General features: G+C 47.5%; 1 protein-coding gene across 2 annotated transcripts; it reads left to right on the forward strand.

The window, feature by feature from the left end:
- The first annotated feature begins 40,346 nt into the window (after positions 1-40,346).
- On the forward strand, positions 40,347-60,634 carry LOC129716082 (protein CutA homolog). 2 transcript variants are annotated; one of them, XM_055665960.1, is made up of 6 exons: positions 40,347-40,419; positions 44,262-44,410; positions 49,983-50,042; positions 51,030-51,075; positions 54,907-54,956; positions 60,176-60,634. In XM_055665960.1, exons 1-6 carry the CDS (start codon positions 40,399-40,401, stop codon positions 60,273-60,275), a joined length of 426 nt encoding a protein of 141 aa, XP_055521935.1. In that variant the 5' UTR covers positions 40,347-40,398; the 3' UTR covers positions 60,276-60,634. The 2 variants fall into 2 exon arrangements, with proteins under 2 accessions (XP_055521935.1, XP_055521936.1); XM_055665961.1 differs by having other exon boundaries at positions 40,364-40,427.
- The last annotated feature ends 4,438 nt before the right edge of the window (positions 60,635-65,072 follow it).

Below are 65,072 nucleotides of genomic sequence, written 5' to 3' on the forward strand. Positions count from 1 at the left end.
TCAACTACCCTCTGTGGCAGAGAGTTCCAGAGATTCACCACTCTCTGTGTGAAAAAAGTTCTTCTCATCTCGGTTTTTAAAGGATTTCCCCTTTATCCTTAAGCTGTGACCCCTTGTCCTGGACTTCCCTAACATCGGGAAACATCTTCCTGCATCTAGCCTGTCCAACCCCTTAAGAATTTTGTAAGTTTCTATAAGATCCCCTCTCAATCTTCTAAATTCTAGAGAGTATAAACCAAGTCTATCCAGTCTTTCTTCATAAGACAGTCCTGACATCCCAGGAATCAGTCTGGTGAACCGTCTCTGCACTCCCTCTATGGCAATAATGTCCTTCCTCAGATTTGGAGACCAAAACTGTACGCAATACTCCAGGTGTGGTCTCACCAAGACCCTGTACAACTGCAGTAGAACCTCTCTGCTCCTATACTCAAATCCTTTTGCAATGACAGCTAACATACCATTCGCTTTCTTTACTGCCTGCTGCACCTGCATGCCTACCTTCAATGACTGGTGTACCATGAGACCCAGGTCTCGCTGCATCTCCCCCTTCCAGGAACATAGAAAAACATTGAAAAATATTGTATTGTATTGTATTCAAATTTGTTGTCATTGTCTCAATTTGAGACAACGAAATGAATTTCCCTTACAGGCAGTGTCATAAAAAAAAATCACAAAAAATAAATAAATAATAATAAATAAATAATATTTATATATATATGGTAGGGAATTGAAGAATACAGTTGAACAGAGGGATCTGGGTATAACCGTGCATAGTTCCTTGAAGGTGGAATCTCATATAGATAGGGTGGTAAAGAAAGCTTTTGGTATGCTAGCCTTTATAAATCAGAGCATTGAGTATAGAAGCTGGGATGTAATGTTAAAATTGTACAAGGCATTGGTGAGACCAAATCTGGAGTATGGTGTACAATTTTGGTCGCCCAATTATAGGAAGGATGTCAACAAAATAGAGAGAGTACAGAGGAGATTTACTAGAATGTTGCCTGGGTTTCAACAACTAAGTTACAGAGATAGGTTGAATAAGTTAGGTCTTTATTCTCTGGAGCGCAGAAGGTTAAGGGGGGACCTGATAGAGGTCTTTAAAATGATGAGAGGGATAGACAGAGTTGATGTGGACAAGGTTTTCCCTTTGAGAATAGGGAAGATTCAAACAAGAGGACACGACTTCAGAATTAAGGGACAGAAGTTTAGGGGTAATATGAGGGGGAACTTCTTTACTCAGAGAGTGGTAGCGGTGTGGAATGAGCTTCCAGTAGAAGTGGTGGAGGCAGGTTCATTGGTATCATTTAAAAATAAATTGGATAGGCATATGGATGAGAAGGGAATGGAGGGTTATGGTATGAGTGCAGGCAGGTGGGACTAAGGGGAAAAAACATTTGTTCGGCACGGACTTGTAGGGCCGAGATGGCCTGTTTCCGTGCTGTAATTGTTATATGGTTATGTTAATAAAACATATTAAAAATAAAATTGAAATTGAATTAAAAAAAACCACAAACACAGAAAGTCCACGACACAACATAACATAAATGGCATCAAGGTGAGGTTGGCACCATAGTCCAGCCCAGCCTCCCCTCCGTGTTCATCCGTGGTCGGGGCCTTCCGAGCACCCGCAGTCGCCGCCCCGGGTGGCCCGATGTTCAGGCCCCCACGCCGGGCTGGTGGAACGCCGACGGTGAGCATCTTCCTCCTCAGCGGCCCGGACCTCCTGATCAGCCGCCTCCCGCAGCCGGAGTCTGCAGCTCCTGAGTCCGCAGGCCGAGCCGGGCAGAGTCGCGCGCGCTGTCCATCAGCGCCGCCCGCGTTGGGAGCTCCGCAAACCGCAGCTCCAGGATGTCGGTGCAGCAGGTCCAGCACTCCGGGCTCCAGACGGCGACCCCCGGTAAGGCATCGCCAGCCCCGCGATGTTCCAGCGCTGTCCCGCCCGCCCGCCGCTGCTGGAGCTCCGGTCGATCCCGGCAGGAAAGGCCGCGCTAAATGGAGGCACAAAATATGTGCAGGAGTCGGCCATTCAGCCAGCACCGCCCTTCAATGTGATCACGGCTGATCATCCTAAATCACGAGCCCGTTCCTGCTTCTTCCCCCATATCCCTTGATTCCGTTAGCCCTAAGAGCGAAATCTAGTTCTGGCTTGAAAACATCCAGTGAATTGGCCTCCACCGCCTTCTGTGGTAGAGAATTCCACAGTACAGGCCTCTCGTGAGACCACATCTGGAGTATTGCGTACAGTTTTGGTCTCCTAATTTGAGGAAGGACATCCTTGTGATTGAGGCAGTGCAGCGTAGGTTCACAAGATTGATCCCTGGGATGGCGGGACTGTCTTATGAGGAAAGATTGAAAAGACTAGGCCTTGTATTCACTAGAGTTTAGAAGGATGAGGGGGGCATCTTATAGAAACATGTCAAATTATAAAAGGACTGGGCAAGCTAGATGCAGGAAAAATGTTCCCAATGTTGGGCAAGTCCAGAACCAGGGGCCACACAGTCTTAGAATAAAGGGGAGGCCATTTAAGACTGAGGTGAGAAAAAACCTTCTCACCCGGAGAGTTGTGAATTTGTGGAATTCCCTGCCACAGAGGGCAGTGGAGGCCATATCACTGGATGGATTTAAGAGAGAGTTAGATAGAGCTCTGGGGGTTAGTGGAATCAAGGGATATGGAGAGAAGGCAGGCACGGGTTATTGATTGGGGACGATCAGCCATGATCACAATGAATGGCGGTGCTGGCTCGAAGGGCCGAATGGCCTCCTCCTGCACCTATTTTCTATGTTTCTATAATTCTCAACTCTCTGGGTGAAAAGGTTTTTCCTCATCTCAGTCCTAAATGGCCTACCTCTTATTCTTAAACTGTGTGACCCCTGGTTCTGGACTCCCCCAACATGGGGAACATGTTTCCTGCATCTAGCATGTGCAATCCTTGAAGAACTTTGTATGTTTCTATAAGATACCCTCTCATCCTTCTAAATTCCAGTGAATACAAGCCCAGTCGACCCATTTTGGCTCACTTTCTCTCTCTCTCTCTATTCATGAAGTTTAATCTGCTGGGTATGTCCCACAGTGACAGGCCTGCTATTAACATCACACCACATAGACAAAGAAACATAGTGCATTTCCAAAGGCCACATTAACCCATTAGCTCTCCCTCTATGAGATAGAAACATAGAAACATAGAAATTAGGTGCAGGAGTAGGCCATTCGGCCCTTCGAGCCTGCACCGCCATTCAATATGATCATGGCTGATCATCCAACTCAGTATCCCGTACCTGCCTTCTCTCCATACCCCCTGATCCCCTTAGCCACAAGGGCCACATCTAACTCCCTCTTAAATATAGCCAACGAACTGGCCTCAACTACCCTCTGTGGCAGAGAGTTCCAGAGATTCACCACTCTCTGTGTGAAAAAAGTTCTCCTCATCTCGGTTTTAAAGGATTTCCCCCTTATCCTTAAGCTGTGACCCCTTGTCCTGGACTTCCCCAACATCGGGAACAATCTTCCTGTATCTAGCCTGTCCAACCCCTTAAGAATTTTGTAAGTTTCTATAAGATCCCCTCTCAATCTTCTAAATTCTAGAGAGTACAAACCAAGTCTATCCAGTCTTTCTTCATAAGACAGTCCTGCCATCCCAGGAATCAGTCTGGTGAACCTTCTCTGCACTCCCTCTATAGCAATAATGTCCTTCCTCAGATTTGGATGTCCTTCCTCAGATTTCCTCAGATAGCGTTTGACAACACTGGGCCTGGTACTCGCTGGAGTTTAGAAGAATGAGGGGGTGACCTCATTGAAACTTACAGAATAGTGAAAGGCCTGGATAGAGTGGATGTGGAGAGGATGTTTCCACTAGTGGGAGAGTCTAGGGCCAGAGCTCACAGCCTCAGAATTAAAGGATGTTCCTTTAGGAAGGAGATGAGGAGGAATTTCTTTAGTCAGAGGGTGGTGAATCTGTGGAATTCTTCGCCACAGAAGACTGTGGAGGCCAAGTCAATTGATATTTCTAAGGCAGAGATATATAGATTCTTGTTTAAGAAGGAACTGCAGATGCTGGAAAATCGAAGGTACACAAAAATGCTGGAGAAACTCAGCGGGTGCAGCAGCATCTATGGAGCGAAAGAAATAGGCAAACCCTTCTTCAAACTGATGGGGGGGGTGGGGGCGGGGAGAAGAAAGGAAAAAGGAGGAGGAGGAGGATAGATTCTTGATTAATTTAATTGAATTTAATTCAATTTAATTGTCATTTGGACCCCTTGAGGTCCAAACGAAATGCCGTTTCTGCAGCCATACATTACAAACAAGTAGACCCCAGACACAACATAATTTACATAAACATCCATCACATCGCTGTGATGGAAGGCCAAATAAACTTATCTCTCCACTGCACTCCCCCCCTCCCCCCGATGTCAGAGTCAAAGTCAAAGCCCCCGGCTGGCGATGGCGATTGTCCCGCAGCCATTAAAGCCACGCCGGGTGGTGCGAGGTCGCACACCGGGTCTTGGTGTTAGAGCCCCCGGCGTGCGCTCGCAGAGTCCCGCGGCCATTCCAAGCCGCGCGGGGCGGTGATGTCAGGCCCCGCTCCAGGAGCTCTTCGACCCCGCAACTCGGGCGGGAGAAGTCGCCGTTGCAGGAGCCCTGAAAAGCGGTCTCCCTCCAGGGACCCGCGGGCTCCCGGTGCCGCCGTCCGCCAGACCCGCAGTTGCAGCCTCCGAATCTCCGGAGGTCGGGCCGCAGCAGCAGCAGCAGCAGCGCTCCACCACCGCTCCACCCGCTCCGGACTCGGCCAGCTCCGCGACGGTGAGGTGAGTCGTCGGCACCAGAGCCCCCGGTCTTCTCCTGTTGGAGGCCGCTCCTCATTGCAGCCCCAACGACAACGGAGACCCGACAAAGAAAAGGTCGGGTCTCCCGTGCAGGGAGAGATTTAAAAGTTACCCCCTCCTTCCCACCCCACCACCACCCCCCCACACACACACACACCCCAATAAAAAATAACAAAAACTACATAAAAACATAGACAAAAATAATAAAAACGCGGACGGGCTGCAGAGGCCGCTGCTGACGAGAGTCGCGCCGCCTACCGGATCTAGAGTCCTACCGGATCTAGATTAGTTGGGGTGTCAGAGGTTACGAGGAGAAGGCAGGAGAATGGGGTTTGGAGGAATAGCCATGATCAGCCATGATTGAATGGTGGAATAAAGCTAATGGGCCGAATGGCCTAATTCTACTCCTATTCCTTATGAATTTCTTTGGTAGACAAAAATGCTGGAGAATCTCAGCGGGTGAGGCAGCATCTATGGAGCGAAGGAAATAGGCAACGTTTCGGGTCGAGACCCTTCTTCAGACTGAATTTCTTTAGTCAGAGGGTGGTGAATCTGTGGAATTCGTTGCCACAGAAGGCAGTGGAGGCCACAAGTCATGTGGATATTTTAATGCAGAGATAGATTTTTAATTAGTACAGGTGTCAGGGGTTATGGGGAGAAGGCAGGAGAAGATAGGACACTATCCTACACACACCAGGGACAATTTACATTTACACCAAGCCAATTAACCTACAAACATGTACGTCTTTGGAGTGTGGGAGGGGAAGGGAGATCGCGGAGAAAACCCACGCAGGTCACGGGGAGAACGTACCAACTCCGTACAGACAGCACCCGTAGTCAGGATCAAACCCGGGTCTCTGGCGCTGTGAGGCAGCAACTCTACCGCTGTGCCCAGGTACTTAGGTACATGTGGCATTGAAGTATCTTTGAATCATTGAATGTAAAGGTGCATCAACAACTTGGAGTCATAGATACGTAGAGTCAATGAGTGTGGAAACAGGCCCTTCAGCCCAACATGCCCACACTGACCAAGATGCCCCATCTACATTAGTCCCACTTGCCTGTGTTTCGCCCATCTATCTATTATTATATAAAAGTCTGTGGCTGCCGCCTGCCATCCGTCCGCCTGGCTGCCTTTCTTCCTTTTGATTCGCTGCTCCTTCCTATCAGCTTCCAACACACTTCAAAACAAAGTTGCAAGACAGGAACACTCTGAACTTTTCACCTCAATGGGATATCACAGCAAGTGCTTCAACAGGAGGGGGAGGGCCAATTGGTATTGCAATTGGAACTGCTGCAGCAGGCAGGGCAGGTGAAATTGGAATTTTTCTTAAATCCACTGCTGAGGGAGGCAGGGGAGTGCTGGAATCTTATATTTTGGGAACGGGTTCAGTTCCGTTGGACGAGACGGGTGCATGGTGGAATATTGGGTTGGGGGAATCACACCATAGGGGGAGCAGACCCAACGGGTCTGCACTTGGTCTAGTATCCCTCTAAACCTGTCCTCATGTCTATTCAATAATGTTATGGTACCTGCCTCAATGACCTCCTCTGGCAGCTCGTTCCATACACCTACCACCTATGCAGCCCCGGAGACCCCGGTTCGATCCTGACACGGCGGGCGCTGTCTGTTTGGAGTTTGCACGTTCTCCCCTGCGTGAGCTGAGTGCGTTTTCTCCGAGATCTTCGAACTCCCCCCCCCCCACCCCCCCCCCCCCCCCCCCCCCCCCCGCACCATCAACAGCACCGCAGTCACATCTATGGAGTCTTTTAAGTTCCTGGGAACCATCATCTCCAAGGACCTTAAGTGGGGGGCTACCATCGACTCCACAGTCTAAGGAAGCACAATCTGCCACAGGCAATGATGGTCCAATTCTACACGCCCATCGTAGAGTCTGTCCTCACCTTCTCCATCATGGTCTGGTTTGGCTCGGCCGCCAAGCACGACACCCGGAGGCTGCAGCGAATCGTCCGATCAGCTGAGAGGGTTAGTGGCTGCAACCTTCCCTCCATTGATGAACTGTACACTGCAAGGGCCAGGAAGCGAGCGGGCAAGATCATCTCTGACCCCTCTCACCCTGGCCACAAACTCTTTGAATCACTTCCCTCTGGAAGGCGACTCCGGACTGTCAAAGCTGCCACAGCCCAGACATAAAAACTGTTTTTATCCACGAGTAGTTGCTCTACTCAACAGCCAAAAATCTGTTACCATCTTTTGCTCTGGTATTCTATTTCATTCACATGTTTAAACTATAATATTTTATGTGTTAAATGCCACTGTATGTCATGTTGTTACATGCGGGTGGAGCACCAAGGCAAATTCCTTGTATGGGAATACTTGGTCAATAAACACTCATTCATTCATTCAATCATCCATCCATTCATTCATACGTCCATTCATTCATTCAATCTTGCATTCATACGTTCATTCATACATCCATTCATTCATCCATCCATTCATTCATACGTCCATTCATTCATTCAAACATGCATTCATTCATTCATTCATACATCCATTCATTCATCCATTCATTCATTCAGTCATTCATTCATTCATTCATTCATTCATTCATGCATGCATTCATTCATTCCTTCATACATCCATTCATTCATTCAATCATTCATTCATTCAATCATTCATTCATTCATTCATCATCATCCATTCAATCATTCATTCATCATTCATTCATGCATCATTCATTCATTCATTCATTCATTCATTCATTCATTCATTCATTCATTCATCCATTCATTCATTCATTCATTCATTCATTCATTCATTCATTCATCCATTCATTCATCCATTCATTCATCCATTCATTCATTCATTCATTCATTCATCCATTCATTCATTCATTCATTCATTCATGCATTCATCCATTCATTCATTCATTCATTCATTCATCCATTCATTCATTCATTCATTCATTCATTCATTCATTCATTCATTCATTCATTCATCCATTCATTCATCCATTCATTCATTCATTCATTCATCATCATTCATTCATTCATTCATTCATTCATTCATTCATTCATTCATTCATTCATTCATTCATTCATTCATTCATTCATCCATTCATTCATTCATTCATCCATTCATTCATCCATTCATTCATCCATTCATTCATCCATTCATTCATTCATTCATTCATTCATTCATTCATACATCATTCATTCATTCATTCATCATTCATTCATGCATTCATCATTCATCCATTCATTCATCCATTCATTCATCCATTCATCACATTCATTCATCCATTCATTCATCCATTCATTCATCCATTCATTCATTCATTCATTCATCCATTCATCATCATTCATTCATTCATACATCCATTCATATCATACATTCATTCATTCATGCATTCAATCAATCATTCATTCATTCATTCATGCCTCCCACACTCCAAAGACCCACAGGTATGTAGGTTAATTGGCTTAGCAAATATAAAAATTGGCCATAATGGATGTAGGATAGTGTTAATATGCAGGGATCGCTGGTCGGCACGAACTTGGTGGGCCGAAGGGCCTGTTTCCACACTGTATCTCTAAACTAAACTAAACTAAACCTTCCATGTGAAACAGTTGCCCCTCAGGTTTGTATGATATCTTTCCCCCCTGACCTTAAACCTGCATTGGATCATTGGCCACTCACCTGAGCATTCTTATTACAGCTGTACCTTTATCTCACCTCCCCATTCCAACTGTTCTCCGAACGTTCCAAGAATTCACTGCAGTAGAGTTCCAGAAATCTGACACCCTTGGGATTGTAGTAGTGCTATTCCTGCATATTTTCCAGATTATATGGATCTATTAATACCTGAACATAGATTTAGTTCACGTTTCCGAATATTAAAGTAGATGTTCGGGAGTATGTTTTTTACGCAGAGGGCAGTGGGCGGCTGAAACCCATTGCTAGCAGTGGTGGTGGAACCATCTTTTTTTTACCACCTCAGGCAATTGAGGAAATTCAGAATGTCTCCGAGGATCCTCCAGTGCTTCTACGCAGCGGCGGTGGAAAGCATCTTGGCCGGGAACATTACCATCTGGTTTGGGAATTGCACTGCCCAGGACAAGAAGGCTCTGCAGAGAGTAGTGCGTTCGGGCCGAACGCACTATGGGAACTTCACTCGCCCCCCTGCAGGAACTATACAACAGGAGGTGCAACTCCAGAGCAAACAAAATCATGAGAGACCCCTTCCACCCCTGCAACGGACTGTTCCAGCTGCTACGGTCAGGCAAACGCCTCCGTTGCCATGCGGTGAGAACGGAGAGGTTGAGAAGGAGTTTCTTCCCAGAGGCAATTCGGACTGTAAACGCCTATCTCACCAGGGACTAACTCTACAGAACGTTTTTTCCTTCCATTATTTATTATGTAAAAGAATATGTGTGTTATGATTGTGTTTATAATTTGTTTGGTTGTTTTGTTGTTTGTCTTTTGCACAAAAGTCCGCGAGCATTGCCACTTTCATTTCACTGCACATCTCGTATGTGTATGTGACAAATAAACTTGACTTGACTTGACTTGACTTGACTTTTTGATAAGAATACATCGATTGATAAAAATACATCTCTTGATGCTCCTGAACACATCATCAGTGATGTAACCTGGAGCCCCATTGGGTGTTTCGGGTCTTTCAACATCAGACACCCCCACCCAGGCGACCCAGCCGTGGTTGATCAGACCACGACTTGTGCTCAAGTGGCAATGTTAGCATAGCATTCATAGCAAAAGGATTTGAGTATAGGAGCAGGGAGGTTCTACTGCAGTTGTACAGGGTCTTGGTGAGACCACACCTGGAGTATTGCGTACAGTTTTGGTCTCCAAATCTGAGGAAAGACATTCTTGCCATAGAGGGAGTACAGAGAAGGTTCACCAGACTGATTCCTGAGATGTCAGGACTTTCATATGAAGAAAGACTGGATAGACTCGGCTTGTACTCGCTAGAATTCAGAAGACTGAGGGGGGATCTTATAGAAACGTACAAAATTCTTAAGGGGTTGGACAGGCTAGATGCAGGAAGATTGTTCCCGATGTTGGGGAAGTCCAGGACAAGGGGTCACACAGTTTAAGGATAAGGGGGAAATCCTTTAAAACCGAGATGAGAAGAACTTTTTTCACACAGAGAGTGGTGAATCTGTGGAACTCTCTGCCACAGAGGGTAGTTGAGGCCAGTTCATTGGCTATATTTAAGAGGGAGTTAGATGTGGCCCTTGTGGCTAAAGGGATCAAGGGGTATGGAGAGAAGGCAGGTACAGGATACTGAGTTGGATGATCAGCCATGATCATATTGAATGGCGAATGGTGCAGGCTCGAAGGGCCGAATGGCCTACTCCTGCACCTAATTTCTATGTTTCTATGCTTCTATGTAAGACATAATAGTCGAGTTATGGGGCTGTCCCACTGTACGAGGTAATTCAAGAGTTCTCCTGAGTTTGCCCTGATTTGAACTCGGTGATTACGGTAATGGCCGCTCGTAGGTACTCGGGGCTCTCGTGGACATTTTTCAACATGTTGAAAAATCTTCACGAGTCCTCCCGAGCTTACCGCGTTTCCCGAGTACCTGCCGTTAGCGTTACGAGCCGCTAAGAGACGTCCCCGAGCTCCGACGTACCCGCTACGTTCATTCTCCGTGCTTACCACGAGTTTGATTTTTAAACTCGGGAGAGCTCTTGGAATGAACTCGTACAGTGGGACAGGCTCTTTAGGCAATGGCTGATCTATAAACCATATAACCATATAACAATTACAGCACGGAAACAGGCCATCTCGGCCCTACAAGTCCGTGCCGAACAACTTTTTTTCCCCCTTAGTCCCACCTGCCTGCACTCATACCATAACCCTCCATTCGCTTCTCATCCATACGCCTATCCAATTTATTTTTAAATGATACCAATGAACCTGCCTCCACCACTTCCACTGGAAGCTCATTCCACACCGCCACCACTCTCTGAGTAAAGAAGTTCCCCCTCATATTACCCCTAAACTTCTGTCTCTTAATTCTGAAGTCATGTCCTCTTGTTTGAATCCTCCCTATTCTCAAAGGGAAAAGCTTGTCCACATCAACTCTGTCTATCCCTCTCATCATTTTAAAGACCTCTATCAAGTCCCCCCTTAACCTTCTGCGCTCCAGAGAATAAAGCCCTAACTTATTCAACCTATCTCTGTAACTTAGTTGTTGAAACCCAGGCAACATTCTAGTAAAATCTCCTCTGTACTCTCTCTATTTTGTTGACATCCTTCCTATAATTGGGCGACCAAAATTGTACACCATACTCCAGATTTGGTCTCACCAATGCCTTGTACAATTTTAACATTACATCCCAGCTTCTATACTCAATGCTCTGATTTATAAAGGCTAGCATACCTAAAGCTTTCTTTACCACCCTATCTATATGAGATTCCACCTTCAAGGAACTATGCACGGTTATACCCAGATCTATCTTTCCCTTTCAAGCCCATTCTCCTGCCTTCTCCCCATAACCCCTGACACCCGCACTAATCAAGAATCTATCAATCCCCGCCTTCAAAATGCCCAAGGACTTGGCCTAAACTAATGACTAAGGTAACTTACAAGAATGATCCCAGGAATGAGTGGGTTAACCTATGATGAGCGTTTGTCGGCACTGGGCCTGTACTCGCCGGAGTTTAGAAGGATGAGGGGGGAACTCATTGAAATGTACAGAATAGTGAAAGGCCTGGATAGAGTGGATGTGGAGAGGATGTTTCCACTAGTGGGAGAGTCTAGGACCAGAGGTCACAGCCTCAGAATTAAAGGACGTTCTTTTAGGAAGGAGATGAGGAGGAATTTCTTTAGTCAGAGGGTGGTGAATCTGTGGAATTCATTGCCATAGACGGCTGTGGAGGCCACAAGTCAGTGCGTATTTTTAAGGCAGAGATAGATAGATTTATGGACAATAGACAATAGATAATAGGTGCAGGAGTAGGCCATTCGGCCCTTCGAGCCAGCACCGCCATTCAACGTGATCATGGCTCATCATCCCCAATCAGTACCCCGTTCCTGCCTTCTCCCCATATCCCCTGACTCGGCTATCTTTAAGAGCCCTATCTAGCTCTCTCTTGAAAGTATCCAAAGAACCTGCCTCCACCGCCCTCTGAGGCAGAGAATTCCACAGACTCACCACTCTCTGTGAGAAAAAGTGTTTCCTCGTCTCCATTCTAAATGGCTTACCCTTTATTCTTAAACTGTGGCCCCTGGTTCTGGACTCCCCCAACATCGGGAACATGTTTCCTGCCTCTAGCGTTTAACAATCTTATATGTTTCAACGAGATATCCGACTAAACTCCAGAGTGTACAAGCCCAGCTGCTCCAGTCTCTCAGCATATGACAGTCCCGCAATCTCGGGGATTAACCTTGTAAACCTACGCTGCACTCCCTCAATAGCAAGAATGTCCTTCCTCACATTCGGGGACCAAAACTGCACACAATACTCCAGGTGTGGTCTCACTAGAGACTCTGTACAACTGCAGAAGGACCTGTTTGCTCCTTTTGTGATTAGTACGGGTGTCAGAGGTTATGGGGAGAAGGCAGGAGAATGGGGTTAGCAGGGAGAGATAGATCAGCCATGAATGAATGGCGGAGTAGACTTGATGGGCCGAATGGCCTAATTCTACTCTTATCACATGACCTGATGCCGTTTTAACACCTAACCGAGTATCTGTCAATCCCTTCCTTCAAAATACCCAAGGACATCTCCTAAACTGATAATGGTGACCCAAGAAGATGATGTTTTGGCCATTGAATGGCAGAAGTGTTCTGCTCCTGATGTGAGGTTGTGGTGTGTAGCTGCCTGGATATCGTGGACAGGACTATAGAGTAATTGGCACTGCACTATACTTAGAGCTGAGCTAAGTACCTATAGGATGGTGTGTGCCTATATATAGACTGGCAGAGCTATTTCTGATCGGGCTGTATTCATTGATTCAGTGCATGTTGTACTGGAATGAGTACACAGCACTCAGCTGTGGGTTGGTAGCTTAACCCTCTCGGCACCAAATCAAGAAGGGGAAGGAAGGGGAGTCACTATTACAGTTGTGAGATACATAGAAACATAGACAATAGGTGCAGGAGTAGGCCATTCGGCCCTTCGAGCCTGCACCGCCATTCAATATGATCATGGCTGATCATCCAACTCAGTATCCCGTACCTGCCTTCTCTCCATACCCCCTGATCCCTTTAGCCCCATCTAACACCCTCTTAAATATAGCCAATGAACTGGCCTCCACTACCTTCTATGGCAGAGAATTCCACGGATTCAGATTCACCACAAATGTTTTTCTCATCTTGGTCCTAAAAGACTTCCCCCTTATCCTTAAACTATGACCCCTTGTTCTGGACTTCCCCAACATCTAGGACGTACATGGTAAATGGTAGGGAATTGAAGAATGCAGGTGAACAGAGGGATCTGGGAATAACTGTGCACAGTTCCCTGAAAGTGGAATCCCATGTAGATAGGGTGGTAAAGAAAGCTTTTGGTGTGCTGGCCTTTATAAATCAGAGCATTGAGTATAGAAGTTGGGATGTGATGTTAAAATTGTACAAGGCATTGGTGAGGCCAATTCTGGAGTATGGTGTACAATTTTGGTCGCCTAATTATAGGAAGGATGTCAACAAAATAGAGAGAGTACAGAGGAGATTTACTAGAATGTTGCCTGGGTTTCAGCAACTAAGTTACAGAGAAAGGTTGAACAAGTTAGGGCTTTATTCTTTGGAGCGCAGAAGGTTAAAGCGGGACTTGATAGAGGTTTTTAAAATGATGAGAGGGATAGACAGAGTTGACGTGGAAAAGCTTTTCCCACTGAGAGTAGGGAAGATTCAAACAAGGGGACATGACATGAGAATTAAGGGACTGAAGTTTAGGGGTAACATGAGGGGGAACTTCTTTACTCAGAGAGTGGTAGCTGTGTGGAATGAGCTTCCAGTGAAGGTGGTGGAGGCAGGTTCGTTTTTATCATTTAAAAATAAATTGGATAGTTATATGGACGGGAAGGGAATGGAGGGTTATGGTCTGAGCGCAGGTATGTGGGACTAGGGGAGATTATGTGTTCGGCACGGACTAGAAGGGTCGAGATGGCCTGTTTCCGTGCTGTAATTGTTATATGGTTATATGGTTACATGATCATATTGAATGGCTGTGCTGGCTCCAAGGGCCGAATGGCCTCCTCCTGCACCTATTGTCTATGTTTCTATGAACAGGCCCTTCTGCCCACCGAGACTGCACTGACCAATGATCATCCACACACTAGTTGGAGCCAGCAGACTTCTTCTTATCGAGTCCACACACAAGATTAGAAGTTTTTAAGAAGGAACTGCAGATGCTGGAAAAATCGAAGGTAGACAAAAATGCTGGATAAACTCAGAGGGTGAGGCAGCATCTACGGAGCGAAGGAAAATGTGACGTTTCGGGTCGAGACCCTTCTTCAGACTGAGTTGGAGTGGAGGTGGGGGGGGGGGGGGGAGGGGGCGGGAAGAAGAGAGAGTACAGAGGAGATTTACTAGAATGTTGCCTGGGTTTCAACAACCAAGTTACAGAGATAGGTTGAATAAGTTAGGGCTTTATTCTCTGGAGCGCAGAAGGTTAAGGGGGGACCTGATAGAGATCTTTAAAATGATGAGAGGGATAGACAGAGTTGATGTGGACAAGCTTTTCCCTTTGAGAATAGGGAAGATTCAAACAAGAGGACATGACTTCAGAATTAAGGGACAGAAGTTTAGGGGTAATATGAGGGGGAACTTCTTTACTCAGAGAGTGGTAGCGGTGTGGAATGAGCTTCCAGTTGGAAGTGGTGGAGGCAGGTTCATTGGTATCATTTAAAAATAAATTGGATAGGCATATGGATGAGAAGGGAATGGAGGGTTATGGTATGAGTGCAGGCAGGTGGGACTAAGGGGAAAAAAAAATTGTTCGGCACGGACTTGTAGGGCCGAGATGGCCTGTTTCCGTGCTGTAATTGTTATATTGTTGTAAGTGGGCTGTGGAAGAGCTGAAAACGGGAGGGTCAATGTTCATACCGCTGGGGTGTAAACTGCCCAAGTGAAATATGAGGTGCTGCTCCTCCAATTTGCGGCAGGACTCACACTTTGGAGTCCTTGGAGTACCCACAGGAAACCTACACTTTCACAGGGAGAACATGCAAACTCCGACCTTTGAGGGTGGCACTGTAGCATAGTGGTAGTGTTGCTGCCTTACGCCTGGTTTAAATAGGGAACCACTTATTTTTAGACTGGACTTCAGCTGGCGAATCTCAATAAGAGGGAACATCCTCTCTCGTGAGATACAACACTGCTGTTAGGGGAGGGTTTCGTTTCTTAGGCACAACTCGACAACTAGAGAGCAGTCCCAAACTAATAATAATAATAATAATAATAAGTTTATTTATATAGGACATTTATAGTCAATTTTCATTGACCCCAAAGTGCTTTACATAATTTAAAAATCAGTTTCATACAAAGCATAAAGATGGGTTAACAAAATAATAAAATGCATAAACAGGACACAACATGTAACATAAACATCCACCACAGCATTCATCACTGTGGTGGAAGGCACAAAACATTGTGGCCGTCCTCCTCCATTCCCCCCCCCAGTGGACCGGACCAGAGTCCAGAGTCCAGTCCAGGATCGGTCTTTCCTCACCGGAGACCGCGGCTTCAAGATTGTGTAGGCCGCAGGCCGGCGGTTGAGATTTAAAGTCCCCGCCGCAGCCAGAAGCACCGTAGACTGCAGGGCCGGCGGTCGAAGCTCCCCTCCAGGGGTGATGGTAAGTCCATGCCGGGCCCGCGGTAGAAGTTACCCGCGGGCCGGCAATGGCGGCTTCTTCTTCCCCCGGGTCCCCCACGAGGGATCCCGGGCTGTAGACGCCGCAGCAGCTGGAACTCTGCAGACCACGTGCGGCTTCAGGCTGCGACTTCAGGCTGCCGGCTGCCCCGGGCCAGTGAAACGGAGCGCTCCCCTCCGGCGAGCCCCAGCGAGGGCTCACCCGCTCCACGCCGAGTCCACGCTGCGCCTGCCGCTGAAGCCCCGGGGCACGACTCCGGGAAAGACCTCGCCGATCCTTGATGTTAGTACAGTACAGATAATCGCAAAATGCTGGAGTTATGCCCCTGCCCCACTTTGGAAACCTGAACGGAAACCCCTGGAGACTTTGCGCCCCACCCAAGGTTTCCGTGTGGTTCCCGGAGGTTTTTGTCAGTCTCCCTACCTGCTTCCACTACCTGCAACCTCCGGCAACCACCTGCAACCTCCGGGAAACCGCAAGCGATTGAGGGGGGGATCTTATAGAAACTTACAAAATTCTTAAGGGGTTGGACAGGCTAGATGCAGGAAGATTGTTCCCGATGTTGGGGGAAGTCCAGAACTAGGGGTCACAGTTTAAGGATAAGAGGGAAGTCTTTTAGGACCGAGATGAGGAGAACTTTTTTCACACAGAGAGTGGTGAATCTGTGGAATTCTCTGCCACAGAGGGTAGTCGAGGCCACAGTTCATTGGCTATATTTAAGAGGAAGTTAGATGTGGCCCTTGTGGCTAAGGGGACCAGGGGGTATGGAGAGAAGGCAGGTACGGGATACTGAGTTGGATGATCAGCCATGATCATATTGAATGGCGGTGCAGGCTCAAGGGGCCGAATGGCCTACTCCTGCACCTAATTTCTATGTTTCTATGTTTCTAGTTAGATGTGGCCCTTGTGGCTAAGGGGATCAGGGGGTATGGAGAGAAGGCAGGTACGGGATACTGAGTTGGATGATCAGCCATGATCATATTGAATGGCGAATGGTGCAGGCTCGAAGGGCCGAATGGCCTACTCCTGCACCTAATTTCTATGTTTCTATGTTTCTAGTTAGATGTGGCCCTTGTGGCTAAAGGGATCAGAGGGTATGGAGAGAAGGCAGGTACGGGATACTGAGTTGGATGATCAGCCATGATCATATTGAATGGCGGTGCAGGCTCAAAGGGCCGAATGGCCTACTCCTGCACCTAATTTCTATGTTTCTATGTTTCTAGTTAGATGTGGCCCTTGTGGCTAAAGGGATCAGAGTGTATGGAGAGAAGGCAGGTACGGGATACTGAGTTGGATGATCAGCCATGATCATATTGAATGGCGGATGGTGCAGGCCCGAAGGGCCGAATGGCCTACTCCTGCACCTATTTTCTATGTCTATGTCTATGTCTATCCTACACACACTGGGGACATTTGTTACACTATACACAGGCCAATTAACCTACAAACCTGTATGGCTCCAGCATTTTTGTCCACCTTTGAATTATCATTCTGTCTCTTCACCAAATGAGCAGCCCATGTTTGCCTATTGTTTACATCTGCCATGGCAACGACAGGAGGGGAGACAATGAGCCGGGAAATGGAACAAAAGGCGAGGAGGTTTAGCGGTGTGGCTGGCAAATTCACCAGCACCATCCTCCACAGTGTTGTGAAAACTGCTACATCCTGTATGCCTTTGCATATACACGACTTCAACTTCATTATAGAAACATAGAAACATAGAAATTAGGTGCAGGAGTAGGCCATTCGGCCCTTCAAGCCTGCACCGCCATTCAATATGATCATGGCTGATCATCCAACTCAGTATCCCGTACCTGCCTTCTCTCCATACCCCCTGATCCCCTTAGCCACAAGGGCCACATCTAACTCCCTCTTAAATATAGCCAATGAACTGGCCTCAACTACCCTCTGTGGCAGAGAGTTCCAGAGATTCACCACTCTCTGTGTGAAAAAAGTTCTTCTCATCTCGGTTTTAAAGGATTTCCCCCTTATCCTTAAGCTGTGACCCCTTGTCCCGGACTTCCCCAACATCGGGAACAATCTTCCTGCATCTAGCCTGTCCAACCCCTTAAGAATTTTGTAAGTTTCTATAAGATCCCCTCTCAATCTCCTAAATTCTAGAGAGTATAAACCAAGTCTATCCAGTCTTTCTTCATAAGACAGTCCTGACATCCCAGGAATCAGTCTGGTGAACCGTCTCTGCACTCCCTCTATGGCATTAATGTCCTTCCTCAGATTTGGAGACCAAAACTGTACGCAATATGTGTGTCATGCCAAGCTCCCGAGCAGCTTTCAACCTTGTCGACGGTCCTAGCCACCCTCATGTCCTCAACATGTCTCGAGGCAAGCAACACAGAAACAGGCCCTTCGGCCTGCCAGGTCCATGCTGACCACCAGGCATCTAAACCGATCTACCAGCACTTGTTCTGTGGCCTTATCCCATATGCTGACAATGCCAGCGTTTGTCCAAATACCTTCACCTGGTCATCATAAGGGATAGGAGCAGAATTAGGCCATTCTGCCCATCAAGTCTATTCCACCATTCAATCATAACCATATAACCATATAACAATTACAGCACGGAAACAGGCCATCCCGACCCTTCTAGTCCGTGCCGAACACATAATCTCCCCTAGTCCCATATACCTGCGCTCAGACCATAACCCTCCATTCCCTCCCCATCCATATAACTATCCAATTTATTTTTAAATGATAAAAACGAACCTGCCTCCACCACCTTCACTGGAAGCTCATTCCACACAGCTACCACTCTCTGAGTAAAGAAGTTCCCCCTCATGTTACACCTAAACTTCAGTCCCTTAATTCTCACGTCATGTCCCCTTGTTTGAATCTTCCCTACTCTCAGTGGGAAAAGCTTTTCCACGTCAACTCTGTCTATCCCTCTCATCATTTTAAAGACCTCTATCAAGTCCCCCCTTAACCTTCTGCGCTCCAAAGAATAAAGCCCTAACTTATTCAACCTATCTCTGTAACTTAGTTGTTGAAACCCAGGCAACATTCTAGTAAATCTCCTCTGTACTCTCTCTATTTTGTTGACATCCTTCCTATAATTAGGCGACCAAAATTGTACACCATACTCCAGAATTGGCCTCACCAATGCCTTGTACAAATTTAACATTACATCCCAACTTCTATACTCAAAAGAATGTGGTGATGTGGAGAGCTACAGAACAATGAATGAAAGATACGCAAAAAAAGTTACAATGAGAAAGGAAACTGGTCATTGTCGGCTGTTTGTTGGTTTGTTCGGACTGAAGAAGGGTCTCGACCCGAAACGTCACCCATTCCTTCTCTCCAGAGATGCTGCCTGTCCCGCTGAGTTACTCCAGCTATTTGTGTCTATTTTCAGTTTGAACCAGCATCTGCAGTTACATATAACCATATAACCATATAACAATTACAGCACGGAAACAGGCCATCTCGGCCCTACAAGTCCGTGCCGAACAAATGTTTTTTCCCCTTAGTCCCCACCTGCCTGCACTCATACCATAACCCTCCATTCCCTTCTCATCCATATGCCTATCCATTTATTTTTAAATGATACCAATGAACCTGCCTCCACCACTTCCACTGGAAGCTCATTCCACACCGCTACCACTCTCTGAGTAAAGAAGTTCCCCCTCATATTACCCCTAAACTTCTGTCCCTTAATTCTGAAGTCATGTCCTCTTGTTTGAATCTTCCCTATTCTCAAAAGGAAAAGCTTGTCCACATCAACTCTGTCTATCCCTCTCATCATTTAAAAAACCTCTATCAAGTCCCCCCTTAACCTTCTGCGCTCCAAAGAATAAAGCCCTAACTTGTTTCAACCTTTCTCTGTAACTTAGTTGCTGAAACCCAGGCAACATTCTAGTAAATCTCCTCTGTACTCTCTCTATTTTGTTGACATCCTTCCTATAATTGGGCGACCAAAATTGTACACCATACTCCAGATTTGGTCTCACCAATGCCTTGTACAATTTTAACATTACTCCACAGCTTCTATACTCCATGCTCTGATTTAGAAAGGCTAGCATACCAAAAGCTTTCTTTACCACCCTATCTATATGAGATTCCACCTTCAAGGAGCTATGCACGGTTATACCCAGATCCCTCTGTTCAACTGTATTCTTCAATTCCCTACCATTTACCATGTACGTCCTATTTTGATTTGTTCTGCCAAGTTGTAGCACCTCACATTTATTCCCTACACGTTGAATCATTAGGTTCGGAGCCCGTCAGCGCATGTTCGGGAGACTGGCGGGGAAGGGGGGGGTGGGGATGGGGAGGTGTTGTTGAGGGGAGGACGGGAGGGGGATAGTTCGGGGAGTCCGCATGGCAACAACTTACCACAAACTTGCTTCCAGCCCTGGTTCAGACAAGCAACGAGACACCCCGATGATGTGTCTGCCTCCCTCGCTCCCCTTTTCTCCATGGGCTCCGTGGCCAGAAGGACGGTCCACTGTATCCCAACTCCACGAACCCAGGGGACGGGAGTCCAAGAGGCAAGCGGTCCCCACCACCGTTTGCCCCCCACTAGAACTCTCCCACCACCTTAGCCCAACCCAGGGCAGTGGAAATGCCCCTGTTCTTCAAGGTCCCAGGGTCTTGTTCCAGGAGAGAGCTTGTGTGTTGTTTGTGTAAGCCGGGATGAACACACAGTGGAGGATGAGGCTTGCTTCTTACTTTAGCACAGTGATCTTGAGTACTGAGTGTTCCCTTCCACTGAAAGGGATCTAATTATATCTGTGCGTGAGCAAGGCTGCCTGCCTGTAGCTAGCGAGTGGCTGGGCTTGTCCTGGGATTCCGTGCAAGGTGGTGACCCCACATCTGGCCCCCCAGAGGCCGACAAAATGACGGGACGTTCCCGCTACCGGCTTCCTGTTCGGAGGGACCTTCATCTCCGACCCCACGCCCCGCAGGCCAGCTTTCACCTCGACAGACGAGTTAAAAATAAAACTCTCAATTGAAACTCATGACAAACGACTCATTCACTGCACGGCTCTTTCCCGTCACAGCCCAGTCTTCCCAGATCTTCCACTTCCCGTCCTTTAACAGAACAGCGTAGACATTTAGAACACAGGGGCAGGCCATTCAGCCCATATTTGAGTATAGAAGCTGGGATGTAATGTTAAAATTGTACAAGGCATTGGTGAGACCAAATCTGGAGTATGGTGTACAATTTTGGTGTACAATCTACGGAGAACTGTACACTGACAATGACAATTAAAATTGAATCTGAATCTGAATTTTGGTCGCCCAATTATAGGAAGGATGTCAACAAAATAGAGAGAGTACAGAGGAGATTTACTAGAATGTTGCCTGGGTTTCAGCAACTAAGTTACAGAGATAGGTTGAATAAGTTAGGTCTTTATTCTCTGGAGCGCAGAAGGTTAAGGGGGGACCTGATAGAGGTTTTTAAAATGACGAGAGGGATAGACAGAGTTGATGTGGACAAGCTTTTCCCACTGAGAGTAGGGAAGATTCAAACTTGAGTTCCAGAGAGTGGTGAATCTCTGGAACTCTCTGCCACAGAGGGTAGTTGAGGCCACAGTTCATTGGCTATATTTAAGAGGGAGTTAGATGTGGCCCTTGGGGCTAAGGGGATCAGGGGGTATGGAGAGAAGGCAGGTACGGGATACTGAGTTGGATGATCAGCCATGATCATATTGAATGGCGGTGCAGGCTCGAAGGGCCGAATGGCCTACTCCTGCACCTAATTTCTATGTTTCTATGTTTCTAAACAAGGGGACATGACTTCAGAATTAAGGGACAGAAGTTTAGGGGTAATATGAGGGGGAACTTCTTTACTCAGAGAGTGGTAGCGGTGTGGAATGAGCTTCCAGTGGAAGTGGTGGAGGCAGGTTCATTGGTATCATTTAAAAATAAATTGGATAGGCATATGGATGAGAAGGGAATGGAGGGTTATGGTATGAGTGCAGGCAGGTGGGACTAAGGGAAAAACGTTGTTCGGCACGGACTTGTAGGGCCGAGATGGCCTGTTTCCGTGCTGTAATTGTTATATGGTTATATGGTTAGAGGGTAGTTGAGGCCACAGTTCATTGGCTATATTTAAGAGGGAGTTAGATGTGGCCCTTGTGGCTAAGGGGATCAGGGGGTATGGAGAGAAGGCAGGTACGGGATACTGAGTTGTTATATGGTTATATGGTTATATTTGCGGGAAGCTGAACACTGCTGGAAACGACTTTTGACTTGGGAGGTACAAGGGAAGAAACAGGCCCTTCGGCCCACCGAGTCCGTGCCGACCAGCGATCACCCCCCCCCCCCCCCCCCCCCCCCCCCCCGCACTAGCACGCCCCTACACACACTGTTGAGAATTTACAATTTGTCCGAAGCTAATTAGCTGACAATCCTGCACGTCTGTGGAGTGTGGGAGGAAACCGGAGCACCCGGAGAAAAAGGTACAAACTGTGTGCGGAGAGGACCCGTGGTCAGGATCGAACAGGTCTCTGGCGCTGTGAGGCAGCGACTTTACCGCCGAGGAGCCTCTGTGTTGCCCACTCTTCAACAGAGCATTTAAGAAAGAACTGCAGATGCTGCAAAATCAAAGGTACACAAAAATGCTGGAGAAACTCAGCGGGTGCAGCAGCACCTATGGAGCGAAGGAAATAGGCAACGTTTCGGGGCGAAGTCTGAAGAAGGACTAGAGAGAGTAGAGAGAGTACAGAGGAGATTTACTAGAATGTTGCCTGGGTTTCAGCAACTAAGTTACAGAGAAAGGTTGAACAAGTTAGGGCTTTATTCTTTGGAGCGCAGAAGGTTAAGGGGGGACTTGGTAGAGGTTTTTAAAATGATGAGAGGGGTAGACAGAGTTGACGTGGAAAAGCTTTTCCCACTGAGAGTAGGGAAGATTCAAACTTGAGAGGGGATCTTATAGAAACTTACAAAATTCTTAAGGGGTTGGACAGGCTAGATGCAGGAAGATTGTTCCCGATGTTGGGGAGTCCAGGACAAGGGGTCACAGCTTAAGGATGAGGGGGAAATCCTTTAAAACCGAGATGAGAAGAACTTTTTTCACACAGAGAGTGGTGAATCTCTGGAACTCTCTGCCACAGAGGGTAGTTGAGGCCAGTTCATTGGCTATATTTAAGAGGGAGTTAGATGTGGCCCTTGTGGCTAAGGGGATCAGGGGGTATGGAGAGAAGGCAGGTACGGGATACTGAGTTGGATGATCAGCCATGATCATATTGAATGGCGGTGCAGGCTCGAAGGGCCGAATGACCTACTCCTGCACCTAATTTCTATGTTTCTATGTTTCTAAACAAGGGGACATGACTTGAGAATTAAGGGACTGAAGTTTAGGGGTAACATGAGGGGAACTTCTTTACTCAGAGAGTGGTGGCTGTGTGGAATGAGCTTCCAGTGGAAGTGGTGGAGGCAGGTTCATTGGTATCATTTAAAAATAAATTGGATAGGCATATGGATGAGAAGGGAATGGAGGGTTATGGTATGAGTGCAGGCAGGTGGGACTAAGGGGAAAAAAATTTGTTCGGCACGGACTTGTAGGGCCGAGATGGCCTGTTTCCGTGCTGTAATTGTTATATGGTTATATGGTTATATGGATAGTTATATGGATGGGAAGGGAATGGAGGGTTATGGTCTGAGCGCAGGTATATGGGACTAGGGGAGATTATGTGTTCGGCACGGACTAGAAGGGTCGAGATGGCCTGTTTCCGTGCTGTAATTGTTATATGGTTAGATTATATTGTATGGGTTTCGGCCCGAAATGTTGCCTATTTCCATCGCTCCAGAAGCTGCTGCTCCCGCTGAGTTTCTCCAGCATTTTTGTCTACCTATAACAAAGCCTGTTATCTTCTACAGACACAAGGAACTGCAGATGCTAGGCAAAACACGACACAACAAAACACAATGTGCTGGAGGAACTCAGCAGATTGAGCAGCATCTGAGTGCGTCCTCACTTTTCCCATTGTGATCCAGGGCAATTGTCCTGAACCCTTGATATCAGTGGTATCTCCAGAGAAGTACTGAGTAACCTCAGAACTTCCCAGTTCTATCTCTTTTCATCAGAATTGTTCTTCCCCATTGAAATTAGTGCAGAGAAGATTTATGAGGATGTTGCTAGGACTTGGGCCTGAGCTACAAGGAGAGGTTGAGCAGCCTAGGGCCTACAGGGCCCTAGTGAGACCACACCTGGAGTATTGTGTGCAGTTTTGGCCTCCTAATTTGAGGAAGGACATTCTTGCTATTCAGGGAGTGCAGCGTAGGTTTACAAGGTTAATTCACGGGATGGCGGGGACTGTCATATGCTGAGAGAATGGACTGAAGCTGGGCTTGTACACTCTGGAGTTTAGAAGGATGAGAGGGCATCTCATTGAAACATATAAGATTGTTCAGGGCTTGGACACGCTAGAGGCAGGAAACATGTTCCCGATGTTGGGGGAGTCCAGGACAAGGGGTCACAGCTTAAGGATAAGGGGGAAATCCTTTAAAACCAAGATGAGAAGAACTTTTTTCACACAGAGAGTGGTGAATCTCTGGAACTCTCTGCCACAGAGGGTAGTTGAGGCCAGTTCATTGGCTATATTTAAGAGGAAGTTAGAGGAGATTTACTAGAATGTTGCCTGGGTTTCAGCAACTAAGTTACAGAGAAAGGTTGAACAAGTTAGGGCTTTATTCTCTGGAGTGCAGAAGGTTAAGGGGGGACTTGATAGAGGTTTTTTAAAATGATGAGAGGGATAGACAGAGTTGACGTGGAAAAGCTTTTCCCACTGAGAGTAGGGAAGATTCAAACAAGGGGACATGACATGAGAATTAAGGGACTGAAGTTTAGGGGTAACATGAGGGGGAACTTCTTTACTCAGAGAGTGGTAGCTGTGTGGAATGAGCTTCCAGTGAAGGTGGTGGAGGCAGGTTCGTTTTTATCATTTCAAAATAAATTGGATAGTTATATGGATGGGAAGGGAATGGAGGGTTATGGTCTGAGCGCAGGTATATGGGACTAGGGGAGATTATGTGTTCGGCACGGACTAGAAGGGTCGAGATGGCCTGTTTCCGTGCTGTAATTGTTATATGGTTATATGGTTTTTGTCGTATTCCCCTTCTCTGCCTCCGTCTGCGCTGAGGGCTAATGGAGCTGACGACCTCGAGGCTCCGGAGGCAGAGCACCGTCAGGACTCGCCAGGACTCGCTCCCGTGAGGGTGGTCCGGCTCAGGGCTGGAAGAGGCTGGGACGCTCCCGTGAGGACGGCCAGCCCGAGGGTGGAACGAGGCTCCCGTCGGAGCGGCCGAGCTCGGGGAGGTGCGGCGCTGGCAGCCCGAGGGAGGTTCGGCGCCCAAGTCGGGGCGGCCTGGTCCGGGGGGAGAAGCGACGCCCAAGTCGGGGCGGCCCGGTCCGGGGGAGGTTCCGCGCCCAAGTCGGGGCGGCCCGGTCCGGGGGAGAAGCGATGCCCATGTCGGGGCGGCCCAGCCCGAGGCTGAAGACGGCGCAGTACTCACGTGAGGGTGGCTGGGACGGTGTTCAGGCGGCGGTGGCCTGAGTCCGGGGTTCGGCCGCGGGCCAGCGGCTACGTCTGCAGGACTGGTGGGCGGCAGCTTCAACCACCCCGGGCCGCGGTGTTTGAGCCGCGGGACTGTTATAACATCGCCCGGTGGGGTATCGCCCCAGCGCAGAGGGAGAAGAGGAGGGAAGAGACTGCAGACCTAAGACTTTTGCCTCCATCACAGTGAGGAGATGCTGGGTGGACTCACTGTGGTGGATGTTAATATGTGTTTATTGTTGTTTTATTGTATGGTATTATATGTATGACTGCTGCAATTTCGTTCAGACTTCGGTCTGAATGACAATAAAAGGCTATCTATCTATCTATCTATCTATCTATCTATCTATCTATCTATCTATCTATCTATCTATCTATCTATCTATCTATCTATCTATCTATCTATCTATATCTATCTATCTATCTATCTATCTATCTATCTATCTATCTATCTATCTATCTATCTATCTATCTATCTATCTATCTATCTATCTATCTATCTATCTATCTATCTATCTATCTATCTATCTATCTATCTATCTATCTATCTATCTATCTATCTATCTATCTATCTATCTATCTATCTATCTATCTATCTATCTATCTATCTATCTATCTATCTATCTATCTATCTATCTATCTATCTATCTATCTATCTATCTATCTATCTATCTATCTATCTATCCATCTATCTATCTATCTATCTATCTATCTATCTATCTATCTATCTATCTATCTATCTATCTATCTATCTATCTATCTATCTATCTATCTATCTATCTATCCATCCATCTATCTATCTATCTATCTATCTATATTATTTTAATATTTGAATAAATAATTTTGATCATTTTCTTTTTTTAAACAGCCAGTAGCAATGTTACAAAATTTTGAGATTTTAAAAATCAAGTCTGCAATTTATCCCATCAGATAAAGCATAACAATAAGTTTAATTTGACACCAAATTCACTTTCATATCTCAAGTATTAAAAAAGTTATGGCCATTTTCATACTCGGAAATTAGCATCTTGTTCCCTATTGATTTTCAATGGACATTACAAAAAAGCTGTGATCTTGGATAATCAAAGGCTCATTTCTTAAGGAAAGATTAACATTTTTAAATAGCCTAAGTGTCCAAAGATTATTCACAAATAATTCACAATATAACATGATTTTTATATCTAATTTACATTAATTTATAGGCCAAATGGAAGGAATTTAGTGTTCAATTGCTGTAAATAAATGCCCATTTAAATCGGCTTTCTAGTGGGTTCATGTGAACGCGCTGGTTTAGAACGTTGACATCGCGCTGGATTAGTGCCCTCAAATGCCGAGAAAAATACTGTGGGATATAAAAAGCCCAAAAGGAACTACTCGCTATAGATAACTTGATATATAGGGTTATATATATGCCCCATTTAATGTAAAAATAAGGTACATACCTTTAATTGTTTGCTTTATAAAACCCTGGGGCTGCGAGATGTTGCGGAATCAGAGAGTAATTTTAAACTATTATAACTATATTATCGAGGCCTATAAAACTAATAATACCTTTTGCGACCGGGTCTTGCAGCGATTTTTCGTTAATGATTTACTAGGCTGAACATGTGCGATTAGTACAGCCTAGTAAAAATCGCGTTTTAAACCCGCCCCCTCCAAACAGCGCCAAAATCGCGGACCTGGCTGTGGGCAGATTCCCAATGGCGATTCAGGTAGGTTTTGTAACATACCTACAGCCAGTCTCATCTTTTTCTTCTTCTGCTGTTTTGGTCTGTGGCTACTTGTATGTTTTTAGTGCACGTTTAGCTTTTCTATTATGTGGGGGGAAAACTTTTTTTATCTCTTTCCTTGACGGAGATGCAAGTTTTACTGTATCGGATCTCCGTCCGCACTGTGGCTTTAACATCGTGGAGCTGGCGGTCCCTTAGTTAGGGATCGACTACGGGAGCTCCAATTACAGGAGCTTCGATCGCCCCGATCGCGGAGGTTTCGATCACCCCGACCACGGGAGAAAAGGGGGAAAGAAGAAACAAGTTAGATTCAAGATTCAAAAATTCAAGTGAGTTTATTGTCATGTGTCCCAGATAGGACAATGAAATTCTTGCTTTGCTTCAGCACAACAGAATATAGTAGGCATGAATACAGAACAGATCAGTGTGTCCATATACCATTATATAAATATATACACACATGAATAAATAAACTGATGAAGTGCAAATAACAGATAATGGGCTATAAATGTTCAGAGTTTTGTCCGAGCCAGGTTTAATAGCCTGATGGCTGTGGGGAAGTGGCTATTCCTGAACCTGGACGTTGCAGTCTTCAGGCTCCTGTACCTTCTACCTGAAGGTAGCAGGGAGATGAGTGTGTGGCCAGGATGGTGTAGGTCTTTGATGATACTGCCAGCCTTTTTGAGGCAGCGACTGCGATAAATCCCCTCGATGGTGGGAAGGTCAGAGCCGATGATGGACTGGGCAGTGTTTACTACTTTTTGTAGTCTTTTCCTCTCCAGGGCGCTCAAGTTGCCGAACCAAGCCACGATGCAACCGGTCAGCATGCTCTCTACTGTGCACCTGTAGAAGTTAGAGAGAGTCTTCCTTGACAAACCGACTCTCCGTAATCTTCTCAGGAAGTAGAGGCGCTGATGTGCTTTCTTTATAATTGCATCAGTGTGCTGGAACCAAGAAGGCAGGTACGGGATACTGAGTTGGATGATCAGCCATGATCATATTGAATGGCGGTGCAGGCTCGAAGGGCCGAATGGCCTACTCCTGCACCTAATGTCTATGTTTCTATGTTAAAGGAACATCCATTGAATTTGAGGCTGTGGCCTCTGGTCCTAGACTCTCCCACTAGTGGAAACATCCTCTCCACATCCACTCTATCCAGGGCAACAGTGTTGTCCGAATCAGATTGCCACCATCTCACTTCCACTTGAACAGGAAAGCCACAGTTTGGCTGAGACTGGCGCTGCCTCAGCCTGAACAAAGCCCTGGTCATTGACATGACTACAATCACATCTTGTCTCTCATGCAGTCAATTACTCTGTTATTTCCTGTTATCATTTTCCAGTCTCTCCACATTTTTTTCCCCTCTCCATCTGGTGTTGTTTAACTCCTGAACCTCATTGCCTTGGCAACCAACCTCTCAGTGAAATCTGCATCCCAACCTGTTAACCCTCCGCTGCCTCCTCGACTCGCACCCGGGAGTCGTAGAGTGATCTGGTGTGGAAACAGGCCCTTCGGCCCAACCTGCCCGCACCGGCCCAACGTGTCCATACAACCATATAAACCATATAACAATTACAGCACGGAAACAGGCCATCTCGACCCTTCTAGTCCATGCCGAACACATAATCTCCCCTAGTCCCATATACCTGCGCTCAGACCATAACCCTCCATTCCCTTCCCATCCATATAACTATCCAATTTATTTTTAAATGATAAAAACGAACCTGCCTCCACCACCTTCACTGGAAGCTCATTCCACACAGCCACCACTCTCTGAGTAAAGAAGTTCCCCCCTCATGTTACCCCTAAACTTCAGTCCCTTAATTCTCATGTCATGTCTCCTTGTTTGAATCTTCCCTACTCTCAGTGGGAAAAGCTTTTTCCCACGGGTTTGAATATAGGGAGGGACGTACGCTGATCAACTGAGAGAGGATGTTATAGGAAAGATGCTGTCAAGCTGGAAAGGATACAGAGATGATTTACGAGGATATTGCCAGGACTAGAGGGTGTGAGCTATCGGGAAAGGTTGAGCAGGCTGGGACTCTATTCCTTGGAGCGCAGGAGGATGAGGGGTGATCTTATAGAGGTGCACAAAATCATGAGAGGAATAGATCGGGTAGACGCACAGAGTCTCTTGCCCAGAGTTGGGGAATCGAGGACCAGAGGCCATAGGTTTAAGGTGAAGGGGGTTGGGGAGGCAGGGGAGAGAGGGGGAAGATTCAATAACTGAGGGGTAACTTTTTCACACAGAGGGTGGTGGGTGTATGGAACGAGCAGCCAGAGGAGTCATGACATTGAATTCACCCAATTTTGTTAGTCCTTGCTGTCTCCTCCCCTTCCTTAGCCCTTGGGCTGTCACCTCCCATCCCTCAGCCCTCGGGCCCCTCCTCCTTTGTCCTTTCTTCTCCCCCCCCCCCAACTCCCCCATCAGTCTGAAGAAGGGTTTCGGGCCGAAACGTCGCCTATTTCCTTCGCTCCATAGATGCTGCTGCACCCGCTGAGTTTCTCCAGCTTTTTTGTGTACCTTCCCGGATAACATATACATTCTTGATTAGTGCGGGTGTCAGGGGTTATGGGGAGAAGGCAGGAGAATGGGGTTGGGAGGGAGAGATAGATCAGCCATGATTGAATGGCAGAGTAGACTCGATGGGCCGAATGGCCTAATTCTGCTCCTGCCACATAAACTGTGCATTATGATCATGTGTTATCTTTCCGCTGACTGGTTAGCACACAACAAAAGCTTTTCACTGTACCTCGAAACCTACACTCAGATGTATTTCAAGGCCAATACTTCCGATGGTGTCGTACTGGCTGTCCGGAGGCCAGCTTGCCGTTCATCATCAGCAAATGTACTCAGCTAGTGTGTTGAAGGCTCAAGGTGGCTCCTCACCTTCTGCAAGGGCAGCTGGGTTGGGGATGTTACCTTAGGCAAGTGGCACAGGGAAATGTAGCCAAGGCTGCCACCTGCTGTTTGAGGTCGGGACTGCTGTGAGGTGTGGCATTTTAGGGAAGTCGAAAGCCCCCGTCCCACTTTCAAGTCAAGTCAAGTCAAGTTTATTTGTCACATACACATACCAGATGTGCAGTGAAATGAAAGTGGCAATGCTCGCGGACTTTTGTGCAAAAGACAAACAACAAAACAACCAAACAAATTATAAACACAATCATAACACACATATTCTTTTACATAATAAATAATAGAAGGAAAAACGTTCTGGAGAGTTAGTCCCTGGTGAGAAAGGCGTTTACAGTCCGAATTGCCTCTGGGAAGAAACTCCTTCTCAACCTCTCCGTTCTCACCGCATGGCAACGGAGGCGTTTGCCTGACCGTAGCGGCTGGAACAGTCCGTTGCAGGGGTGGAAGGGGTCTCTCATGATTTTGTTTGCTCTGGAGTTGCACCTCCTGTTGTATAGTTCCTGCAGGGGGGTGAGTGAAGTTCCCATAGTGCGTTCGGCCGAACGCACTACTCTCTGCAGAGCCTTCTTGTCCTTGGCAGAGCAATTCCCAAACCAGATGGTAATGTTCCCGGACAAGATGCTTTCCACCGCCGCTGCGTAGAAGCACTGGAGGATCCTCGGAGACACTCTGAATTTCCTCAATTGCCTGAGGTGGTAAAGGCGCTGCCTTGCCTTACTCACGAGTGCTGAGGCGTGTGATGAGGCGTTTCACCACCTAACTGGCGACCTCTGCCGAGTTTGCCCTTGACTCATACTCGCAGCAGGGTCGTAGGAGGTCTTCGTAACTCGTGCTCGTGAGTGGTCTCCGTGTACTCGTGGCCTCAAGTAGGTCGCGGCGTTTTATCCAGCCTGATTAAAAATGTCCACAAGTTTTAAAAAAGGGTCGGCATGGGTAAAATCGATATTTTTTACACGTAGGTAGGTCGTAGGTAGGTCGTAGTCGGCCGTGATGGTAGTCGTAGATAGTTGTAAGTCGGTAACTGGCCCGAGAAAAAAAAATGCAAACTTGACATCATTTTATCATGTGATCATTTTCCACTCGTAGCGAGTCAATAGTCAAGATTCAATTTAATTGTCATTTGGACCCCTTGGGGTCTTGGTGTTAGAGCCCCCGGCGTGCGCTCGCAGAGTCCCGCGGCCATTCCAAGCCGCGCGGGGCGGTGATGTCAGGCCCCGCTCCAGGAGCTCTTCGACCCCGCAACTCGGGCGGGAGAAGTCGCCGTTGCGGGAGCCCTGAAAAGCGGTCTCCCTCCAGGGACCCGCGGGCTACCGGTGCCGCCGTCCGCCAGACCCGCAGTTGCAGCCTCCGAATCTCCGGAGGTCGGGCCGCAGCAGCAGCAGCAGCGCTCCACCACCGCTCCACCCGCTCCAGACTCGGCCAGCTCCGCGACGGTGAGGTGAGTCGTCGGCACCAGAGCCCCCGGTCTTCTCCTGTTGGAGGCCGCTCCTTGTTGCAGCCCCAACGACAACGGAGACCCGACAAGAAAAGGTCGGGTCTCCCGTGCAGGGAGAGATTTAAAAGTTACCCCCCACCCCCCCACACCCCCACCCCCCCCCCCCCCCCACACAACACCCCAACAACAAATAACAAAAACTACATATAAACATAGACAAAAAATAATAAAAACGCGGACGGGCTGCAGAGGCCGCTGCTGACGAGAGTCGCGCCGCCTACCGAGTCGTAGTTGATCTTAGGCGTGGAAGACTGAGGTCGAGGGGGGTCGTAGGAGGTCGTAGACATGGTCGTAGGAGGTCGTGGAATCTGTGGGCAACACAGTGAATGGTCGGGGTCTGCAGAGTGTTGTGGAGCAGAGGGATCTCAGAGTGCAGGTGCATGGTTCCTTGATGGTGGAGTCGTGAATCCGTGGAATTCTCTGCCACAAAAGGCAGTGGAGGCCAATTCACTGGATGTATTCAAGGGAGAGTTAGATTTAGCTCTTGGGGCTAAATCTAACTCTTGATAACACTAACTCTTGGATTTAATGTTATCTAATGAACCAAATTTGATAAAGGACCTCGGGGTTAATGAGCCATTAGGAGGCAGTGACCATAACATATAACCATATAACCATATAACCATATAACAATTACAGCACGGAAACAGGCCATCTCGGCCCTACAAGTCCGTACCGAACAATTTTTTTTCCCTTTAGTCCCACCTGCCTGCACTCATACCATAACCCTCCATTCCCTTCTCATCCATATGCCTATCCAATTTATTTTTAAATGACACCAATGAACCTGCCTCCACCACTTCCACTGGAAGCTCATTCCACACCGCTACCACTCTCTGAGTAAAGAAGTTCCCCCTCATATTACCCCTAAACTTCTGTCCCTTAATTCTGAAGTCATGTCCTCTTGTTTGAATCTTCCCTATTCTCAAAGGGAAAAGCTTGTCCACATCAACTTCTGTCTATCCCTCTCATCATTTTAAAGACCTCTATCAGGTCCCCCCTTAACCTTCTGCGCTCCAGAGAATAAAGACCTAACTTATTCAACCTATTTCTGTAACATGGTCAGGTTTAATCTACAATTGGAGAGGGAGAAGAGTAGATCGGAGGTGTTAGTGTTACAGTTGAATAAAGGGGACTATGAGGCGGGAGAGAGAAAACAGGGAATTATAGACCAGCTAGCCTGACATTGGTGGTGGGGAAGATGCTGGAGTCAATTATAAAAGATGAAATACCGGCACATTTAGATAAGCAGTAACAGGATCAGTCCGAGTCAGCGTGGATTTACGAAGGGCTTGGCTAATCTTCTGGAACTTTTTGAAGATGTGACTAGGAAAATGGACAAGGGGGAGCCAGTGGATGTAGTGTACCAGGACTTTCAGAAAGCATTTGATAAGGTCCCACATAGTGGGCTAAATTAGGGCAAATGGTATTGGGGGTAGAGTGCTGACATGGATAGAGAAGTGGTTGACAGACAGGATACAAAGAGTAGGGATTAACGGGTCCCTTTCAGAATGGCAGGCAGTGACTAGTGGGGTACAGCAAGGCTCGGTGCTGGGACCACAGCTATTTACAATATGTATCAATGATTTAGATGAAGGGATTCAAAGTAACATTAGCAAATTTGCGGATGACACAAAGCTGGGTGGCAGTGTGAACTGTGAGGAGGATGCTATGAGAATGCAGGGTGACTTGGACAGGTTGGGGGAGTGGGCAGATGCATGGCAGTTGAAGTTTAATGCGGATAAATGCGAGGTTATCCACTTTGGTAGCAAAAACAGGAAGGCAGATTACTATCTAAATGGCGTCAAGTTGGGAAAAGGAGAAGTACAACGGGATCTGGGGGCCCTTGTACATCGGCTTATGAAAGTAAGCATGCAGGTACAGCAGGCAGTGAAGAAAGCAAATGGCATGTTGGCCTTTATAACAAGAGGAATCGAATATAGGAGCAAAGAGGTCCTTCTGCAGTTGTACAGAGTCCAAGTGAGACCACACCTGGAGTATTGTGTGCAGTTTTGGTCCCCTAATTAGAGGAAGGACATTCTTGCTATTGAGGGAGTGCAGCGTAGGTTTACAAGGTTAATTCCCGGGATGGCGGGACTGTCATATGCTGAGAGAATGGAGCGGCTGGGCTTGTACACTCTGGAGTTTAGAAGGATGAGAGGAGATCTCATTGAAACATATAAGATTGTTCAGGGCTTGGACACTCTAGAGGCAGGAAACATGTTCCCGATGTTGGGGGAGTCCAGAACCAGGGGCCACACAGTTTAAGAATAAGGGGTCAGCCATTTAGAATGGAGACGAGGAAACACTTTTTCTCACAGAGAGTGGTGAGTCTGTGGAATTCTCTGCTTCAGAGGGCGGTGGAGGCCGGTTCTCTGGATACTTTCAAGAGAGAGCTAGATAGGGCTCTTAAAGATAGCGGAGTCAGGGGATATGGGGAGAAGGCAGGAACGGGGTACTGATTGGGGATGATCAGCCATGATCACATTGAATGGCGGTGCTGGCTCGACGGGCCGAATGGCCTACTCCTGCACCTATTGTCTATTGTCTATTGAAAGTGGCAGAGTATATCAGGATATTCGGCTGGCACGGTGGCGCAGCGGTGGAGTTCCTGCCTTCCAGGGCTAACAGAGACCCAGGTTCGATCCCGACTACGGGCGCTGTCTGTACGGGGTTTGTACGTTCTCCCCGTGACCAGCGTGGGTTTTCTCCGGGTGCTCCGGTTTCCTTCCACACTCCAAAGACGCAGAGGTTTGAGGGCTAATTCGGTAAAATTGTAAATTGTCCCCTAGTGTGTGTGTGTGTGTGTGTGTGTAGGATAGTGCGGGGATCGCTGGTCGGCGCGGACTCGGTGGGCCGAAGGGCCTGTTAGCGCGCTGTGTCTCTAAAGTAATCTAAACGGGGAAGAGGAGAAGGTTTGCAGGATAGCAGGAACACCAGCGTGGAAACATAGAAACATAGAAATTAGGTGCAGGAGTAGGCCATTCGGCCCTTCGAGCCTGCACCCGCCATTCAATATGATCATGGCTGATCATCCAACTCAGTATCCCGTACCTGCCTTCTCTCCATACTCCCTGATCCCCTTAGCCACAAGGGCCACATCTAACTCCCTCTTAAATATAGCCAATGAACTGTGTGGCCTCAACTACCCTCTGTGGCAGAGAGTTCCAGAGATTCACCACTCTCTGTGTGAAAAAAGTTCTCCTCATCTCGGTTTTAAAGGATTTCCCCTTTATCCTTAAGCTGTGACCCCTAGTCCTGGACTTCCCTAACATCGGGAGCAATCTTCCTGCATCTAGCCTGTCCAACCCCTTAAGAATTTTGTAAGTTTCTATAAGATCCCCTCTCAATCTCCTAAATTCTAGAGAGCATAAACCAAGTCTATCCAGTCTTTCTTCATAAGACAGTCCTGACATCCCAGGAATCAGTCTGGTGAACCGTCTCTGCACTCCCTCTATGGCAATAATGTCCTTCCTCAGATTTGGAGACCAAAACTGTACGCAATACTCCAGGTGTGGTCTCACCAAGACCCTGTACAACTGCAGTAGAACCTCCATGCTCCTGTACTCTGACAGTATGGAGCACATTTCCAAGAATGAAAATGAAATATTTCCCCCTTATCCTTAAGCTGTGACTCCTTGTCCTGGACTTCCAAATGGTTTGTTCCTGTACTATAGATCCCACGCAACAGTGTCTGATGATGGAGCCCCGGGGAGCACAGGATAATCGAGTACAGGATGGGTAGTAACAGCAGACAACACAGCACGCTCACAGCTTATCTAAGCCATCTGTATTCTGACTCTTCCCTACGCTTGCATTCCCTTTCACTGGAATACTCAGGGCTCCACTTTGTACAGCAAATATTCCACGCCCGTTCTCACAGCTGCGGCTCAGCGTAACTTCACAAAACCGCCCGGATTCCTCTCACAATCCTGAATGCTCTCAATGCGACTACAGAAAGATACAACAAGGGGCCACATTTCTGCACATATTTGCAAATATTTGCATGCATTAGCATGGCTGTTCTTGTCACTTTGACCACAGAGCCAACAATGTTGGCAGTGTTTCGACAGAAACAGCCTCCAGGACATTAAATATTTAGCCTTTGAAAGATGCAGGGAGGTCAGAGAGCCCGAAAGGGTGGAAACAGGCCCTTCAGACCATCACGTCCATGCTAACCCATAGTTTAGTTTAGAGATACCGTGTGGAAACAGGCCCTTCAGCCCACCACGTCCATGCTAACCCATAGTTTAGTTTAGAGATACAGTGTGGAAACAGGCCCTTCAACCCACCACGTCCATGCTAACCCATAGTTTAGTTTAGAGATACCGTGTGGAACAAGCCCTTCAGCCCACCATGTCCATGCTAACCCATAGTTTAGTTTAGAGATACAGTGTGGAAACAGGCCCATTGGGCCTACTGAGTAAGGCTTAGATACTTTAGTTTAGTTTAGAGATACAGTGTGGAAACAGGCCCTTCGGGCCTACTGAGTAAGGCTTAGCTAACCCATAGTTTAGTTTAGAGATACAGTGTGGAAACAGGCCCTTCAGCCTACTGAGTCCATGCTAACCCATAGTTTAGTTTAGAGATACAGTGTGGAAACAGGCCCATTCAGCCTACTGAGTAAGGCTAACCCATAGTTTAGTTTAGAGATACAGTGTGGAAACAGGCCCTTCAGCCCACCACGACCATGCTGACCCAGTGTAGTGTAGTGATACAGTGTGGAACAGGCCCTTCAGCCCACCACGACCATGCCGACCCAGTGTAGTTTAGAGATAGGTTTTGGTCTCCCAATCTGAGGAAGGACATTCTTGCCATGGAGGGAGTACAGAGAAGGTTCACCAGACTGATTCCTGGGATGGCAAGACTTTCATATGAAGAAAGACTGGATAGACTCGGCTTGTACTCGCTAGAATCTAGAGGATTGAGGGGAAACTTATAGAAACTTACAAAATTCTTAAGGGTTTGGACAGGCTAGATGCATGAATATTGTTCCCGATGTTGGGGAAGTCCAGGAACAAGGGGTCACACAGTTTAAGGATAAGGGGGAAATCTTTTAAACCCAAGATGAGAAAAACATTTTTCAAACAGAGAGTGGTGAATCTGTGGAATTCTTTGCCACAGAGGGTAGTTGAGGCCACAGTTCATTGGCTATATTTAAGATGGAGTTAGATGTGACCCTTGTGGCTAAAGGGATCAGGGGGTATGGAGAGAAGGCAGGTACGGGATACTGAGTTGGATGATCAGCCATGATCATATTGAATGGCTGTGCAGGCTCGAAGGGCCGAATGGCCTACTCCTGCACCTAATTATGTTTCTATACAGTGTGGAAACAGGCCCTTCAGCCACACAACCATGCTGACCCAGTGTAGTGTAGTTTAGAGATACAGTGTGGAAACAGGCCCTTCAACCCACTAGGTCCATGCTGACCCAGTGTAGTTTAGTTTTGGAGATACAGTGTAGAAACAGGCCCTTCAGCCCACCACATCCATGTTTAGAATGCAGTGCAGTGAAGAATGGGTCGACTGGGCTTATATTCACTGGAAGGATGAGAGGATATCTCATAGAAACATATAAAATTCTTAAGGGATTGGACAGGCTAGATGCAAGGAAAATGTTCCCGGTGTTGGGGGAGTCCAGAACCAGGGGTCACACAGTTTAAGAATAAGGGGTCGGATTTTTTGGACTGAGATGAGGAAAAACCTTTCACCCTGAGAGTTGTGAATCTGTGGAATTTTCTGATACAGAAGGCAGTGGAGGCCAACTCACTGATGTAGTCAAAAAGAGGGAGTTAGATGTGGCCCTTGTGGCTAAAGGGATCAGGGGGTATGGAGAGAAGGCAGGTACGGGATACTGAGTTGGATGATCAGCCATGATCATGTTGAATGGCGATGCAGGCTCGAAGGGCCGAATGGCCTACTCCTGCACCTAATTTCTATGTTTCTATGTTTCTATTCATCACGGATTCTGCCCAATTATTCGTGCCGTTCCTGACCAATCTCTAGGAGCAAAATTAGGCCAAAGACACAAAAAGCTGTAATGATTCATAGTAACTCAGCGGCCAGGCATCATCTCTGCAGAGAAGGAATGGCCGATGTTTCAGATCAAGACCCTTCTTCCGACTGAGAGTTGGGGGAGAGGGAGTCTAGGGATATGAAAGAGTAAGGTGTCAAAATGATAGTGTCACAGCATTAGAGTTGCCGCGGGTCCCCGGAGGGAGACCGCTTTTCAGGGCTCCTGCAACGGCGACTTCTCCCGCCGAGTTGCGGGGTTGAAGAGCTCCTGGAGCGGGGCCTGACATCACCGCCCCCGCGCGGCTTGAATGGCCGCGGGACTCTGCGAGCGCACGCCGGGGGCTCTAACACCAAGACCCGGTGTGCGACCTCGCACCACCCGGCGTGGCTTTAATGGCCGCGGGACAATCGCCATCGCCAGCCGGGGGCTTTGACTTTGACTCTGACATGGGGGGGGGAGAGTGCAGTGGAGAGATAAGTTTATTTGGCCTTCCATCACAGCAATGTGATGGATGTTTATGTAAATTGTTGTGTCTTGGGTCTATTTGTTTGTAATGTATGGCTGCAGAAACGGCATTTCGTTTGGACCTCAAGGGGTCCAAATGACAATTAAATTCAATCTTGTATCTTGTATCTTGTTCAGCACCAGAGACCCGGGTTCGATCCTGACTACGGGCACTGTCTGTACGGAGTTTGCACGTTCTACCCGTGGGGTTTTTCCAGGGTCTTTGTGTGTGGGAATCGCTGGTCGGCACGTCTGTTTCCGCGCTGTATCTCCAAGCTAAACGCATTCTGTCAGCCCTCAAAATAGGAGTTAGGGTCTGTAACTCTGATTCATCCACCATCCCGTGGCAACAACTGCGTCCGCTGGACTGGAGGGCGGCAGCTTCGACCACCCCCGGGCTGCGGAGCTTGAACCGCGGGACTGACTTACCATCGCCCGGTGGGGTATCGCCTCAGCGCAGAGGGAGAAGAGGAGGGAAGAGACAGTAACCCTAAGACTTTTGGAGGTGAGGAGGTGCTTGGTGAACTCACTGTGGTGGATGTTAATTTGTGTTTAGAAACATAGAAACATAGAAATTAGGTGCAGGAGTAGGCCATTCGGCCCTTCGAGCCTGCACCGCCATTCAATATGATCATGGCTGATCATCCAACTCAGTATCCCGTACCTGCCTTCTCTCCATACCCCCTGATCCCCTTGGCCACAAGGGCCACATCTAACTAACTCCCTCTTAAATATAGATAGATATGCCATTTATTGTCACTATACATGTACAGTGAAACTGAAAGCTGCTCGTACTCAGTGCATACATACAATTTTACACAAAAAACAAGAAACAGAAAAACAAAACAGAAGGGAGATGGGGGGGGGTGGGGGATGGGGGGGATAGGTGCACAATTTCTGCGGCGCTACATACATATATACATATATACAGATGGAAGTCCGTGTTGGGCGGTGTCTAGCCAATGAACTGGCCTCAACTACCCCCTGTGGCAGAGTGTTCCAGAGATTCACCACTCTCTGTGTGAAAAAAGTTCTTCTCATCTCGGTTTTAAAGGATTTCCCCTTTATCCTTAAGCTGTGACCCCTTGTCCTGGACTTCCCTAACATCGGGAACAATCTTCCTGCATCTAGCCTGTCCAACCCCTTAAGAATTTTGTAAGTTTCTATAAGATCCCCTCTCAATCTCCTAAATTCTAGAGAGTATAAACCAAGTCTATCCAGTCTTTCTTCATAAGACAGTCCTGACATCCCAGGAATCAGTCTGGTGAACCGTTTCTGCACTCCCTCAATGGCAATAATGTCCTTCCTCAGATTTGGAGACCAAAACTGTACGCAATACTCCAGGTGTGGTCTCACCAAGACCCTGTACAACTGCAGTAGAACCTCCCTGCTCTCCTATACTCAAATCCTTTTGCAATGAAAGCTAACATACCATTCGCTTTCTTTACTGCCTGCTGCACCTGCATGCCTACCTTCAATGACTGGTGTACCATGACACCCAGGTCTCGCTGCATCTCCCCCTTTCCCAATCGGCCACCATTTAGATAATAGTCTGCTTTCCCGTTTATTGTGTGTTGTTTATTATCACATGTATGGCTGCAGGCAACGACATTTCGTTCAGACCGAAAGGTCTGAATGACAAAGGATTCAATTCAATTCAATCTCTCCTTAGCCTGCTCCGACTTCAAATCCCCATCCGTTCCACCTTCTCCTCCCCTCCTCTATGCCTCCTTCCCTCCTCCTCCTCTCCTTTTCCCCCTTCTCCCCTCAATCTGTTCCCCTCTGCTCGCCTCCTCTATGCCTCGTTCCATCCAACTCCTGTCCTGCCTCTTCTCTCTTTTAAATTCTGGGAGTCCCCCCCCCTCAGGTTACCCTATAGGGTGATTTCACGCCTCTAAAGGTCACTAAGGAGCAGTTGATCCGCACCCAATTGTGAAACAAGTGTCTCAAGTGGAGGACACTACGCAGGGTTCGGTACATGTTAGTGGATGGGAAAAAACGCATTTTCCCACCCGTTAAAAACATAGAAAACGGCGAGGTTGTGAGCTGCAATTTACTGTGCCAGTCGGGGTGACCGTGAGGCACAGCTACCTAGATTTACAGGGGAAAAAAAGATAGCAAGTAAGGTAAATTCAAGAGGGAACTGAAGGTGCCAAAGCGGCGGAAATGAACAGCCGACATTTGCCGTGGAGATTTACAGGTCCAAAATATCGGGAATTATCGCGTTTGCTCGCTGAATTTATCAAAAGTAAGTTAATAATGCCTTTGTTTTGATAAATTCAGCGAGCAAACGCGATAATTCCGTGGGTGCGGATCTATGCTCCAGTGACCTTTAGTGAAATCACCCTATATCCCTCTCTCCATCTATCTGTATATATTGAGTGTGCAAGCAAACAATTTCACTGTGACTGGTCACATGTGACAATGCATTAAAGTATCTCTCCTCTCCCTCCTTATCTGCTCATTAGAACAGAGCCCTGTGACGTCACCGCGCCGGGTGAGGGAGTGAGGGCGGGGCGACAGACGTCACCGCGGGATGTGGACGCCGGGCGAGAGAGTGAGGGCGGGGCGACGGACGTCAACACGTCGGGATGTGGACGTCATCGCGCCGGGTGAGTGAGTGAGTGAGGGCGGGGGTGTGTGTGGGGGGACTAGGCCCTGGATTCAGGGGTGGGGGACACATACACACACACACACACACACACATACACATATATCCCCAGGGGGAGCGGGCAGATCCCCAGGGGGAGATTCCACTGGATTGTTGCACTGGGGAGATTCCACTGGATTGTTGCACTGGGGAGATTCCACTGCATTGTTGCACTGGGGAGACTCCTGCATTGTTGCACTGGGGAGACTCCTGCATTGTTGCACTGGGGAGACGTCTCTGGATTGTTGCACTGGGGAGACGTCTCTGGATTGTTGCACTGGGAGACTCCTGCATTGTTGCACTGGGGAGACTCTTTGCACTGTTGCCCTGGGGAGACTCCTGGATTGTTGCACTGGGGAGACTCCTGGATTGTACTGGGGAGACCCCTGCATTGTTGCACTGGAGAGATTTCTTTGGATTGTTGCACTGGGGAAACTCCTGCATTGTTGCACTGGGGAGACTCCTGCATTGTTGCACTGGGGAGACTCCTGCATTGTTGCACTGGGGAGACTCCTGGATTGTTGCACTGGGGAGACTCCTGCATTGTTGCACTGGGGAGATTCCTTTGTATTGTTGCACTGGGGAAACTCCTGCATTGTTGCACTGGGGAGACTCCTGCATTGTTGCACTGGGGAGACTCCTGCATTGTTGCACTGGGGAGACTCCTGGATTGTTGCACTGGGGAGACTCCTGCATTGTTGCACTGGGGAGATTGTTCCTGGGGAGACCCCTGCATTGTTGCACTGGGGAGACCCCTGCATTGTTGCACTGGGGAGACTCCTGGATTGTTGCACTGGGGAGACTCCTGCATTGTTGCACTGGGGAGACTCCTGGATTGTTGCACTGGGGAGACTCTCTGGATTGTTGCACTGGGGAGATTGCACTGCATTGTTGCACTGGGGAAACTCCTGCATTGTTGCACTGGGGATACGTCTCTGGATTGTTGCACTGGGGAGATTCCTGCATTGTTGCACTGGGGAAACTCCTGCATTGTGGCACTGGGGATACGTCTCTGGATTGTTGCACTGGGGAGATTCCTGCATTGTTGCACTGGGGCGACTCCTGCATTGTTGCACTGGGGAGACTCCTGCATTGTTGCACTGGGGAGACTCCTGCATTGTTGCACTGGGGAGACTCCTGCATTGTTGCACTGGGGAGACTCCTGCATTGTTGCACTGGGGAGACTCCTGCATTGTTGCACTGGGGAGACTCCTGCATTGTTGCACTGGGGAGACTCCTGCATTGTTGCACTGGGGAGACTCCTGCATTGTTGCACTGGGGAGACTCCTGGATTGTTGCACTGGGGAGACTCCTGGATTGTTGCACTGGGGAGACTCCTGGATTGTTGCACTGGGGAGACTCCTGGATTGTTGCACTGGGGAGACTCCTGGATTGTTGCACTGGGGAGACTCCTGGATTGTTGCACTGGGGAGACTCCTGCATTGTTGCACTGGGGAGACTCCTGGATTGTTGCACTGGGGAGACTCCTGCATTGTTGCACTGGGGAGATTCCTGCATTGTTGCACTGGGGAGACGTATCTGGATTGTTGCACTGGGGAGACTCCTCCTGCATTGTTGCACTGGAGGGATTTCTTTGGATTGTTGCACTGGGGAGACTCCTGCATTGTTGCACTGGGGAGACTCCTGCATTGTTGCACTGGGGAGACTCCTGGATTGTTGCCCTGGGGAGATTCCTCTGGATTGTTGCCCTGGGGAGATTCCTCTGGATTGTTGCACTGGGGAGATTCCTCTGGATTGTAGCATTGGGGGAGAATCCCCTGCGCCTCACCCGTTTCTCCCCTTCCCCCCTTCTTACTCTCCTTCCTCTGACTTCACAATTTGAAACATCATTCCTGGTTCTTTTTATCCAGTTGCTTTTACCTCTTGGAGGCCAAGTCACTGGTTGTTTTTAGAGCAGAGATTAACAGGTTCTTGATTAGTACGGGTGTCAGCGGTTACGGGGAGAAGGCAGGAAAATGGGGTTAGGAGGGAGAGATAGATCAGCCATGATTGAATGGCGGAGTGGGCTCGATGGGGCGAATGGCCCAATTCTCCTACAACTTATTTCAAATAATTAGCAGTGAGTGTTCCTCAGGCTCCTGGTGAAGGGTCCCAACCCAAACCACCATCTGTTTATTTCCCTCCACAGATGTTGCCTGACTCGCTGAGTTCCTCCATTGCCTAGTATTTTTTTAACGGCATCTGCAGTCTCTTGTGTCTCCACATGTTATAGTGATAGATTTTGAAAGTGTGGGTCAGCCTGTTTTCAATAACGTTTCTGTGGTGTCTCTGCATAGGGAAATGCATGTTTAGTTCAGAGATAAAGTGTGGAAACAGGCCATTCGGCCAAAGAAGTCCGCACCGACCTGTGATCCCCGCCCATTAACACTACACACACTGAGGACAATTTACACCAATCCAATTAACCTACAAACCTGTATGCCTTTGGAGTGTGGGAGGAAACCGAAGACCTTGGAGAAAACCCACACGGTCACGGGGTGAACGTACAAGCTCCATAAAGACAGCACCCGTAGTCAGAATCGAACCGGGTCTCTGGCGCTGTGAGGCAGCACCACTACCTCTGCACCACAGTTCCGCCCTTATTTCAAGAGGACTAGAATATAAAAACAAGGATGCATAATGTGGAGGCTCTATAAGGCACTGGTCAGACTGCATTTGGAATATTGTGCGCAAAACTAGTCCTGGCTACATCCTCGTAAATCTTCCTGTACACTTTCCAGCTTCATAACATGGATAGGACAGGTTTGGAGGAATATGGACCAAGCGGAGGCAGGTGGGACTAGTGTAACCATATAACCATATAACAATTACAGCACGGAAACAGGCCATCTCGGCCCTACAAGTCCGTGCCGAACATTTTTTTTTTCCCCTTAGTCCCACCTGCCTGCACTCGTACCATAACCCTCCATTCCCTTCTCATCCATATGCCTATCCAATTTATTTTTAAATGATACCAATGAACCTGCCTCCAGCACTTCCACTGGAAGCTCATTCCACACCGCTACCACTCTCTGAGTAAAGAAGTTCCCCCTCATATTACCCCTAAACTTCTGTCCCTTAATTCTGATGTCATGTCCACTTGTTTGAATCTTCCCTATTCTCAAAGGGAAAAGCTTTTCCACATCAACTCTGTCTATCCCTCTCATCATTTTAAAGACCTCTATCAGGTCCCCCCTTAACCTTCTGCGCTCCAGAGAATAAAGACCTAACTTATTCAACCTATCTCTGTAACTTAGTTGTTGAAACCCAGGCAACATTCTAGTAAATCTCCTCTGTACTCTCGCTATTTTGTTGACATCCTTCCTATAATTGGGCGACCAAAATTGTACACCATTACTCCAGATTTGGTCTCACCAATGCCTTGTACAATTTTAACATTACATCCCAGCTTCTATACTCAATGCTCTGATTTATAAAGGCTAGCATACCAAAAGCTTTCTTTACCACCCTATCTATATGAGATTCCACCTTCAAGGAACTATGCACGGTTATACCCAGATCCCTCTGTTCAACTGTATTCTTCAATTCCCTACCATTTACCATGTACGTCCTATTTTGTAGTGTAGATGGGATATGTTGTCCGGTGTGGGCAAGTTGGGCTGAAGGGCCTGTTTCCACTATGACTAGTATAACTGGGACTCGGTGTGGGCAAGTTGGGCTGAAGGGCTTGTTTCCACACTGTATCACTCTGTGACTAGTGTAGCTGGGGCATGTTGGCCGGTGTGGGAAGTTGGGGAAGGGCCTGTTTCCACACTGTATCACTCTGTGACTTGTGTTTTATAGGCTCTTATTTTCACTCTGTTGATGTTGTCTGGCGTGAGAAGTGTGGGATTACGACTGCTCTCGATGGAGGCTCCTTCCTATGTGTCCGGCATGCACTCGACTGCTTTTGTCACCTGCCCCAACATGGAGGAGGCCAAGAAAATCGCCCGGTAAATCAGCAGCTCTTTACCTGCACGTTGCTTCATTGTTTAAACGTGGACTAGACCTCGGTGCGAGTCTGGAACCTACTCATTACGCAAGGAGGCCATTCGACCAACTGTAAGAAGGGTCTCGACCCGAAACGTCACCCATTCCTTCTCTCCAGAGATGCTGCCTGTCCCGCTGAGTTACTCCAGCTTTTTGGGTCAATCTTCGTTTAAACCAGCTTCTGCAGTTCCTTTCCCACAGATCTGGTGTGATAATACTCGCTCTTTAGAACATAGAACATAGAAAATACAGATTCAGATTCAGATTCAATTTTAATTGTCATTGTCAGTGTACAGTACAGAGACAACGAAATGCATTAGGTGCAGGAGTAGGCCATTCGGCCCTTCATTGTGATCATGGCTGATCGTCCCCAATCAATAACCCGTGCCTGCCTTCTCCCCATATCCCTTGACTCCACTAGCTCCTAGAGCTCTATCTTAAATCCATCCAGTGATTTGGCCTCCACTGCCCTCTGTGGCAGGGAATTCCACAAATTCACAACTCTCTGGGTGAATTTCGCACCTCAGTCTTAAATGACCTATTCTTTATTCTAAGACTGTGTGGCCCCTGTTTCTGGACTCGCCCAACATTTTTCCTGCATCTAGCTTGTCCAGTCCTTTAATAATTTTATATGTTTCTATAAGACCCCACCTCCCCCATCCTTCTAAACTCCAGTGAATACAAGCCTAGTCTTTTCAATCTTTCCTCATATGACAGTCCCGCCATCCCAGGGATCAATCTCGTGGGGTTTGGAGATACAGCGCGGAAACAGGCCCTTCGGCCCACGGAGTGAATGCTGACCAGCGATCCCCGCACACTCACATTATCCTACACACCCTTATTTCAAAGGGAGACGAGGCAGCCTACAGAGAGGAAGTCCTGAAGTTGACAACCTGGTGCTCAGAAAACAATCTGGCTCTGAACACCAGGAAAACAAAAGAGCTCATTGTCGACTTCAGGAGGCACAGCACCGACTTAGCCCCCCTACACATCAACGGCGAGTGTGTGGAGAGGGTCAACACCTTCCGGTTTCTCGGCGTCCATATCGCTGCTGACATCTCCTGGACGGACAACACGACAGCGGTCATCAAGAAGGCTCAGCAGCGGCTGCACTTCCTGAGGGTCCTCAGGAAGCACAACCTGGACACTAACCTGCTGCTGACCTTCTACCGCTCGTCCATCGAGAGCCTGATGACATACTGCATTACAGCATGGTATGGCAGCTGCACCATGGCAGACAGGGAGAGGCTTCAGAGGGTAACTAGGACAGCGCAGAGGATCATTGGCTGCCCTCTCCCCTCCCTGATGGACATCTACACCTTCCGCTGCCTTAGCAGGGCAAAGAAGATCATCAAAGACAGCTCCCATCCTGCGTTTGGACTGTTCGACCTGCTGCCCTCTGGAAGGCGCTATAGGTGCATCAAATCCAGGACAAACAGACACAGGAATAGTTGCTTTCCGAGAATTATAACTACTATAAATTCAAATTCACACATGCACTGACTACACCGCCCAACCCGGACTTCCATCTGTATATATGTATGTAGCGCCGCAGAATTGTGCACCTATTCCAACCCCCATCTCCCTTCTGTTTTTTGTTTTTTCTGTTTCTTGTTTTTTGTGCTAAATTGTATGTACGCACTGAGTACGAGCAGCTTTCAGTTTCACTGTACATGTATAGTGACAATAAATGGCATATCTATATCTAGGGACAATTTACAATTTTTTACCGAAGCCAATTAACCTACAAACCCGCACGTCTTTGGAGTGTGCAAGGAAACTGGAGCACCCGGAGAAAACACACGTGCTCACTGGAGAAGGTGCAAAAGCCTAGATAGTGTAGAATTTGGTTTTCTCCGAGATCTTCGGTTTCCTCCCACACTCCAAAGATGTGCAGGTTTGTAGGTTAATTGACTTGTTATAAATGTAAATTCTCCCTAGTGATATGATATATGATATGATATGCCATTTATTGTCACTATACATGTACAATGAAATTAAAAGCTGCTCGTACTCAGTGCATACATATAATTTAGTACAAAAAACAAGAAACAGAAAACAAAAACAGAAGGGAGAAGGGGGGGGGGGGGGGATAGGTGCACAATTCTGCGGCGCTATATACATATATACAGATGGAAGTCCGGGTGTTGGGCTGTGAAGTCAGTGCATGTGTGAATTTGAATTAAGAGTAGTTATAATTTTCGGAAAGCAACTATTCCTGAGTCTATTTGTCCTGGATTTGATGCATCTATAGCGCCTTCCAGAGGGCAGCAGGTCGAACAGTCCAAACGCAGGATGGGAGCTGTCTTTGATGATCTTCTTTGCCCTGCTAAGGCAGCGGGAGGTGTAAATGTCTATCAGGGAGGGGAGAGGGCAACCAATGATCCTCTGCGCTGTCCTGGTTACCCTCTGAAGCCTCTCCCTGTCTGCCATGGTGCAGCTGCCATACCATGCTGTAATGCAGTATGTCAGCAGGCTCTCGATGGACGAGCGGTAGAAGGTCAGCAGCAGGTTAGAGTCCAGGTTGTGCTTCCTGAGGACCCTCAGGAAGTGCAGCCGCTGCTGAGCCTTCTTGATGACCGCTGTCGTGTTGTCCGTCCAGGAGATATCAGCAGCGATATGGACGCCGAGAAACCGGAAGGTGTTGACCCTCTCCACACACTCGCCGTTGATGTGTAGGGGGGCTAAGTCGGTGCTGTGCCTCCTGAAGTCGACAATGAGCTCTTTTGTTTTCCTGGTGTTCAGAGCCAGATTGTTCTCTGAGCACCAGGTTGTCAACTTCAGGACTTCCTCTGAGTGTGTGTAGGATAGTGTTAGTGTGTGGGGATCGCTGGTCGGCGTGGACTCGGTGGGCCGAAGGGCCTGTTTCCACGCTGTATCTCTAAACTAAACTAAACTTTCATTAGTACGGGTGTCGGGGGAAGCCAGAGAATTTAGTTGAGAGGGAGAGATAGATCAGCCATGATTGAATGTCAGAGTAGACCTGGTGGGCTGAATGGCCTAATTCTGCTCCTATCACTTATGAACATAAACTAAGCACCCGCCTAGATACAAGGGGCAAGTTCCAGTGGCAAAATAAGCTGTCAACCCACACATCTTTGGGATGTGGGAGGAAGCTTCTGTGGTCACAGGGACAATGATTACGCTGTGTACAGAAAGGAAATTCAGATGTTGGTTTAAACCAGAGATTAACTATATAACCATATAACAATTACAGCACGGAAACAGGCCATCTCGGCCCTACAAGTCTGTGCCGAACAACTTTTTCCCCCTTAGTCCCACCTGCCTGCACTCATACCATAACCCTCCATTCCCTTCTCATCCATATGCCTATCCAATTTATTTTTAAATGATACCAATGAACCTGCCTCCACCACTTCCACTGGAAGCTCATTCCACACCGCTACCACTCTCTGAGTAAAGAAGTTCCCCCTCATGTTACCCTAAAAACTTCTGTCCCTTAATTCTGAAGTCATGTCCTCTTGTTTGAATCTTCCCTAGCGTTTTTGGCAGGCTACAACTCTTCTCCTATTCTCTCAAAGGGAAAAGCTTGTCCACATCAACTCTGTCTATCCCTCTCATCATTTTAAAGACCTCTATCAAGTCCCCCCTTAACCTTCTGCACTCCAGAGAATAAAGACCTAACTTATTCAACCTATCTCTGTAACTTAGTTGTTGAAACCCAGGCAACATTCTAGTAAATCTCCTCTGTACTCTCTCTATTTTGCTGTCTCCAACTTCAAGTAACCCTTGCTTTGCCTCCCGTTCCGTCCCTCCCCACTAGAGTCGCCAACTTCCTCACTCCCAAATAATGGACAATAGGTCAAAATACGGGACAAAATCCTCACGGCAATTTGTTGACCGACTGGGCCGTGTCTGGGTGAATGATGAGTTGGCCCCGGGTGCTGGACTGCACACAAAGTCCAGCCGGCGGGGCCAGCTGTGAGGAGTTTTGGCCCGGGGGCCGCGCGCAAAGTCCAGCGCTCCGTCCAACTCATGAACCGATGATCGTCCGGTGGTGGTGGTGTCAGCGGTAAGCGAAGGTCCGAAGGTCGGACAGCTGGGCCGGGCTGCCGACCGACCGACGGGGCCACGGGCGAGGTGCTGCTGCTGCTGCTGCTGCTGCTGCTGCTGCACTCCACGGGATGCACTACGTCGGGACGGGTGAGGCGGGGCCGGACGACCAGACAGTGCCCTCGACCCGAATAGTAGCGGTCAAACACGAGACAAGGGCGGTCCCGTACGGGACAATTGAGCCCAATATACGGGACGTCCCGGCAAATACGGGACAGTCGGCAACAGTACTCCCCACCCGAGTACTCCGACTAGTTTCACTGCCCCCCTGATCAAGGGCAGAGCTGAGAAGATTCCGACCTGATAGAAACATAGACATAGAAATAGAAACATAGAAATTAGGTGCAGGAGTAGGCCACTCGGCCCTTTGAGCCTGCACCGCCATTCAATATGATCATGGCTGATCATCCAACTCAGTATCCCGTACCTGCCTTCTCTCCATACCCTCTGATCCCCTTAGCCACAAGGGCCACATCTAACTCCCTCTTAAATATAGCCAATGAACTGTGGCCTCAACTACCCTCCGTGGCAGAGAGTTCCAGAGATTCACCACCACTCTCTGTGTGAAAAAAGTTCTTCTCATCTCGGTTTTAAAGGATTTCCCCCTTATCCTTAAGCTGTGACCCCTTGTCCTGGACTTCCCCAACATCGGGAACAATCTTCCTGCATCTAGCCTGTCCAACCCCTTAAGAATTTTGTAAGTTTCTATAAGATCCCCTCTCAATCTTCTAAATTCTAGAGAGTATAAACCAAGTCTATCCAGTCTTTCTCATAAGACAGTCCTGACACCCCAGGAATCAGTCTGGTGAACCGTCTCTGCACTCCCTCTATGGCAATAATGTCCTTCCTCAGATTTGGAGACCAAAACTGTACGCAATACTCCAGGTGTGGTCTCACCAAGACCCTGTACAACTGCAGTAGAACCTCCCTGCTCCTATACTCAAATCCTTTAGCAATGAAAGCTAACATACCATTCGCTTTCTTTACTGCCTGCTGCACCTGCATGCCTACCTTCAATGACTGGTGTACCATGACACCCAGGTCTCGCTGCATCTCCCCCTTTCCCAATCGGCCACCATTTAGATAATAATCTGCTTTCCCGTTTTTGCCACCAAAATGGATAACCTCACATTTATCCACATTATACTGCATCTGCCAAACATTTGCCCAGATCTCACCCAGCCTATCCAAGTCACCTTGCAGTCTCCTAGCATCCTCCTCACAGCTAACACTGCCCCCCAGCTTAGTGTCATCCGCAAACTTGGAGATATTGCCTTCAATTCCCTCATCCAGATCATTAATATATATTGTAAATAGCTGGGGTCCCAGTTCTGAGCCTGACGGTTACGTATGTCACCACAATCTAACACAAATGGGGTCTCAAGCAAGACGAACGAGCATTTTCCTGCTCATAACCTGTGCAACAGACTTTGAGTTTCATGCTTTGTTTCAACTCTCCAGGGCCGCTGTACAGAAGCAACTGGCTGCCTGTGTGAACATCATCCCACAGATAACATCCATGTACGTGAGTCTTTGCATCGAATAGAGGTCACGGAGACATCTTTTCGCCATGCGGGCCAACAGTCACTTGCATCCCTCAATTAAATATTTCATTCTAGAATCATAGAATGATAGAAACATAGAGAAACAGGTGCAGGTGTAGGCCATTCGGCCCCTCGAGCCAAAACTGCCATTCAATATGATCATGGCTGATCATCTAAAATCAGTTCCCCGTTCCTGCTTTTCTCCCCATATCCCTTCATTCCGTTAACATAGAAACATAGAAATTAGGTGCAGGAGTAGAGGCCATTCGGCCCTTCGAGCCTGCACCACCATTTAATATGATCATGGCTGATCATCCAACTCAGTATCCCGTACCTGCCTTCTCTCCATACCCTCTGATCGCCTTGGCCACAAGGGCCACATCTAACTCCCTCTTAAATATAGCCAATGAACTGGCCTCAACTACCCTCTGTGGCAGAGAGTTCCAGAGATTCACCACTCTCTGTGTGAAAAAAGTTCTCCTCATCTCGGTTTTAAAGGATTTCCCCCTTATCCTTAAGCTGTGACCCCTTGTCCTGGACTTCCCCAACATCGGGAACAATCTTCCTGCATCTAGCCTGTCCAGCCCCTTAAGAATTTTGTAAGTTTCTATAAGATCCCCTCTCAATCTCCTAAATTCTAGAGAGTATAAACCAAGTCTATCCGGTCTTTCTTCATAAGACAGTCCTGACATCCCAGGAATCAGTCTGGTGAACCTTCTCTGCACTCCCTCTATGGCAATAATGTCCTTCCTCAGATTTGGTAGGTTTAGGCGGACTGAGCGGAGGTGTTCAGCCAAACGATCGCCGAGCCTGCGCTTGGTCTCGCCGATGTACAGGACTCGTCACCTGGACAGACTTGCAGGACAATGTGAATGTGCTCACATATAAATGCTCCCATTCACTTTCAGAGAGAGCAGTGCTGCCATGCATGTGATGTGTAAATCTCCATGTTTTTATCTTGCAGATACCAATGGGAAGGAAAGATTGAAGAGGACAATGAAGTTTTACTTGTGAGTTTTCAAATCCTATTAGTTTAGTTTAGTTTAGGTTATTGTCACGTTTTGGGTCGAGACCCTTCTTCAGACTCAATGGGTCTCAGGTTACAGAGGAGATTTACTAGAATGTTGCCTGGGTTTCAACAACTAAGTTACAGAGAAAGGTTGAACAAGTTAGGTCTTTATTCTCTGGAGCGCAGAAGGTTAAGGGGGGACCTGATAGAGGTCTTTAAAATGATGAGAGGGATAGACAGAGTTGATGTGGACAAGCTTTTCCCTTTGAGAATAGGGAAGATTCAAACAAGAGGACATGACTTCAGAATTAAGGGACAGTTCCTGAGGAGGCTGAAGAAGGTCCATCTGTCTCCTCAGATCCTGGTGAACTTCTACCGCTGCACCATCGAGAGCATCCTTACCAACTGCATCACAGTATGGTATGGCAACTGCTCTGTCTCCGACCGGAAGGCATTGCAGAGGGTGGTGAAAATTGCCCAACGCATCACCGGTTCCACGCTCCCCTCCATTGAGTCTGTCCAAAGCAAGCGCTGTCTGCGGAGGGCGCTCAGCATCGTCAAGGACTGCTCTCACCCCAACCATGGACTGTTTACCCTCCTACCATCCGGGAGGCGCTACAGGTCTCTCCGTTGCCGAACCAGCAGGTCGAGGAACAGCTTCTTTCCAGCGGCTGTCACTCTACTAAACAACGTACCTCGGTGACTGCCAATCACCACCCCCCCCCTCCCCCCCGGACACTTATTATTTTTTTATTCAAATCGTTTGCTATGTCGCTCTTCCAGGGAGATGCTAAATGCATTTCGTTGTCTCTGTACTGTACACTGACAATGACAATGAAAAATTGAATCTGAATCTGAATCTGAAGTTTAGGGGTAATATGAGGGAGGGAGAGATAAGATGAGGGAGAGATACGTTTTTTTGCCTTCCATCACAGCGAGGAGAGATGCGCTGTGATGGATGTCTGTGTAAACTGTGTTGTGTCTTGGGTCTTTTTTTTCTTGTATGTATGACTGCAGAAACAACATTTCACTTGAGCCTCTATGAGGTTCAAGTGACAAATAAATTGTATTGTATTGTATTGTAGGGGGAACTTCTTTACTCAGAGAGTGGTAGCGGTGTGGAATGAGCTTCCAGTGGAAGTGGTGGAGGCAGGTTCATTGGTATCATTTAAAAATAAATTGGATAGGCATATGGATGAGAAGGGAATGGAGGGTTATGGTATGAGTGCAGGCAGGTGGGACTAAGGGGAAAAAAAGTTGTTCGGCACGGACTCGTAGGGCCGAGATGGCCTGTTTCCGTGCTGTAATTGTTATATGGTTATATGACATGCCATAGAAACATAGACAATAGGTGCAGGAGTAGGCCATTCGGCCCTTCGAGCCTGCACCGCCATTCAATATGATCATGGCTGATCATCCAACTCAGTATCCCGTACCTGCCTTCTCTCCATACCCCCTGATGCCCTTAGCCACAAGGGCCACATCTAACTCCCTCTTAAATATAGCCAATGAACTGGCCTCAACTACCCTCTGTGGCAGAGAGTTCCAGAGATTCACCACTCTCTGTGTGAAAAATGTCGGAACAAGAAACTTCGTCAGATAGGCTGAGGAAGGGTCTCGACATGAAACGTCACCCATTCCTTCTGTCCATAGATGCTGCCTGTTGTGCTGTGTTACTCCACCATTTTGTGTGTGGAGCTTCGAGCTTGCCTGATTGTTGAAGCTAGAGTACAGAGGAGAGCTCTACTTTGTCCCAACTTGTCTGTAGTGTTACTGCACCCAACGAAACAGGAATAAGTAAAAACAAACTGCAGATGCTGGTTTATACCGAAGATAGAGGCAAAATGCTGGAGTAACTCAGCCGGACAGGCAGCATCTCTGGAGAAAAAGGATGGGTGACGTTGCGGGTCGGGACTGAGAGTCAGTTACGGGAGAGGCATGAAAAGGTACAGAACAAATCAAAGCCAGCACCAAATGACCCAGGAAAGGTGGAGCCCACAATGGTCCATTGTTGGCTGCGGAAGAGGTGTTCTTGTGAACATCAAGAGTCACACGTTGTGGTCTTGTGAACAATCGGATTGGACCCTTCGTCAACCTGAAGGGTCCTCAACGGGAAAGTCACATTTTTTTCTCCAGAGATGCTGCCTGACTCACTGAGTTACGTCTAAACAGGAACATGAGTCTGTGAGTAACATACAGTGAAGGCTCTGGAGCGTGCTTGAATCTGCAACTTACTGACGTGGAAGTAGAAACATAGAAACATAGAAATTAGGTGCAGTAGGCCATTCGGCCCTTCGAGCCTGCACCGCCATTCAATATGATCATGGCTGATCATCCAACTCAGTATCCCATACCTGCCTTCTCTCCATACCCCCTGATCCCTTTAGCCACAAGGGCCACATCTAACTCCCTCTTAAATATAGCCAATGAACTGTGGCCTCAACTACCTTCTGTGGCAGAGAATTCCACAGATTCACCACTCTCTGTGTAAAAAAATGTTTTTCTCATCTCGGTCCTAAAAGACCTCGCCCTTATCCTTAAACTGTGTGACCCCTTGTTCTGGACTTCCCCAACATCGGGAATAATCTTCCTGCATCTAGCCTGTCCAACCCCTTAAGGAATTTTGTAAGTTTCTATAAGATCCCCCCTCAGTCTTCTAAATTCTAGCGGGTACAAGCCAAGTCTATCCAGTCTTTCTTCATATGAAAGTCCTGACATCCCAGTCTGGTGAACCTTCTCTGTACTCCCGCTATGGCAAGGATGTATTTCCTCAGATTAGGAGATCAAAACTGTACGCAATATTCCAGGTGTGGTCTCACCAAGACCCTGTACAACTGCAGTAGAAACTCCCTGCTCCTATACTCAAATCCTTTTGCTATGAATGCTAACATACCATTCGCTTTCTTCACTGCCTGCTGCACCTGCATGCCTACTCTTAATGACTGGTGTACCATGACACCCAGGTCTCGTTGCATCTCCCCTTTTCCTAATCGGCCACCATTCAGATAATAGTCTACTTCCCTGTTTTTGCCACCAAAGTGGATAACGTCACATTTATCCACATTATACTGCAACTGCCATATAACCATATAACAATTACAGCACGGAAACAGGCCATCTCGACCCTTCTAGTCCGTGCCGAACACATAATCTCCCCTAGTCCGATATACCTGCGCTCAGACCATAACCCTCCATTCCCTTCCCATCCATATAACTATCCAATTTATTTTTAAATGATAAAAACGAACCTGCCTCCACCACCTTCACTGGAAGCTCATTCCACACAGCTACCACTCTCTGAGTAAAGAAGTTCCCCCTCATGTTACCCCTAAACTTCTGTCCCTTAATTCGCATGTCATGTCCCCTTGTTTGAATCTTCCCTACTCTCAGTGGGAAAAGCTTTTCCACGTCAACTCTGTCTATCCCTCTCATCATTTTAAAAAAAACCTCTATCAAGTCCCCCCTTAACCTTCTGCGCTCCAAAGAATAAAGCCCTAACTTGTTCAACCTTTCTCTGTAACTTAGTTGCTGAAACCCAGGCAACATTCTAGTAAATCTCCTCTGTACTCTCTCTATTTTGTTGACATCCTTCCTATAATTGGGCGACCAAAATTGTACACCATACTCCAGATTTGGCCTCACCAATGCCTTGTACAATTTTAACATCTCCTCTTTAATATTGTTTTCTGAGGGAATAGTTGTGCATCATCAGGCATCCCAACCTCCCTGTATCCCTTTGCCTGACGTCAGTAAGACTCAGAACGACCTTGGGTAAAATGTGCATGTATTTCTTCAGAATAATTAGTTCTTTTATTTTTTGTCTTCTGAACAGATGATTAAAACGCGGACCAGCAAAGTTAGCGATTTAGCAGCATTTGTACGGTGAGTAAAGAAACACCAAGAGTCAAGAGTGTTTTATAGTAGGTAGACAAAAATGCTGGAGAAACTCAGCGGGTGCAGCAGCATCTATGGAGCGAAGGATATAGGCAACGTTTCAGGCCGAAACCCTTCTTTAGTGTTTTATTGTGCAGGAAGGAACTGCAGATGCTGGTTTAAACTGAAGAATGGGTGACGTTTTGAGTCGAGACCCTTCTTCAGACTGACAGTCACAGGAAAGTGAAAGGGGAGATATAGACGGTGGTGTAGAGAGATTTAGAACAATGAATAAAATATAAACGTTAGCTGTTTGCTGGGTGAGAACAAGATGCTGGTGCATCTTGGGTGGGGGAGGGGATGGAGAGAGAGGGAAAGCGAGGGCTACTTGAAGTTAGAGAAGTCAATATTCATACCGCTGGGGTGTAAGCTGCCCAAGCAAAATATGAGGTGCTGTTCTTGCGTTTAGCCTCACTCAGACAACGGAGGAGGCCCAGGACAGAGAGGTCAGTGTGGGAATGGGAAAGGGAATTAAAGTGTTTAGTAACCGGGAGATCAGGTAGATCCAGGCAGACTGAGTGAAGATGTTCAGCAATATGATCGGCCAGTTTATGTTTAGTCTTGCCGATGGGACATATTGTTCTATTGCCCAGATAGAACAATGACATTCTTACTTGCAGCATCACAACAGAATATGTAAACCCAATACATGTTCGGCCCGCAATGTTTGTGCTGAACATGAAAGCAAGATAAACTAATCTCCGCTGCCTGCAGGTGACCCATTGCAAAGATCCTATAGCGGAGCAAGATAGACCACTCCTGCTAAATGCAATGGGCTGACGTGTAGTACGCAACGGAGCGGAACGTGGGCCTTGTTTTTCATCCATTTTAGTAACCCGACCCGACCCGCAGTGTAATCAACGTTGCGGGGGAACAGTTTGTGTTAATAAATTAAAATTCTGAAAATGAGGAGAAGATTTTTACCAAATAACTTTGATTTTTACGAGGATGTTTCCGTAACCGGCTTCCGTCTCCGCACTAGTATCCTACGGGATCTTTGGTGCGGAGACGGAAGCCGGTTACGGAAACATCCGGTAGGTGGCGCGGCTCTGGCCAGCAGCGGCCTCTGCAGCCTGTCCGTGTTTTATTATTTTTTGTCTGTGTTTTTATGTAGTTTTTTGTTATTTTATGTTGGGGTGTGTGTGTGTGGGGGGATGGGGGTGGGGTGGGAGGGGGGGGGGGGGGGGTGAACTTTTGAATCTCTCCCTGCACTGGAGACCCGACCTTTTCTCGTCGGGTCTCAGCTGTCGTTGAGGCCGCAACGAGGAGCGGCCTCCAACGGGAAGAAGCCGGGGACTCTGGTGCCGACTCACCGTTGCCGTCGCGGAGCTGGCCGAGTCCGGAACGGGTGGAGCGGTGGAGGTGCGTTGCTGCTGCTGCTGCCGCTGCTGCTGCTGCTGCTGCTGCTGCTGCTGCTGCTGCCGATGCGAAGGCTGCTACTGCGGGTCTGCGGACGGCGGCACCGGGAGCCCGCGGATCCCTGGAGGGAGACCGCTTTTCGGGGCTCCTGCAACGGCGACTTCTCCCGCCCGTGTTGCGGGGTTGAAGAGCTCCTGGAGCGGGGCCTGACACCACTGCCCCGCGCGGCTGGAATGGCCGCGGGACTCTGCGAGCGCACACCGGGGGCTCCAACACCAAGACCCGGTGTGCGACCTCGCACCACCCGGAGTGGCTTTACTGGCCGCGGGACAATCGCCATCGCCAGCCGGGGGCTTTGACTTTGACTCTGACATCGGCGGGGGGAGAGTGCAGTGGAGAGATAAGTTTTTTTGGCCTTCCATCACAGTTATGTGATGGATGTTTATGTAAAATGTAATTGTGTTGTGTCTGGGGTCTATTTGTGTGTAATGTATGGCTGCAGAAACGGCATTTCGTTTGGACCTCCAGGGGTCCAAATGACAATTAAATTGACTCTGACTCGGCGTCTGAAATGGGGCCGAAAATGACCCACGAATCTGCCAATGACCGTACTATGTCTTTTTCGTCGAGTGGACCATCTTGTTCGCTGTAGGATCTTTGATCCAGACGCCTCCAGCTCCTGCATATACATGTGCCGATTTAAGAGCCAAATAAACGCTCTATAATATCTGCTACCACCACCACCCTTGGCAGTGTGTTCCAGGCACACCCCACCCTTTGTGTTTAAAGAAAACCTTTCCCCGCACATCTCCTTTAAACCTCCCCCCTTATCCGCCAATACTCTCCTCCGCCTAGCGGAGCTGGTCCTTACCCTCAACAACTTTTCTTTTAACTCCTCCCATTTCCTCCAAATCCAAGGCATAGCTATGAGCACACGCATGGGCCCCAGCTATGCCTGCCTCTATAACCATATAACCATATAACAATTACAGCACGGAAACAGGCCATCTCGGCCCTACAAGTCCGTGCCGAACAAAATTTTTTTTCCCCTTAGTCCCACCTGCCTGCACTCATACCATAACCCTCCATTCCCTTCTCATCCATATGCCTATCCAATTTATTTTTAAATGATACCAATGAACCTGCCTCCACCACTTCCACTGGAAGCTCATTCCACACCGCTACCACTCTCTGCGTAAAGAAGTTCCCCCTCATATTACCCCTAAACTTCTGTCCCTTAATTCTGAAGTCATGTCCTCTTATTTGAATCTTCCCTATTCTCAAAGGGAAAAGCTTGTCCACATCAACTCTGTCTATCCCTCTCATCATTTTAAAGACTTCTATCAAGTCCCCCCTTAACCTTCTGCGCTCCAGAGAATAAAGACCTAACTTATTCAACCTATCTCTGTGACTTAGTTGTTGAAACCCAGGCAACATTTTAGTAAATCTCCTCTGTACTCTCTCTATTTTGTTGACATCCTTCCTATAATTGGGCGACCAAAATTGTACACCATACTCCAGATTTGGTCTCACCAATGCCTTGTACAATTTTAACATTACATCCCAGCTTCTATACTCAATGCTCCGATTTATAAAGGCTAGCATACCAAAAGCTTTCTTTACCACCCTATCTATATGAGATTCCACCTTCAAGGAACTATGCATGGTTATTCCCAGATCCCTCTGTTCAACTGTATTCTTCAATTCCCTACCATTTACCATGTACGTCCTATTTTGATTTGTCCTGCCAAGGTGTAGCACCTCACATTTATCAGCATTAAACTCCATCTGCCATCTTTCAGCCCATTTTTCCAAATGGCCTAAATCACTCTGTAGACTTTGGAAATCCTCTTCATTATCCACAACACCCCCTATCTTGGTATCATCTGCATACTTACTAATCCAATTTACCACACCTTCATCCAGATCATTGATGTACATGACAAACAACAAAGGACCCAACACAGATCCCTGAGGCACCCCACTAGTCACCTGCCTCCAACCCGATAAACAGCCATCCACCATTACCCTCTGGCTTCTCCCATTCAGCCACTGTTGAATCCATCTTGCTATGCCTGCATTTATACCCAACAGTTGAACCTTCTTAACCAACCTTCCATGAGGAACCTTGTCAAAGGCCTTACTGAAGTCCATATAGACAACATCCACTGCTTTACCCTCGTCAATTTCCCTAGTAACCTCTTCAAAAAATTCAAGAAGATTAGTCAAACATGACCTTCCATGCCTCTCTGCAGGGTACGTCGAACAATCCTTATACGAGGGGTACCCTGGCCCTATCCCCGAACTCTACATCCGCTACATTGACGACTGCATTGGTGCTCCCTCCTGCACCCATGCAGAACTCACTGACTTCATCCATTTCACCACAAACTTCCATCCGCACCCAAATTCACCTGGACCATTTCCGATATCTGAGGAAAGACATTCTTGCCAGAGAAGGTTCACCAGACTGATTCCTGGGATGGCAGGACTTTCATATTCGGCTTGTACCTGCTGGAATTTAGAAGATTGAGAGGGGATCTTATAGAAACTTACAAAATTCTTAAGGGGTTGGACAGGCTAGAAGCAGGAAGATTGTTCCCGATGTTGGGGATGTCCAGAACAAGGGGCCACACACAGTTTAAGGATAAGGGGGAAATCTTTTAGGACCGAGATGAGAAAATCATTTTTTACACAGAGAGTGGTGAATCTGTGGAATTCTCTGCCACAGAAGGTAGTTGAGGCCACAGTTCATTGTCTATATTTAAGAGGGAGTTAGATGTGGCCCTTGTGGCTAAAGGGATCAGGGGGTATGGAGAGAAGGCAGGTATGGGATACTGAGTTGGATGATCAGCCATGATTATATTGAATGGTGGTGCAGGCTCGAAGGGCCGAATGGCCTACTCCACCTATTTTCTATGTTTCTATGATATCTCCCTCGAAGGGCCGAATGGCCTACTCCTGCACCTATTGTCTATTGTCTACCATTTTTAGACCTCACTATCTCCATCGCAGGTGGTAGACTACTGACCGACATCCACTATAAACCCACTGACTCCCATGGCTATCTGGACTACACTTCTTCCCATCCTGCTTCCTGTAAGGACTCCATCCCCTACTCCCAATTCCTCCGTCTACGCCGCATCTGCTCCCAGGATGAGGTGTTCAACACCAGGGCATCGTAGATGTCCTCATTCTTTAGGGAATTCGGGTTCCCCTCTTCAACTATAGATGAGGCTCTCACCAGGGTCTCTTCCATATCTAAGGATAGGCTAAGGATAGGCAGAGGTGAAGAGATGGGTCTTGAGGCGGGACTGGAAGATGGTGAGAGACACGGAATTGCGGATCAGTTGGGGGAGGGAGTTCCAGAGCCTGGGAGCTGCCCTGGAGAAGGCTCTGTCCCCTAAACTGCGGAGGTTGGATTTGTGGATGGAGAGGAGACCGGCAGATGTGGATCTGATGGACCGTGAGGGTTGGGGGAGAGGAGGTCAGTGAGATATGGGGGGGGGGAAGATGGTGGAGGTCTTTGTAGGTGCGGATCAGGATTTTGTAGGTGATCCGGTGGGAGATGGGAAGCCAGTGAAGTTGTGAGTCTGTGGAATTCTCTGGGAGGAGGCCAATTCTCTGGATGTTTTCAACAGAGAGTTAGATAGAGCTCTTGGATAGCAGAGTCAGTAGATATGGGGAGAAGGCAGGAGTGTGGTACTGATTGCGGCTGATCAACAGTGATCACAGTGGCCTACTCCTGCACCTATTGTCTATTGTCTGCGGTGATAATTATAGTTCTCCGTCTCTCTCTCTCCTGCTAGATCAATCCACCCGTATGACGTGGCAGAGGTTATCAGCCTGCCGATCGACCAGGGAAACCCACCGTACATGAAATGGCTGAGTCAGGCGGTGCCAGAGTAAGCCTGTGAGCGGGAGAGGCGGGTGATGTCCAAGCTCGGAGCGTGCCACTCAGCCAGCCGTCCTCGCTCTGCGGGGCTCTGCATCTGGGCTGTTCCCTCCCCGCATACCCCCAGCAAATGCCGCCTCATTTCCTCCCCTTTCCAAAGGTGCTTTGAATGTTCCCTCGTACGTAGCTGCAACGAGGTCCCTGACAATGGGAGCACCTCTCTGTCATGCATTGATCACCCGGTACCCAAGCTACTGACAGTGAAGTGGGAGGGTTCGACTGGGAACTCCCTCCTTGTTAAGCAGTAGTGCCTCACTAACACTGTGGTTGTCCCATTGCCAATCTGTGATTAAATATCTTCTTGCTTACTGCACCTTTTGTTCTCTTGTCCATCCACCCTGCCCATCTGAAGCTTAGAGTAGATAAGACAAAAATACTGGAAGAGAGACACAAAATGTAGCAATGTTACAACATTTTGAGATTTAAAAAATCAAGTCTGTAATTGATCCCATCAGATAAAGCATAAAAATAAGTTTAATTTGACACCTAATTCACTTTCATATCTCAAGTATTTAAAAAGTTATGGCCATTTTCATACTCGGAAATTAGCATCTTGTTCCCTATTGATTTTCTGTGGACATAACAAAAAAGCTGTGATCGTGGACAGTCAAAAACCCATAACCTTCTTAAAAATTAAGAGAACTGAATGAAATTTTCAGTTATCGTAGATTGAACCATTCTGAAACAAACATAAAATAATCTAACTTGGATGACCTGAAATTAAAGCATATAAATTGAATCATTTCATTTCATCATAATTAGTTAGTTACCCAAGTGTAGCAAATTTCAAACTTCAATTACTAGATCTAAACATCTATCCATTTCTTAATAAATGATTAACGTTTTTAAATAGCCCAAGTGTCCAAGTAATATTCATAAATAATTCACAATAAAACATGATTTTAAAATCTCATTTACATCAATTTATAGGCCAAATGGAAGGAATTTAGTGTTCAATTGCTGTAAATTAAAGTCCATTTAAATCGGCTTTCTAGTGGGTTCCTGTGAACGCGCTGGTTTAGAACGTTCACATTGCGCCAGATTTGTGCCCTCAAATGCCCAGAAAAATACTGCGGGATATAAAGAGCCTAAAATTAGCTACTCGTTATAGTAAACTTTATATACAGGGTTCTTAGGAAGCCCCTTTTAATGTAAAAATACGGTACATACCTTTAATTGTTTGCTTTATAAAACCCTGGGGCTGCGAGAGGTCGCGGGTTTAGAGAGTGATTTTTAAACTACTATAACTATTATACAAGGCCATAAAAACTAATAATACCTTTTGCGACGGGGTCTTTCAGCGATTTTTCGTTGATGATTTACTAGGCTGAACATTTTCGATTGCAACAGCCTAGTAAAAATCGCGTTGTAAACCCGCCCCCTCTAAACAGCGGCAAAATCGCGCACACTGCCTGGGGCAGATTCTCAACGACGATTCAGGTACGTTTTGTAACATACCTACAAAATGCTGGAGTAACTCAGCGGGACAGGCCACATCTCTGGAGCGAAGGAATGGGTGACGTTTCGGGTTGAGACCCTTCTTCAGACTGAGTGGCAGGGGAGAGGGAGGTACATGGATAAGGAAGTGTCATGTGTGAAAACAAAACCAACGGGAGGGCTGAGCTCACTCCCCCCCCCTGTCTTTGGAGTGTGGGAGGAAACCGAAGATCTGAAGAAAAAACCCACGCAGGTCACGCGGAGAACGTACAAACTCCGTACAGACGTGGGTGTGTGGGCGGGAGGTGTAGCATTGTGGGGGGGGGGGATGTGGATGTGGGGGGAGGTGTTTGTGTGGGAGTGGGGCTTGTGTGGGAGGGAGGGGAGTGTGGGAGGGGGGTGTGGGGGCAGCGAATTCAATCGCGAATTCAATCAGCACGGCTTGTGGACTCAGCCCCGCCTCCGGGGCTTTATTCTCCTTGCCCCGCCGGTAATTAACAGAGGGTGCCGGAAGGGGCGTTACCTTCATGGTGGCTGACAGGCGAGAAGACCAATCTGCAGATTTCACGATTTTCTAAACATTCATAACTTTTGTAATATTCCACCAATCGGAACAAAACCTGGTGCGCTTGGAGCAGAGGAGAACGGTGAGTAAAAATAGAAACATAGAAAATAGGTGCAGGAGTAGGCCATTCGGCCCTTCGAGCCTGCATCGCCATTCAATATGATCATGGCTGATCATCCAACTCAGTATCCCATACCTGCCTTCTCTCCATACCCTCTGATCCCCTTAGCCACAAGGGCCACATCTAACTCCCTCTTAAATATAGCCAGTGAACTGTGGCCTCAACTACCCTCTGCGGCAGAGAGTTCCAGAGATTCACCACTCTCTGTGTGAAAAAAGTTCTCCTCATCTCGGTTTTAAAGGATTTCCCCCTTATCCTTAAGCTGTGACCCCGTGTCCTGGACTTCCCTAACATCAGGAACAATCTTCCTGCATCTAGCCTGTCCAACCCCTTAAGAATTTTGTAAGTTTCTATAAGATCCCCTCTCAATCTCCTAAATTCTAGAGAGTATAAACCAAGTCTATCCAGTCTTTCTACATAAGACAGTCCTGCCATCCCAGGAATCAGTCTGGTGAACCGTCTCTGCACTCCCTATATGGCAAGAATGTCCTTCCTCAGATTTGGAGACCAAAACTGTACGCAAAACTCCAGGTGTGGTCTCACCAAGACCCTGTACAACTGCAGTAGAACCTCCCTGCTCTTATACTCAAATCCTTTTGCAATGAAAGCTAACAGTAAGGGGACAAAAAATCCCTAGCGATTTAGGGTACCATTTTTGTGCAAATTTTTTAAAACGCAAACCAGAAGAGGACATGATGAGAGTTTTAGTAATAGTATTGATAGAAGATAGAAGAAATGGAAGAAGATAGATTAATAGAAGATAGAAAATAGATGAATTTATTTAGTCAGAGGGTGGTAATCTGAAGAGTTCTGCCACAAGGTTGTGGAGGCCAAGTCTGTGGATATTTTTAAGGCAGAGATCGATCAAATACTTGATCAGTACGGGTGTCAGGTTATGGGGAGAAGGCAGGAGAATGGGATTAGGTGAGATAGATTAGCCGTGAATCGCAGTGTAGACTTGATACGATACATTAGAACTTTATTCAACCCCGGAAGGAAATTGGTCTGCCAACAATCAAGATCAAGATACAAGATACAATTTAATTGTCATTTGGACCCCTTGAGGTCCAAACGAAATGACGTTTCTGCAGCCATACATTACAAACAAATAGACCCAAGACACAACATAATTTACATAAACATCCATCACATCGCTGTGATGGAAGGCCAAAAAAACTTATCTCTCCACTACACTCTTCCCCCCCCCCCACCCGATGTCAAAGTCAAAGCCCCCGGCTGGCGATGGCGATTGTCCCGCGGCCATTAAAGCCACCCCGGGTGGTGCGAGGTCGCACACCGGGTCTTGATGTTGGAGCCCCCGGCGTGCGCTCGCAGAGTCCCGCGGCCATTCCAAGCCGCGCGGGGCGGTGATGTCAGGCCCCGCTCCAGGAGCTCTTCGACCCCGCAACTCGGGCGGGAGAAGTCGCCGTTGCGAGAGCCCTGAAAAGCGGTCTCCCTCCAGGGAAAGCGGTCTCCCTCCAGGGAAGCGGTCTCCCTCCAGGGAAATAACACACACAAAGGTGCACGGAAACTTGAAATTAAAATTAAATTAAAAGTGAAAAGAAAAGATAAAAGCCAAGGACTGTTGGCTGGCTGCCTCAACCGAAAAGAACGGACTAACAAACGCACACAGGCTTATCTCCTGGACTGAGGATTCTAAAACTTCTCTCCAGAGATGCTGCCTGTCCCGCTGAGTTACTCCAGCATTTTGTGTCGATCTTCAATTCCTTGATTCTACAACTACTCTTGGAAGAAAACTCTTCTATTCCTCTATTCTAATCTCACCAAAGCCTTTGTCGATACAGAGGGACTGCGATGCTTCTTCCAAAACAGCTGCCCACCGTAACTAGCACTAGCCATCCACGCTAGTGTCTTAAAGAGCCTCTTTTCTTTAAAAATATCTTGTTTTGTTGAAATATTTCAACAAGGTTTTCTCTCCTCACTTTGAGCAAAGAGTTCATTTTGGTGCAAAGCTTCCTTGTCTAAAAGCCCGCTCGCAAGGGGTGAATTAAGTTTATAGGCACAAGCATAACACACCCCCAAGTCCCACCAAGGTTTGAGTTAACCATATAACCATATAACAATTACAGCACGGAAACAGGCCATCTCGACCCTTCTAGTCCGTGCCGAACACATAATCTCCCCTAGTCCCATATACCTGCGCTCAGACCATAACCCTCCATTCCCTTCCCATCCATATAACTATCCAATTTATTTTTAAATGATAAAAAAACGAACCTGCCTCCACCACCTTCACTGGAAGCTCATTCCACACAGCTACCACTCTCTGAGTAAAGAAGTTCCCCCTCATGTTACCCCTAAACTTCAGTCCCTTAATTCTCATGTCATGTCCCCTTGTTTGAATCTTCCCTACTCTCAGTGGGAAAAGCTTTTCCACGTCAACTCTGTCTATCCCTCTCATCATTTTAAAAACCTCTATCAAGTCCCCCCTTAACCTTCTGCGCTCCAAAGAATAAAGCCCTAACTTGTTCAACCTTTCTCTGTAACTTAGTTGCTGAAACCCAGGCAACATTCTAGTAAATCTCCTTTGTACTCTCTCTATTTTGTTGACATCCTTCCTATAATTAGGCGACCAAAATTGTACACCATACTCCAGAATTGGCCTCA

The sequence above is a fragment of the Leucoraja erinacea genome, unplaced genomic scaffold (genome assembly GCF_028641065.1).
Source record: "Leucoraja erinacea ecotype New England unplaced genomic scaffold, Leri_hhj_1 Leri_165S, whole genome shotgun sequence".
In the NCBI taxonomy this organism is placed as follows: domain Eukaryota; kingdom Metazoa; phylum Chordata; class Chondrichthyes; order Rajiformes; family Rajidae; genus Leucoraja; species Leucoraja erinaceus.

What these genes read in the sequence shown, in the direction of transcription:
- LOC129716082 (XM_055665960.1), top strand. Translation starts at nt 40,399, where the DNA reads ATGTGGACGTCATCGCGCCGG. An exon ending in GAGGCCAAGAAAATCGCCCG is followed by an intron (nt 44,411 to 49,982) that starts GTAAATCAGCAG and finishes TCAACTCTCCAG; the next exon opens with GGCCGCTGTACAGAAGCAAC. An exon ending in GATTTAGCAGCATTTGTACG is followed by an intron (nt 54,957 to 60,175) that starts GTGAGTAAAGAA and finishes CTCTCCTGCTAG; the next exon opens with ATCAATCCACCCGTATGACG.